We start from the raw sequence: 72,089 nt of genomic DNA on the forward strand, positions 1-72,089 counted from the left end.
GGGTTACCTATGTTCTTCGGGACATATCGACAATTACAAATTACCTATGTTCTTCGGGATATATGGACAGTTATAGATTACCTATGTTCTTCGGGACATATGAATTGATTACCTAGATTCTTCGGGATCTATAGACTCATCATATGGGACAAATTTCATATGCCCCTAGTGGGACCCCATACAAGCTGTGGTGACAGCATATGTGCACAACCTCTATGTACTCACATACCTTAAGTTCTCACAAGTGTACCATGGGCTAATAAAGAGACAATAACAAATACAATATATGTGATGTATATGCTTTTGATGATATGAAATGTGCTGCATGAATTATACGATGTTATGTGTGTTTCTTTGTGAAATGATATATTTGTTATATGTTATATAGAAATGATAAGTACAAGATCATATGATAAATAGAGATTATGATAATGATGTTGATAATGATGGAATATGTGCATGTATGCATTTTGATATATGAAACATTTTATGGTTTCTATTATATGTTTTTATATGCCTCACTAAGTCAACGACTTAGCGTGTGATTGTTTCACATGTAGGTTCTAAGAAGAGAAAGATTGATAAAAGTTATGCAAGACAGGTCAGTTTCACTTTTCCAAAGATCATATCAGAAAAGAATTGAATAGTATGTATTTTGTAATACTGATATTGGTTGGCATGTAAATAAATATTTGAATCTGATATTTTCTAATCAGTTTTTTTAATCATATGATGGAGTTTTGAAATGTTTTAAACGTAATTATGTAAATGGTAACTTATAGTGATGAAAGTTTAATTTTTATGAGTTTTATATAAGTGGACGAAATTACTGTAGCAAGGGTATCGGTACACTGTAGGAGGGTATTGATACCCCTATAGCATTCTGAAAAAATTTAGCATTCGATTATGTTCACGGTCTGTTCATTACTGTTCACAGTATTGTTTATTACCGTTCACGGTACTGTTCATACCGTATAGTACTATTCATAAAAACGTTTCTTTCCTTAAATTTTTTATAACTAATTTAATTCAACGGTATATTATCGTATTTTCTTAATATAAGTTCAAACGTTTTATTATTTTGTAAGAATATTGTTTCAAAAAGTCAATGTGACATCTCGAGCTCGAATCATGGTCAGGTACGGGTTGATGGTGTTACATTTAATGGTATCAGAGCTATGGTTTAGCTGATTCTAGGCTAAAAAGGAAGTCAAAAGTATTTTAAAAAGTATACATGCCAACACAAAGTGGAAAATTTTCTGAACTGATAGGATAAGAGTGTGTTGTCTTGTTAATAGAGTTAAATTGTTATGTTATATTAGATGTTTGATCATGAGAGCTTCCAAAGTGGAGTGGAAGGCGATAGACCTGAAGGTAATAGCAATTCACCTGCCCTGGCCAGGCAGGGAGAAGAGCGAACACCTCAGGGAGTGCCTGTATAAGATTAGAGAATGTTTTCATGACGTTGAATGATATTCTGATGTGTTTTCAATTTTATGTTTCTTTAATTCATAGAATAAATGTATCGAAATAGTTAAAAGAGTTAAGAGAACCCGAGTTCAAGGGTGAATTTGAGGAAGGTTCTGTTGTTACAGACCTTTGAATAAATGATATGAAGATAATGTTAGAAGGTTTTCATTTCTCCAAAGTGGAGAAGTTAAATTGAGTAGTTTCGTTACTACGTAGGCAAGCTAGAGTATGGTGGACAAGTGTCACCATAAGGATGTTAAAAATATCAAATGATGCAGTGAGAATTTGTAAGAGAGTTCAAGAATAAGTGCATCAGTGACAAGTTTATAAGATGAAGGAAACCAGAGTTATGAATTTGAAACAAAGGGATACTAATGTGTATAAGCAAGAGTGTGGATATGATAAGGGTTTCCTTTTAAATGGAAAGAGTTAGCATTGACTAACAAGAGTATGTAATGAAAATGTACTAGAATTATAAGATATTGTCAGGTTAAGATAACCAAATATGAAGAGGATCTGGATACAGTTGTATATTTTGATCATAGTAATGTGATATAGTGAAGGAAGTGAGGATTTGTATGTTGAGTAAAGCTAAGGATTGATGAGAAGAGTTTAAGAATGGATACATTAGTGATCCGTTTATAGGACAAAGAAAATTACAACGTTTGGTTTTGAAACACAGGAATAGTACTGTGTGTGAGTAAAAGTCTGAGTTTGAAAAGTTGAGTAAGATACCGTTGAGAAAAAATTTCGACGGAAAAGAAGGTATATGATCGGGTTGATAAGGGTTGTACCCTAGATTGAAAAGTTAAGGACTGTGTTCAGAAAATTGAATGTGCAACCGAATAATGTTAGAGGATCTCCACTATGCTAAAGTGGATAATTTAGATGAAGTAATTTAGTTGCTATGCGGTTGAGCTAAAGTATGGTAAACAAATGTTGTTATGGGAATAATGGAAGATTCATTGATGAGAATATTGTTTCGGAAGAGTTTAAGAAATAAGTACATCGGTGATTAATTTATAAGATAGAAGAAGTTAAAATGTTGAATGTGAACAAAGAAATTTCATGATATATGAGAAAGAATTGTGGATTTGATAAGTTAAGTTAATCAAGTATGATGTGAATCTAGATTTGGTTGTGTATTCTGATTATATAGATATGATGTAGACAAGGAAATAAGTATTTGTAAAAGATTAAGGAAGAAATTATCAGTACAAGAGAGGGTAAAGGAAGAGATTTTATATAAATAAAAGAGGATTATCAAAGTTATGAAGATACGATGAAAATCGGTAATCAGGGATAAGTATAAGTGATATGAAAATAGTACGAGAGTCTAAAGAAAATATAGGATCTATGCTACAAGGAGATTTTGATTTATGGCGGAGTAAAGGGATAAGGAAATTAAATGAAAAAGAAAATTAAAGGGTTAAGTATGATAAAGGTTATATGGAAGTGTAGATGATAAGTTCGATATATAAATATGAAAAGTGTGCAAGGTGATGTGAAAAGATTGTTTGATTCTATAAAGTATATGTTTAATCACATTTGTAGAAGATTTAAAGTTGTATTTTGGTCAAATGATGATGGAATAAAAGTTTGGTATTGTTATAAGGTAATTAGAGATTAATGAAGAAATAGATGGATTATTGATATGGAGTGATGAGAATAGAGGTTATTGTCTATATAATGAGTGACATTATATGGATTTTTAAAAAAACAAGGAAAATACAGAATAGAAGGAGACAATATAAGAACATTAGAAAATATGTTCTTATCAAAATATACAGTGAAAATTCGAGGACAAATTTTCTTAAAAGGAGGGGAGATTTGTAACATCCTCAATACCGGGTTAGTGACCAAATTGTAAAATTTCAAAATTTGGTGATAAAAGTAGAATAGTTCAATAGTTCAATGATTTATTTAGAAATAATTCCTGAAAGTTATTAGTAATTATCAAAGGAATTAAAGGGTAAAATGGTCATTTGACCAATAAATAAATTTAAAAATGATATGTTGGGGGATATATACGAGGGAAATGGATAAGAAGAATGAAGGAAATATCTAGAGAATTCTCTCTTCTTCTTCTTCTTCTCCTACGTGTGCCCAAGAGCAAATGTGAGTTTTCTATTTAGTTGATTATTTCTTGATTTTAAGGTTGGTTATGATCATTAGATGATAACTAAGCTTAAGGAAAGCTTAAGTTATTTTATAATCAAAAGATGAAGAAGTTATGAAAGATTAAAGTGAAGGAGTTTCTAAATGAATTCCTCGAAAAGAGTTGATAAGTTGAATTTGAAGTTAAATTTGACTTGTCATCGGCCTAAGTAAGAGATATAAAATGTTAGAATTGGATTTAAAACATGTTGAAAATTGGGTATGATTCTTGAAGTTCATAAAGAGGTGAAGATATTAAGGTTAAAGATGAGATAAATAGATATAAATGAGTTTAAATATGTGTACTTGAGTTAAGAATAGAAAAGAGAGGAAACATGAAGTGTTGAAACTGAAAAGAGTGAATTTTTGTGTTTAAAATGTGATTTATGGGCAAAGAGTATCGGTACTCATTCAATAGGTATCGATACCCTCTTGAACAAAAAATCACAAAATGCAATAAGGGTTTCGATACCTTAAAGAGGGTATCGATACCCCTTAAAGGAAAAATGGAATTTTGGTTCATTAAACTAGCTTAAGTTATTAACATCAAGTTATAATTTTGGAACAATCAAAGAATTAGGATTGAATCAAAGCAAGGCTAATGTGAGTGTAATATAATTTGTACTTATGTTATCGAATAAACATTGGCTTGCGATGAGCTAGTGATGGAGTTACTATGATAAGAAGTGACTTCTAAAATATTATTGTATACAACATGATTTACATGATTAAATGTACATGTGATATGTCTGACATGTTATTTTAGGTGTTGTGTGATGTATATATGATTATATGTAAACAAGACATGACATACGTGCTTACATGAAAATATGAGAAATGATCTAAGTTATATGATATGATCTATGTGATTACATGCAAAGTGATATGAACTATGTGCCATATGAATATAGAATAAGCTATGTGATAAGGACATAGAGAATAAAATGAATATATGGCAATGAGATATGAGAATATACAAGAAAATCATATGATATAAGATCAATGATTATATGTACATGTGGTACGTGACAGAAGATAAGAAATATGTGATCATATGAAATGTGATAAAGAGATATGTGAAAGAATGATGTGTGAATATATAAACTGATAAGTATAAAAATATTGCCCATGTTATGTGATATGAGAGCTAGGGGTATAGTTGGCATGCCAAGAGTCGAGGGTTACATATGTTCTTCGGGACATATGGACAATTACAGATTACCTATGTTCTTCAGGATATATGGACAGTTATAGATTACCTATGTTCTTCGGGACATATGGACTGATTACCTAGATTCTTCGGGATCTATAGACTGGTCATTCGAGACAAATTTCACATGCCCCTAGTGGGACCCCATACAAGCAGTGGTGACAGTATATGTGCACAACCTCTATGTACTCACATGCCTTAAGTTCTCACAAGTGTACTATGGGCTAATAAAGAGACAATAACAAATACAATATATATGATGTATATGCTTTTGATGATATGAAATGTGTTACATCAATTATACGATGTTATGTGTGTTTCTTTGTGAAATGATATATGTGTTATATGTTATACAGAAATGATAAGTAAAAGATCATATGATAAATAGAGATTATGATAATGACGTTGATAATGATGGAATATGTGCATGTATACATTTTGATATATGAAACGTTTTATGGTTTCTATTATATGTTTTTATATGCCTCACTAAGTCAACGACTTAGCGTGTGATTGTTTCACACGTAGGTTCTAAGAAGAGGAATATTGATAAAAGTTATGCAAGACAAAATAGTATGTATTTTGTAATACTGATATTGGTTGGCATGTAAATAAAGATTTGAATCTGATATGTTCTCATCAGTTTTTTTTAAATCATATGATGGAGTTTTGAAATGTTTTAAACGTAATTATGTAAATGGTAACTTATAGTGATGGAAGTTTAATTTTTATTAGTTTTATATAAGTGGACCGAAATTATTGTAGCAAGGGTATCGGTACACTGTAGTAGGGTATTGATACACTTGTAGCATTCTGGAAAAATTTAGCATTCGGTATTGTTCATGGTACTGTTCACAGTACTGTTTATTACCGTTCATGGTACTATTTATACCGTATAGTACTATTCATAAAAAGGTTTCTTTCCTTAAATTTGTTATAACTAACATAATTCAACAGTATATTATCATATTTTCTTAATATAAGTCCAAACGTTTTATTATTTTGTAAGAATATTGTTTCAAAAAGTCAGAGTGACATCTCGGACTCGTATCTGGGTCGGGTACGTGTTGAGGGTGTTACAGTCTGGTCTATAACAGACGTTAAATTCCACTGTTAAGTGACACTTATCGTATTCTGTAATTTTGAATTTGTTAAAAAATTCAAAATTGTATTTAAAAAATCTAAACTTTAAAAAACCCTAAATATAATCTCTATACCCACATCAGCCACCTCCCTTGCCACTGTTATCGTCAACCAAACTCTATCCAATACACCTCCACCCGATGATCGTTTTCCTGACGAAGAGCCACCACAATGTCGTTAACGTCATTTCATCGGTTAACATTGATTTCATCTTCGATGTGTATTTTTTCGAGTGGTTTTTCGGGGGTAAATGACCGTCAGGTGGAGGCACATTGGAGGTAGGCTCGGTCGACGGAAACGGTGGCCAAAGTGATGATCGACGTGGGTATATGACTGAAATTAGGGTTTTTAATGTTTTTGGGGATTTTTAATATTTTTAAAAATTTTGGGCTTTTTAATAAAAAAATATTTTTAATTTTTTTTTATTTTAAAAAAATTATAGAACGTGACACATGTCATTTAACAAACTTTTTTAACTTTGATTATGGCACGGGCACCTAAATAGTAACATTTGTAACGGTAGCCACCTGGATTAACTGAAAAAAGTTTGGACACCACTTTGAAAAAAAGATATAGTTTAAACACTTATTTTTATATTAAGACTAGATCTCAAGAGTATTGAACTCAGGTTGAGTGTTGGCGTCCAACCATTAAACTAAGTAACAAATTTGTAATGTTTTGATAAAATATAATATTTAAGCGGTAAACTACACTGTATACTATCAAACTTTAAGCGCTAACTCGTTTATACCATCAATTTTTTTTATTTTTTCAATTTTAATTTGAATATTTACTTTTAAATACAATTATATCATTTTGTTGTTAATGACTTAACCAGACGATGACATGTCACTACCCAACCTATTATCTAGAAGCAATTTATAGTCATTCTCTTTGATCAAGTGGTCCCTAATTACCAACACGATTTCCCTCCAGTCATAGTCGGTGTAGATAAGGTATAGCGGAGAACGACTGAGCGTTTATTCATAGTCGGCGTGTTTTCAAGACCCAGTATGGGTTGAGTCGGTAGCCATCCTCGGGAGGGCACTGAGGGTTTCTGAGATCACTTTCGTAGAAAGCTAAGATTAAACGACACGTCGACACCCATTTTAGTTCGAAGACCCGTTTTTATTTTATTGTTATTATTATCATCATTATTTATTATCATTATTTTGTTTGTAGGATACAAACCCAAAACTGGGCCCCAAATTACAAACAGGCCCGATCATGCCAAAAAAAAAAAACAAAGTCGGCCTAATTATAAGAAGCCTAATTTGGGGCCTAATTACAAAGCACAACAACCTCCACGCTGCACCATAAAATCCCCCAATATCTAGGGCATTTAATATCTTATTATTGAGGCCACCTCTGCCCTCGATCCGATTACCTATGGGAACCTGACACCGTACCATCAGTAGCACCAAATCCGTCCCAGTAGCAAAGATAAACAACATAAAAAGAAAAAGAACAGTTTGTTATTGTTTCCTCTAGCTGTAAATTGAAAAAATAAAATGGAGGGTTTTAAAAATGAGGGACTATTTGTAATGAGGGGTCTCGATTTACAAAAAAATGGAGAATTTTAAAAGAAAAATGAGAACTCATGTATTCTCTTCTTCCTCATTCGAAGCAATAAAAAACAATATTAGAGAATTTTTTTTTAAAAGTTTCTTTTATTTTATGTGCAACAACCATTTCTTTTCTATATTGATTTTGGAATAGAATACATGAGAATGAAGAGAGTATTTTGTTTACCTTGTTGGGTCGTCGGTGGTCGGCGTTTGGTTAGGCATCGGTGGTCATTGATTGTCAGCAGCGTTCGGTCTTGGACTTCAAGGGAGAACACCACTGGAGGAGGAGAAGAGTGGAAGAAAAGAAAGGAGTGAGTGAAATACAAACCGAACAAAAATAAAAAATAAATAAATATATAAATAAATAAGAAAATGGGCTTTTACCTTCACCCGGAAGCTTCGTCGGTGTTAGGGGAACATATTCGAAGATTTGAATGGTCAAAAGCAACACATTGACGAGATGAACAACATACACGTAGCTCACGACAATCCAATGGTCGATGGCGACAATCGAGCCGGAAAAGTTGAAAGGTATCGACCCTATTTCATGACATTCAAGGTTGTTTCATGAAAAATCGACCCCAGATCCAGACTACCCACATTGATACAAGTCGACCGGTGTAATTTGGTGGCCAAAGGCCACCGAAGACAATGGCGGCGCGATGGTCAGCGGCAGACGGGACGGCGGCGACGAAGGTAAACAGTTGGCGAACGACTGGAATTCTCAAAAACAAATTAAAAGAATGAAAAAAATAAAATGAAAAATATGATATTTATAGAAAACTTTAGGGGAAATTGCACTTAGGTCCCCCTATGTTAGGTGTCGACAATCATTTTCGTCCGAGTTACGTTTATTATATATGTTATTATATATATAATAATAATATTATAATATAAATATTATTATTTATAAAGCCCGAAGGCCAGTTACAAAGCAAGGCACACAGGCCCAAGATACAAGTTCAGTTGGCCCAGTTACAACCCAACACAGGCTAGGTCCAGATTTAGGATACAATTGATTCAGGCTTAGCAACCAAGCCAGGCCCAATTCTAGCAAGCCCATGAGCAAACCCATCAGCTGTTAGGGTTTCAAGCATGTCTCTTCACACCGCTGTTCTCCCAACCGTTCAATCTCCACGCAGATCCAAGGGTTCAGAAGCCATCCAGCAAAAACCCTAGGGTATCATTGTAACCCTAGGGTATATTCCGGCCACCGCCTCTATCGCTCCAACCAGGCACTGCCACACCGATTGTCGCCTCTCCAAAATCTAGTAGAGCTCTCCCGAAGGCTCTAGAAGAAGCATCTCGACCGCACAACGCAGCAAAGCTAGGGTGAGACACCACCGTAGGACCGATGACTCATCGAAAAAGCCATCATTACAGTCGGTTATCGAGGCCTATATAAGGCCAATCCTGCAAGAGAAATAACACACACAGTAATAGCAATAAGCATCCCCACAACGAGAGAGATACACAAACACAAAGAGACAGAGTACAAGAGGAACAAAGATACGAAGCAACAACAGAGCAAATAATGATCCACAACATCCATAACAAAGGAGAAAGAGTGAGAAGCTTACCCAATCGACGAAGAACCATCGTGAAATCGAAGGTAAAGCCTTCGAGTTTTTAGATCTTGGATGATTCGAGGGTTTTTAGTAGAAAAGAGGCTTGGATTCGAAAAGAGGGTGTTCAGATCTATGTTTTAGGGTAGGGTGGTGGTTAACGGCAGTACTCGACGGCCGATTGGTAATAGAAGGACCTCTGGTTAAGGTTTCTAGAGAGATGTCAGAGCATCTATCAGTTTAGAGAGAGAGGGAAAAGAGAAAATGAGAGAGTTTACTCTCTTTGGGCCGGTTGTAGGGCTTAAATACCCTCTCCCGAACGACGTCGTTTTGGGGAGGGTATGTTTGTAATTTTTGCATGGTTAAACTATACGCGCGAGCCCTCCGCCTTGTAAACATTTCATTTTGGTCCCGAAATCAGGTTTTGCGTATCTTTTAATTTTGTTTTTTATATTTTAATTATTTTTATTTTAGTCCTTATTATATTAATATGTATATTATAGTAATATTATGTATTTAGTCCCTTAATTATTAAAAACGTATATTTTAGTCTCGAATTAATTTAGGGTAAATTACATAATTAATATACAATTCTTATAGTATTTTGAATTAGGTAAATAAATTTTAAAATTTTTATTTTAATCATTATTTATTAATTATAGGATTAATTATTATAGTACTTTTGTAAATTATGTTAATTCTAAATTTGATCTATATAGTTGTAATATTAACTATTATAATGAGATTATTAATGTTCATATAGAGTATTTGTAAATTTAAATACAAATTTGTCATTTACTGCAAAGACATTTAATTAATAAATACCGGTCCAAGTTTTGGGCGTTGTGGGAATGCTAATTCTTTTACATACGTAACCGACCCTCGAACTCATTTTTCTGGTAAGTACACCCGAGTTGTATTATTTTAATATTATTCTTAGGAATTTTTATTAAAATAATATAACATTTTGGTGACCAATCTCATCGAATTAAAAGATTGGTGGCGACTCTAAATTTGGTGTTTAATCTGATTCATAGAGGATAAACATTTACTTTTTTGAGACTAGTTACACCGTTCGGGGTGTACTATTTGCACTCTCCATCACCAGGGGAGAGAAACGTCTCGATAGTTTGGCGACTCTGCTGGGGATTGTTTTTAAAAAAAGAGTCCAGCAACCAATTTATCAATTATTATCTTTGCAGTAAATAATAAATTTGTTTTAATTTTGTTTAATTATTTTTATTATTTTACTAACTTTTGTCTTTCTATATGTGCAAATTTAATTTTTGTTCATTAAATAATAGGTTGTATATTATTTTATTTTAGTTATGCTTTTCCTCACCCATTGTGCACTGCATTCATGACAAAAGCTAAAACCCCGCTCTGATCTTATTTAAGTGAATGAGAAACTACTCCCTCGTGTGGTTTTCACCTCCGTATGGGATAGGGGACCATTCTTTGAGCTCACACCTTATGTTCCTCGTGTGGTTTTCACCTCTGTATGAACTTAAGGAGGTGTGTTCTTTCGAATTGAACTTAATCCGAAAGTCTATAATGGACCAGGATTGAGGGCTTGGCAGTCCAAGAGGACACCAACAAAGGACAATTCGTTGACCATTCTTACTCTAGAGCCAAAACCCAGCATATAGTAAACCTAGAACAGAAGTCTAGGTGGAGCCTAACCTGATTGGGTCTTATTAAATGAATACACAGTTTATTATTCTTTTATTTGCATAATCATGACATACCCAAGGGTGTTGATTCAAGAGTGGTTATCAAAACTAAAGGCTTTCATTATGGACAAAGGGTTTCGTGATCAAGTAAATTGTAAAGCAGCCAAAGAAGGATATCTCGAGGAAGCTTTCAAAATAATGGAGGGCTATGCTACAAAAATCCTGTTAGACTGGTACCAAAAGCATTTTATGGTAAGAACATCAATAGAATAAGTCACAAGGGAGAGAATTTTTATGAAGGTCAAGCCCGTTTTTGAAAATACGAAAACAAGAAATTGAGCACAGAGGTTGAAGCCATGCTTAATGATTTTCGTAAAGTCAGTCAAACCTTCAAAGATATTGGACTAGGAAATACCCCTGAAAAAATGGATGAAAAAAATCATTAAACTAAAAAGTGATGTTGATTACTGGAAAAAGCAACATGAGAATCAAGCAAAAAAATTATCCTATGACTTTCAAATTGCTGAAGAAATATACAATGCATCCATCACCAATTTGGAAAAATGTCAAGCTGAAAACCAGATATTGAAGAAGGATGTAGCCAACATGGAAACTTCATATTTGATCCATCAATGTGAGATTAATGCTGAATTAAAATCCATTAGAGCTCAGAACTATACATTGTTGAAAATGGTGGATGACTATGGAAATCTGGTACAAGAACTTCTTAAACATAAAGGTTCTCTGATAAAGGAAAATGAACAATATTGTCTGCAACTTCAGGAATGATAGACAAGATTCAAGAAAAATATAATGACTTGAAGAAAGATGCTGCTCAAGCAAGCAAGGTAGCCCACAAACTGGTGGACTTAGTTGGTTTTATAAGGGAACTAAAGCATGATGGTGATCTACTTCTGGAACATAAATGTAAATTAACTCGGCTTTTTAAAGAAATTGAGAAATTAGGAGGGAAAGCTATCCCTTATATGTAATGATCCTTTTGATGTATTGAAAAGCCCTTTTTGTGTTCAATGGAAGTTGTTTTAAGATAATTACTCTTGAGTCAACCTTTTCATACATGCATTTACATATACATTTTACATTCACAATCATGTTCCACATAGAATGATAACATGTATCAATCATGAACACATGGAAATAATTAGTGAAAGATTTTGAAATTAGGAGTTCTGAAAATCAGGAGCAATTCTTAAAAAAGATTGAAAGCAATGAATGGAATATTAGCTCGAGTTGGAAGGATTGAGAGAATCCAAGAACAACTTGTGGAAGTCCAACAAGAAATGCTTGAAGAAACAAGAAGGTTCTAAGCTGATTCCAAAGAACAAATGTCCAAGATGATGGGTATGATGGTTTCTCTGTTAAATGGGGAAAAAATGTCAGAAGACCCTATTGAGCATGAAAAAAAGAAAGCCTTAGAAAAAAGTCTGGATTTCAATGTTATGATGATAAACAACAAGAACCTATTGAGAAATATAGAAATCCAACTCATTTTAATGAATTAGGAAATATGACAGATAGCATGGACATTAAAGTTGGTTCAAAAAAGAGAAACATGGAAGAAGTCCCATTGAAAATGGATAAAAAGAGCAAGAAAGAAAAAATGATGGCACATATTTTTCCAATTCCAGTTTTGTATTCAGAGTTATTACCCTTTCTCTTTGAAAGTGGTCTTGTGACACCCATTCCTCCTAGTACTTATTTGCATCCAAATTGGAAAAATATCAAGAATCCATGCAATTATCATTCTGGAGATTTTGGTCATTCTACTGAAAATTTCATAATGCTGAAATTAAAAGTCCAAGACCTTATGGCAGAAAGGTTATTATGTTTCGAAAATGGGAAACCTAAGCTCATTAGAAACTCGAAGATGATAGAGAAAGAGAAATTTTCAAGTCATCATGTCTCTCAAGATGATGTTCAAGACATTCAAAGCAAACATTTTCAGGAAAGCAATAGTAAAGAAACGATCATATCAAGGGAATCACTACCTTGTTTTCCTTCAATCTCATGTAGCACATTATAAGCCAAATTACACAAAGCCCAGCTTATTGCTACATGTCTGACTAAACCTTTAGTATCGCCTTACCCTAGATGGTATAATAAAAGGGTCTTTTGTGAGTATCATGTTGGAATCCGAGGACACTCCATTGAAAATTATGGAAACTTCAAACGACGAGTTCAAGATCTTCTGACTCATGGAATTATAGAAGTGGATGCCAACAGTCAATCTATTTTGATTAAACATTTGGAAGTCAACAACATGAATGAAGTTGATAGTGTCAAACCAAATGGAGGACAAGGCCAAGCCAAGAAAGATGAAGTATGTATGACAGATTTAATTCTCAATACTTCTCTCAAGCTGAAAGAATATGCAAAATGAGCAAAGCAAAAGGAAAGGTAATTATAGAAGTGGATGCCAACAGTCATCTATTTGATTAAACATTTGGAAGTCAACAACATGAATGAAGTTGATAGTGTCAAACCAAATGGAGGACAAGGCCAAGCCAAGAAAGATGAAGTATGTATGACAGATTTAATTCTCAATACTTCTCTCAAGCTGAAAGAATATGCAAAAATGAGCAAAGCAAAAGGAAAGGTAATTCGAGACTGGCCTACAGGATTAAAGAGAAGTAAGGTAGATACAAACTTGGAGACATCCATGTCAGATCTTCTAAAATCAAGAGAAGTATAGGTTAATTCAAAAAGAAAAGAGAATGCTACTCCAAGTATAGATGCAAGAAATATCCGGAACCATGATACAACTATTGTCGCTAAAGAGATTGGTTCTGAGATTCAAAATAAGCCCAATTGCCAATTAGAAAAAATGGTAGGATTTAACCAATAGATAACTTAGGGGAAAGTTGAGATTTGTGAACCTAAAAGCTCATCCAAAGAAGTTACCCAAGAAATGATCAAGAAATGGGGAGTAAATATAAACAAAGATCCTGGTCTGATTATACACCCAATATCCAAAGAATAATGGGGCAGTGGAAGTTGTTACCTACCACTATTGTACCTTTCATTTTGTAGCATCTTGTTTGAATATGTTTTTGCTCCTTTATTCGCCTCTTTTATAATAAAAATGTGTTGCTTTTAAGGTTATGAGCATTGAATCAATTTTGCAATCTTGAAGTTTTTTTAATATTAATTAGATTAAAAGCTCTTTACAATTAGAGTTATACATTTTTGGCAAAAGTATCAAGATTGAATACTAGAAAAAGGACCTTGACCTTACCTCAGAAGAAATGCATTTCAAGCATTATCCTTTCCATACAAATGAAAGATCATTCTCCAATGTAAGTAATTAGACAAAAGGCTTGGTATTGATATTTAGAAGCATACAACGTGGGGCATTTTGTAACCTTGCAAAGCTAACTATATTATTTTCTATTAATGAAATTTGACAATGAAAATTTGATAAATATAGTCTAAGTCAATTGCTGATAAATTAAAATTTAGTAATGATATTTTCTGAATTTCACCTAACACATAGACTATAACATATTCTTTTTTTAAAAAAAAGTAAGAGTCATAAGAAGAAAAAGATGTCCCTCTAAAGAAATTGGTTAATAGCCCTAGCTTTATGGATAAGTTTAAGCTATCCCAATGTAGGCTAATGTCAATAAAGCTGAATTCAGCAAGCCAAAATGGAAAAGAGGTTGTTATAAAAAAAGTGAAATAATACCTGTTATATTGTATTTCACACATGTGCACACAAAAATCTCATTGTTAGACCGATTTTTTCACATTGCTTTGAATAAAATCAAAGATTTCATAGATTTGAAATAAATGTATTTTAGAAGGTCTAGTAATTGTTATGCTAGATTGTGTCATTTTGTATGCATCCGATTAAAGATACCAAGTCAAAGAAAGTGAGTCATGTGACAATATTCACAAAAGAGCGAGAGAGGAGTGACATCTTCACTAAGATGCAACCATAGAAAATAGGAAAGCCAACCTGAAACTAACCTCTCAATCTTGATACTTGTCAAAGAACTATAACTCTGAAATAGTAAAAGTTATTGATTCTTTTGATGTTCTTTGAGCTCATGCTTATGATTTGATTCCATTGTAAACCTATAAGGTACAATATTTTACAAAATTCCTTCATTCTTTGATAAAAAAGGAAGAAGAATATTTTCAAACAGGATTGTCCCAAAAGAGGAAGGATTATGAGTCAAGTTAATGCCTATTCTACCTATTGAGAAAAAGAATGAGCAGGGCCAGAACAATGAAACAATTCATATTCTTGAAAGTAAGTGGCCTGAAAGATCAAAAAGTTGAAGAACCAAACTTGTAACATTTCCTTTGGGGCAAACAGTCAAAGAGAAAAATGATCACCTTTTCCGGAAGAGGCACTTATTTCAAACATTTCTGTCAAAAGAAATGGACATTTCTCAAAGTTTGTGACAACATGAAGATAATCCCTCAAGTTACTTAAACAACATTGTTGTTTAACACTGGAATGAAAGCATTCAAGATTACGAGATTTGGCACCAAGAAAGCCACATGTGTACCTACAAGGGAGTATTATCAAAATTAGACCTCATGAGAATCATAAATGGACATTAAGAGTGAACATTACAACTTGGAGTGTTGGGGCATGCTGAAGGCCTATTTCAGTCAGAAATAATCCATGTGGGGTATGCTGAAGGCCTATTTTAGACAAAAATGATCCAAGTAGGATATTTTGAACGATCACATCAATGTTGGAGCATTTCTGAAGGCTCGCATCAATAAGAAGCAAATGCTGGGGTATATTGGACCCTTATCATTCTAAAAAATCTTTTCCTTGAAACAAAAAAGGTATGAAGAATGAAAATGGTGAAATAATAAAAATTATGTTGGTCATACATCATTGCTCGATCCATTAGGTGATCATATCATCCCCACAGAATTCACAAGAAAGGATGAATGTGTTGTCAAATGCTCCCTGATGTTATCTTACTTGCATTTTTTATCATTGTGACATCCTACAAAAGCTTCAAACATCATGCAAAGAATTCCTTGGTTGAGAAATCTAGGCAGAAACCACAGGAAATGATGAATGTGTTGTCAAATGTTTTACGAATTTGTAATTATGGTGCTAAACCAATGTCACGATCATGGGGCATTCTATATGTTGATACAAGATGAAGTTTGTCTTCACATTTCAAAGGTAAGAAATGAGAAATTATAAAGATTTCTTTCCACCCAGATATGTTGGAACTTTAACAACAAGAAACTAGTGGAGCTAACTAAGATTGAACGATGGGTTATTGTTAAGCCTCTTGATATGACATGAGCTGAATAATCTTGTTCAGTATCTGATTAGATGTGGAGAAATGAAAGGAATTAGTATAATATCCTTCTTGTGAAGAGATATGATTAGATATGGAGACATGAAAGGAATTAGGATAAATCTTTCTTGTGATGTGTTTCAAAAGTCAAATCAGAACAAACATGACTGATATATTGATTAATCTCTATTGAGTTTAGCATATTCATATCTCTATTCTGCAAGGATGATAGATTCTCTTTTCAAATATGATAGATTCTCTTTTCAAAGACCAAAGTTTTACCAGATTTCTACTCAAGTTCAGATAGAGACAGCTGGTGTTATCAAGAAAAGTGGGGTAACAAAGCTATAATTCTTAGTATGGAAAGAGTCTCATAAATGAAACAAAATCTTCTGAATGTAAAAGAATATACAAAGATACAAGATGACCAGATGATTCAGAAAGGCAAGTTGGATAGCGTAAATTGCTATACTGTTTGATGATAGCCTTGAAAAAGAAGAAGATCAAGCTTTGTATTTAGATGAAGATTGGTGCATTCATACATTCATAGGAACATCATTTGCATAAAGATTATGCATTTCATTGCATTTGCATAAATATATTTCTCACATAAAGATGCAGGGACAAAATACCTTACGAGTATAAGGTAGAATCCAAAGCACATAAAACATGTTTGGAGAGGCAAACATCTGAAGAATAGATGAATGCAATCCATACAGTAGAAATATTGGGGCATGCCCAACCAACAAGTTATTCAAAGAATGAGAAAATGAATTTTAAAATCTCATTCAATGAAATTTTTGAAAATATCTCAAGTAAGATGATTCTTTCAAGTCAAATCAAACTTCACGGAAGAGTAGTGAAGCAAAGGAAAGAACAAGACCAAAATTCAATTTTCACGAAAGAGTAGTGGAATGAATTTTTCAGCAAAGTATCAAACTCCAGGGAAGAGAGTAATGGAAGCAAATTCAATCATAAATCTGAACTCCACAAAAGAGTAGAGGAATGAATTTTTCAGCAAAGTATCAAACTCCACAGAAGAGTAGTGAAAGCAGACCCGAGTTGTATTATTTTAATATTATTCTTAGGAATTTTTATTAAAATAATATAACATTTTGGTGACCAATCTCACTGAATTAAAAGATTGGTGGCGACTCTACAATTTGGTGTTTAATCTGATTCATGGAGGATAAATACTTACTTTTTTGAGACTAGTTACAGCGTTTGGGGTGTACTATTTGCACTCTCCGTCGCCAGGGCAGAGAAACGTCTCGACATTAGGCGTGTTTTTGCAAAATGGTCACCGGAAGGGACCATTTTTATAATTTACATGTTTCTTATGCATGTTATATATTTTTTGTTTAATTGTTTTTCGATCCCGATACTTTCATGCGTATTTTACATTTCGGTCACATGTAGTGACTGTTTAATTTTTTAAAAATATTTAGGATTGATTTATTGATTTTCCCTTTTTATTTCTCATGACTAACTTTTTGGTATATTTTTTCCAAGTCCCTCTACTTTATGTGCATTCTCCATTTAGACATTTTTAATTTTGTGCTATAATTTGTTATTGTTTTAATTTAGACATTTTTATTATTTTAGCTTATTCAAATTTATTCATTGGTTTTTATTTTTAATCATTTTAGCCACTGTTTGGGTTTTGTTTATTATTTTATTATAATTTGGATACGATAATTTCAATTTATGCATTTTAGTCACCTATTGATTATGATATGGCTATTGTTTTTATTCTTATTTCATTTTAGTCCCTTTATGCATATTATTTTATCTTTATGATTATTTTAATTTGAATGTCTTACTTTAATCATTTTATTTTGGTCCAGAATGATTGAAGTTGGTTTATTTACAATTACAGCGTCTAATTTGTAAAATATTTACAATGGTTGCCTTGATTTCTTGTTGGTTCTATAGTTTAATCCCTAAAATCTATCATTTACATATTTATTTCCTATTAGTTGTAATATTTTTCAAATATTATTTAACTCGAGGAATTTATATAAACGACCCTTAACTGACAAGGAATGTGTTTCCAAGAATTGTTCGCACAAAATAATATACTTTATATTCGAATAAATTTTTTTATATTTAATATATGTATTTTATCTAAAATTTTGGGAAATATTATTTTGTATGGGGAATCCATGGAAATGCCCCCTTAACTGACAAGGAATGTATTTCAAGAATTGTTCGTGCAAAATAACAACCTTTATATTTTTTTTCTAAAATGGATCATAATTTAAATGTATATTCCCCTTTTTCAAAACAAATTTCTGGTTAAACGCATATCATTTTTTATGTTTTAAAATTATTTTTCTTAAAATTATTTTAAAAGGTATTTTTAGGTATTCAACCAACCTAACCCAAAGGTCGATGGAGACTCCAATTCTATTTATTTGTTTTTTATTTTAAAACACATTCTTTTCCAAGATTAAGTTGGATCGATTATACTAGGTGACTCTATTAGGGATATTAGAGAGTCAGGCGGTAATCGATTATACATCATATTTTTAGTTGAAAATGGTAACTTTGAACGATATTTAAATTTTGATCCTCATGTTTTGTTTGCATCGCATCCTACATCTTTTATTTATTAAGTTGTACTAACGTGTGATTTACATGTTTCAGATTTATGACTTTTGTTTTAGTATGTTGGTTTTTTGGATCGAGACAAAGGTTTGTGAGTTCCCCCCACTCACATTATACCCGTTCAAGTATTTAGAGCCTTCTAACTTTGCTCTGTCCCGTTAGGTAGGGATGAACGTTACGCTTACGCGAGAAAAATTATTTTTCTCCGAATGGGCTTTAACAAGTAACCTCTGGGTACATATGCATCATGTTTACCAACGAAACATTGAGTTTCCTCGCATGGACATTGGGAAATGCATCATCTCGAATTGAACTTGACCCGTTTAAGCCTATAATGGGTAAGGATCGAGGGTCTGGCAGGCCCAAAGGGGCACCAACAAAGGACAATTTGATGACCCTTTTAGTAGTACCAAAACTCTACCCGTTTCATATTGAATTTCTGTTCACTTTTCTTCAAAAGTCACAAAGGGGAAACTCACTCTAACCTTTCCTCAGATTTATTTATTTATTTATTTTGCAAAAAGCATGAGAAATAGAAGAGTATGCGGTTAGGTTTTATATTTCCCTATGAAGCCTGTGAACTAGATGACATGAGGTTAGGACTTATATGTCGAACAAGGCATGGGGGTAGAAACATGTCTTGGTAGGACTGTTATGAACACATATCAGGGTAAATACCATGTTGGGTAGGATCTTTTCTTTTCGTAAATATTTTTTCTATTTTTGTTTGTTGAATGGTACTAAATTTTTTTATTGTTTTATCTTTTTTTCTCTATCTTTTGTTTGCATTTACATTTTCACATCATAACCAAACAAGATGTTAATTCACAAGTGACTGACCAAACTAGAAGGTTTTCATATCGACATAAAAGTTTCATAACTAGGTAGTCAAGTCCATAAGAAGAGCGACAACATACAAATAAATTTGATTGATGAAATAAGATCTCAAAGTCAATCGACAACTCCTATTAAATGAGCAAAGATTGAGATGATACCAAATAGTCATATCCTAGGCAAGTCAAGAATGAGAAAATCCTTCACGAGGTATCAAGATCGTCTTCCTTGCGGAGAATCCCACATAAATGGAGGTCTAGAGATCCAACAATCGCAGTAAATGAAGAAACTGAATCACGTCTATTTAGTGAAAGAAAATCTTATGGTCTGATGAAGAAATTTCTATAGTGGTCACTTTTGACATTAACACCTTGTGCATTTGCATTTGCATTTGCATTATCTCATTAACTTATTTATTTTTTTTATTATTGCTTTTAGAACATTTATTGTCACTTTGTTATCTTATTTGTACTAACTTGTTTCTATGTTGCTTTTATTTTTGCTCACATCGCATGATCATAACATTTTTCATAGGTGTTTATTTGTTAAAATGTTTTCATGATGGACAGAGGGTTTCATAATCAAGTAAACTATAAAATCTCTAGGGAATGACATCCTGAGGAAATTCTGAGAATAGTGGAAGAGTTGTTCCCAAGGATCATGTGTCTGATGAAGAACAAAAGGAGATAAGAGAAGAAATATCCAAGATGGTGAATAGAATAGTTGCTTTGGCCTAAGAAAAAAGACTTCTGCAAGAGAAAGGAAATAGCTCGATGAAAATTATCATGTGATGTCAAATACACAAGGGACTATGTTAGAAAAAGCTAATCCTAACCAATCTGAGAAATCACGCACAGTCACCATTCGTATCAACAAGTTGTCTGGAGACCCCAAGAAAATGATGACAATTATAGAAGTTCAAAAAAATGAAAAGAAGCCCTACAATCAGAACTCGTAGGCATTTGAGAGTATACTGACATCGTCGGGAGAAATAAATCTGAAGACCTCAGTTCAATCAAAGATGAAAGCTGGCTCTCATTTTAATCATATCATTTTATCATGATAAGCCATAAAAAATGATGATATAGGATATACCCCAGAAGAGTGGATAATAGGGGCCATTAAACTGAAAAACGGCGCTAAACACTATAGAAAGAATATGTGATACAACCAAGAATGATTTTAAAAGATACCAAGTCGAAAATCAGATATTGAATATGTACATAGCCAATATAGAAGCTTTATATCAGCGCCACAAGGAATGATGCTAAGCTAGAAGCCACTAGATCCAAGAACAAGACATTGATGAAGATTGTAGATGATTAGAGACATTTTGCACGAGAACTTTGTAACCAAATAGACTTTCTTGCAAGGAATAATGAACAACATGGTCTACAGCTCCAAGAATTGATAGAGAAGATGAAGGAAAAAGACGACATCATGCAAGAAGTTGTTGCCCAAACAAAAAATGTGGCTCACAAATTGGTTGATTTAGCAGGCTTTGCAAGAAAATTGGAGCAGATTGATAATTCAACGCCCGAACATGTGTGGGAGTGAACTCGGCTTTTGAGAGAGATTGAGAAGATAGGATTTAAAGTTATCCCTCATGTGTGAAGTTTGTTTGAGATACTGAAACCCTTATGTTCAATGAAAGTTTTTTTAAGATGGTCACTGTGGAATGACACTTTTTGCATACATGGATTTGCATCACACATTTTGCATTCCCATTTATATATTTTCTCATTCGTATGTGAATTTTGCATCTTTACATTCACATCTATACATCATACATTGCATAATATACATTGCATCTTAACATACATTAATCACGAATCCTAGTGATAACTTGCGGAGAATCTTGTGACAGAAATATTGAAGGTAAATTAAGGCCACCCCGTTCGTTCCTAGAGAATATTTGTGAGCTAGATATAAAGTTTGGGGCATGCCATTAAGAATTATAGGGTGGCGAAGAGCAAGTTACATAATCTGATCATTTAGGGGCATGGTTTTTAATGAGAAAGTGGGGTATTGGATTATAACAACCCTGAAGATCCATTCAAACACCCACATGTCAGATGAGTAATAAGCATCCTAATTAGGAAGAGATCATTTCATCCTTCATGAGGCTTTATTACATTTGTAGCATATTGTTTGAATTTTTTTATCATTTCTTAGTTTTTTTGTAAGGATATTTGAATGAACTTATGCTACTTTAAAGATGGTGAGCATTGGATCAAATTTGCAATCTTGCAATTCTTCAAATATCAACTAAATTAAAACTCTTTAAATGATTAGAGTTATGGATCTTTGATGAAGTGACAAGACTGAACTGGTATAAAACATAAACTCTTGGCCTTCCCCAAGAATAACACTCGAATACATACCTTCTCTTGTAGGACCAGACTAGCCTTCTCCTCGTATGAAGAGACAATTAAGGGCTTGAAATTCAGTATGTAAGGATGTAGACAAAATGGGGTATCTTGCACATGAGATTGCAAAGTTGATTGGTTTCTACTTTTGTTGATGACGTTTGATGATGATTCTAATCTATTCAGATGGAATAGTCGAGTAAATGAATTTAGTTTTGGTCATATGTTTGGGAATTGAACTCTAAAGATGAGATTTCTTGACTTTAACAACACCCAGACTATAATAGGTTTTCCTCGACAAGCTTAAGAAATCAAATTGACATGCCCACGAATGTAATTATAATATGTATACAATAAAGCTTGAGTTGTTCCTCTAAAGCCATTGGATAAATGGATTGGCTTTATGAATAGATTCAACTAGCCCAATAAAGGAAATTATAATATATATATACAATAAAGTTGAATTCAGCTAGCCAAACAATGGCAAATTAAATCAAATTTACTAAATAAGGGGTTTTAGTAAAATGGACTAAGGGATTCTATGAACGTTTATAGTCGACCTCACACAAGCACTAAGGAATTTTATAGTTAGATTGATATTTTTGACAGTGTCTCTGCTAAAGGAGTTTTCAAAACTTGAACAAAAGAGAGATTTCAGAGAACTGAAATGGAAGTGTTCCAAAAAGTCTAGCAATTAAGGGTACTAGTTGCTTTATTTTGTCTGATTCCACTTAATACTCCAAGACGAGAAATAGGGGCATGTCCCGCGGTTCACATGGGCATATAAATAAATAAGGATATCTCGATGGCCGAAACCTTAGAAAATAGGAAGCCAACCTGAAGGCAACCCATCAGTTTTGATACTTGTCAAGGAGTTATAATTTTGAAAATATTAAAAGAGTTGTTGATTTTTTTTAATATTTTGTGAACTCATGTTCATGATTTGCTTCAATTGTGAGCCTGAATTAAGGAGTAATACTTTATAAAATTATTTCGTTCTTTGATTTCTAAAACAAAAGAAAGGAGAAAAACATTTTCAAATAGGGCAATCTCAAATGCGAAAGGTCCTTGAAGCATGTAAGGCTCATTCTTCCTCTATTAGAGAAAAAGAATAAGTGATGTTCTAATAATGAAGCATTCCACAATCTTGAAAGCAAGTAGTCCAAGAAATCAGAAGGGATGGAGGATAAAACCTATAACACTTCCCTGGGACGTTGTTAGTAACCCTTTGAGAAACAGATGATCGCCTTATTTGAAAAAAAGGAACACATCCCAACACATAGCAAAAATGCAAGAATGAGACCATTCAAGGATGAATTTTTCCACCCAAGTAGGGATGAGCTTTGAGAATAACCAATTTGGGGTAGGACCAAAAACTCAGATCACGTTGAGATAACAAAACTCAGACCAAGAAGACATTGAGAATGAGTCTCACAACTTGGAGTGTCAAGGGGAAGACCATGAAATTTAGCAGAGCTTACCTTGTAGAGCAAACCAGTCGAGTATAAATTAACTGTAGAGTCCTGAAAAAAGAACATTGATAGTACATTTAATCCAAGGACAGAAAGGGGTATCAAGATCATATTACTGTTCGCAGCAAGAAATGAAGCATTTTTTCTGAGACTTTAATAATGATGAAAGGAAAAAAAAGACGCAATGGCATAATATGATCAAACGGCTCTTCAAATCTGCAAGCTTAAAATTATAAGTTGCTACACTAATATCTGAGTAAACCCTAGAGAAAAGTGATCAAGAGAAAGAAGACCTGGTTTACTACTTTGGAGTCAAAAGAAATTTGAATCAACATTTATGCATGTATGAGAACATCATTGGCATAAAAGAAAATGTATTACATTGCATTCTCATTTCACACATAAATGTATGATTTTTTTTACAGATCTTTCAATGAAAATAGAGGATTCATGATATCAAAATCTGAACAAGTGGAAGCTAGAATTCAAACCTCAAATATAGGGAGTCATGTTTAAAATGGTAGAACATGAAGAACAGGGTTGGCCCAATCCACAGAAGAAGTGTTACTTTGAAGTAAGGCATGTTACCCGACCATCAGGATGCTTTCATATGATGTTTGTGAAAAATGAGAAAAACAATCTTCAAAGTTTCTCAATAAATCTTTTCAGAAAATGAAATTTTTGAAAAGTAAAAATATGATTTCCAAAGTGTCTTACCCAGTAAACTATTTCAGAATTAGTAAGTCCTTCGGGTCATCAGTAAGTCTTTCGAGCATGATGATTAAATCCTTCGGGTCATCTGTCAGTCTTTCGAGCAAGATGATAAGTCCTTCAGGCCATCTATAAGACCTTTGGGCATGATGTTTTCATATGATTTTTGAAAAATGAGAAAGCGATTTCCAAAGTTTATTACCCAGTAAACTATTTCAAAAATTAGTAAGTCCTTCGGGCCATCAGTAAATCTTTCAAGCATAATGATTAAATCCTTTGGTTCATATGTCAGCCTTTCGAGCAAGATGATAAGTCTTTCAGGCCATCTATAAGACCTTCGGGTATGATGTTTTCACAAGATTTTTGAAAAATGAGAAAGCGATTTCCAAAGTTTCTCATTTAAATCTTTTTAGAAATGAAATTTTTTGAAAGTAAGAAAGGGATTTCCAAATTTTCTTACCCAGTAAACTATTTTCAAAATTAGTAAGTCCTTCGGGCCATCAGTAAGTCTTTCGAGCATGATGATTAAATCCTACGGGTCATCTGTCAGTAATTGAGCAAGATGATAAGTCATTCGGGCCATCTATAAGACCTTCGGACATGATGTTTCCACATGATTTTCGAAAAATAAGAAAGTGATTTCCAAAGTTTCTCATTTAAATCTTTTCAGAAAATGAAATTTTTGAAAAGTAAGAAAGTGGTTTCCAAAGTTTCTTACCCAGTAAACTATTTCCAAAATTGGTAAGTCCTTCGAGCCATCATTAAGTCTTTCGAGCATGATGATTAAATCCTTCAGGTCATCTGGCAATCTTTCGAGCAAAATGATAAGTCCTTCGGGCCATCTATAAGACATTCGGCAGGATGTTTTCACATGACTTTTGAAAAATGAGAAAGTGATTTCCAAAGTTTCTCGTTTAAATATTTTCAAAAAATGAAATTTTTGAAAAGTAAGAAAGCTATTTCCAAAGTTTCTTACCAAGTAAACTACTTCCAAAATTGGGTAGTCCTTCGGGCCATCAATAAGTCTTTCGAGCATGATGATTAAATCCTTCGGGTCATCTGTCAGTCTTTCGAGCAACATGATAAGTCCTTTGGGGTCATCTATAAGACCTTTGGACAGGATGTTTCCACATGATTTTTGAAAAACGAGAAAACGATTTCCAAAGTTTTTCATTTAAATCTTTTCAGAAAATGAAATTTTGGAAAAGTAAGAAAGTGATTTCCAAAGTTTCTTACCCAGTAAACTATATCCAAAATTAGTAAGTCTTTCGGGCCATCAGTAAGTCTTTTGAGCATGATGATTAAATCCTTCGGGTCATCTATCAGTCGGGCCATCTATAAGACCTTCGTGCAGGATGATTCCACATGATTTTCGAAAAATAAGAAAACGGTTTCCAAAGTTTCTCATTTAAATCTTTTCAAAAAATAAAATTTTTGAAAAGTAATAAAGCAATTTCCAAAGTTTCTTACCCAGTAAACTATTTCCAAAATTGGTAAGTCCTTCGGGCCATCAGTAAGTCTTTCGAGCATGATGATTAAATCCTTCGAGTCATCTGTCAGTCTTTTGAGTGAGATGATAAGTCCTTCGGGCCATCTATAAGACCTTTGGGCAGGATCTTTTCACATGATTTTCAAAAAAAATAAGAAAGCGATTTTCAAAGTTTCTCATTTAGTATTTTTAAAAAATGAAAACTTTGAAGAATAAGAAAGCGATTTCCAAAGTTTTTTACCTAGTAAACTATTTCCAAAATTGGGAAGTCATTCGGTCTATCAGTAAGTCTTTTGAGCATGATGATTAAATCCTTCGGGTCATCTATCATTCTTTCGAGCAAGATGATAAGTCCTTCGCGTCATCTATAAGACCTTTGGGCATGATGTTTTCACATGATTTTCAAAAAAAATGAGAAAGCGATTTTCAAAGTTTCTCATTTAATGTTTTCAGAAAATGAAAGTTTTGAAAAGTAAGAAAGCGATTTCCAAATTTTCTTACCTAGTAAACTATTTCCAAAATCGGACCATCAGATGTAGGAAGAAAACAAAGATTCTCGGGTACAGAGAAGCGGATTAATCGATTAAAAGGATCTGCACGCATGAGATTGGGGCAAATCAAACAATTAAAGTTTCAGATTCTTAAAGCAAACCATTCCATTGAAAAATGATAGAATAGATTGAAAGATGAGTCAACTTTAGTGTTGTCATTCTTGACTTTTTTCGTGAAGATGAGTCAATCTTTAATGTTATTATTCTTGACTTTCTCGAGAAGGGGAGTCAATCTTTAGTGTTTTTATTCTTGACTTTTTCTTGAAGATGAGTCCATCTTTAATGTTATTATTCTTGACTTTCTCATGAAGAGGGGTCAATATATAGTGTTTTTATTCTTGACTTTCTCGTGAAGAGGAGTCAACCTTTAGTGGTGTTGTTCTTGACTTTCTCGTGGAGAGAAGTCAACCTTTTAGTGATGTCATTCTTGACTTTCTCGTGAAGAGACTCAATCTTTCAATGTATTCTTGACTTTTTCGTAAAGAGGAGTCAATCTTTCAGTATTGTCATTCTTGACTTTCTCGTGATGAGAAATTGATCTTTTGGTGTTGTCCTTTTTAACTTTCTAACGAAGAATAGTCAACCTTTCAATAGTATCTTTCCTCAATTTGGCTTTCTCGTATAGAGGAGTCAGTCTTTCTGTAATGTTGTCTTCAATCTTGACTCTCTTAGGATTTGTGTCCTAGAAAGTTCACTTTAGTATTTCTTGAGATTTTCTCTAGAAACCTCAACCTTATCTTCCATAAGACTCCAGAAATTAACTTTGTCTGTTTTGGGTCGCTTCAGTGAAAATTTTTAATTTAGTCTTTCTTAAAGACCTTTTTACTTTCTCAAAAGATTAATGATAAACGAATTGCATCATTGCATTCATTATTTAGATATGTTTCACTTTAAGATGAATATTTTATAGGTTTTTCAAGAAAACTACAGATTTATGACAAGTAGAAGTCATCAACCAATTCAGAGTCCCAAGAAGGAAGAGTTTCAAATGGCATTCGACTCAAGCTAGATTCTATACATGGTGGCTACGAGATAAATTTCCAACGGATAAGTTTATTTTCAAAGATTCTCCCAGATTCTAAACCTTTGGGTGTGATGGTTTCAAATTCTCAAACAATACGTTAATGATTAGCAATGTTTGATTTTTAGATTTGGTCTTCCTGAAGAGCAGCGAAGAAAACCACGTTCGATTAAATATTTCTTGAAGAGCATTGAAGTAGATCAAAAATTTCTCGATTCTGATCTCCCCTAAAGAGTAGTGGAGCAGATTCTTCTTCTTTCAGATTTGGTCTTCCTGAAGAGCAGTGAAGTAAATCGATTATGATTCAATCTTCTCTGAAGAGTAGTGAAGTGGATCAAAATTTTCTCGAGTCTGATCTCCTCTAAAAAGTAGTGGAGCGTATGTTTTATCTTTCAGATTTGGTCTTCTTGAAGAGCAATGAATCAAATTGATTCTAACTCAATCTTCCCTGAATAATAGTGAAGTGGATCAAAGTTTTCTCGAGTCTGATCTCCCCTAAAGAATAGTATAGCATATGCCTCTTCTTTCAGATCTAGTCTTCCTAAAGAGGAGTGAAGCAAATCAATTATGATTCAATCTTCCCTGAAATATAGTGAAGTGGATCAAAGTTTTCTCGAGTCTGATCTCCCCTAAAGAGTAGTGGAGCATACGCTTCTTCTTTCAGATTTGGTCTTCCTAAAGAGCAGTGAAGCAAATCGATTCCGATTCAATCTTCCCTAAAGAACGATGGAATGAATCAACGTTTGTTGATCTGATCTACCTTGCAGAAAAAAGAATGGGCAAAGAGGGGCAGGTGTCGACACCTGTTTTAGTCCAGAGACATGTTTTTATTTTATTATTATTATCATTATTATTTATTATTATTATTTTGTTTGCAGGATACAAACCCGAAACTGGTCCCCAAATTACAAACAGGCTCGATCATGTCAAACAAAAACAAAGTTGGCCCAATTACAACAAGCCCAATTTGGGGGCCCAATTATAAAGCACAACATCCTCCACGTTGCACCAGCAAATCCCCAATATCAGGTTCATTTAATACCCGATTATTGTGGCCACCTCTGCCCTCAGACCGGTTCCCTATGGCAACCTGACATCATACCATCAGCAGTACCAAATCCTCCTCAGAGCAACACCAACCGCCCCCAGCAGCAAAGCTAAACAACACACAAAAAAGATCAGTATGTTATTGTTTCCTCTGGCTGTAAATTGAAAAAGGAAAGGGGAGGGTTTTAAAAAATATTGGACTATTTATAATGATGGGGCTCGATTTTTCTGGAAAAAAAAGAGGGGGTCTCGGTTTATAAAAAAAATTGAGTTTGTAAAAAAAATAGAACTCATATATTCTCTTCTTCCTCGATCGAAGCAATAAAAAAGCAATATTAGATAACTTTTTAAAAAAAATTCTTTTATTTTATATGCAACAACCATTTCTTTACCATTTTGTTTTCGGAATAAAATACAGGAAAATGAATATAGTATTTTGTTTACCTTGTTGGGTCGTCGGTGTTCGGTGTTTGGTTAGGCACCGGTGATAATCGATTGTCGTCAGTATTCAGTCTTGGACTTCAAGGGAGAGCACCACTGGAGGAGAAGAGCATAAGGAAAGAAATGAGTGAGTGAAATACAAACAAATTAAAATAAATAAATAAATAAATAAGAGAAAAAGGGTTCTTACCTTCGGTCAGAAGCATTGTCAGCATTAGGGGACCCCATTTAAAGATCCAAATGGTGAAAAACAACACATTGAAGAGGCGAAAAACATACTCGGAGCTCATGACGATCCAATGGCAGACGGCAACGATCAGAGCCTAGGAAAGCCTAAGGGTCTCGACCCTATTTCACGGCGTTAAAGGCGTTACATGCGAAAATGACCCCATATCCAAACTACCCACATCGAGACGAGTCGACCGGTGTAATTTAGTGGCCAACGGCCACTAGAGACGGTGGTATTGAGGCGGACATGTCGTTGGCGGTGAAGGTAAACGGCTGGTGAACGACCGGAATTCTAAAGAAAAGCAAGAGCTTCTCTCTCAAAAAAATTTAAAAGAAGGAAAATGAAAAAAAATATATGATATTTATAGAAAACTTTAGGGAAAATTATACTTAGGTCCCCTTATATTAGGCATTTTTTACAAAATGATCACCTAAAGGGACCATTTTTTTAATTTACCCTTTCTTATACATGTTATATATTTTTGGTTTAATTGTTGTTTTATCCCTGTACTTTCATACTTGTTTTACATTTTGGTCACGTGTAGTGACTGTTTAATTTTTTTTAAATGCTTTGAGACTGATTTAGTGATTTTTCCTTTTAAATTCTCAGCACTAACTTTTTGGTTTATTTTCTTCCAGTTCCCTTTACTTTATGCTCATTTTCCATTTTAGTCATTGGCCCTCTATTTATTTTATTTCTTTAATTTTATGCTATAATTTGTGATTGTTTTAATTTAATCATTTTTATTATTTTAGCTTATTCGAATTTATTCACTGGTTTTTATTTTTATTCATTTTATCCATTGTTTGGGTTTTGTTTATTATTTTATTATAATTTGGATATGATATCTTCAATTTATGCATTTTACTCACATATTAATTATGATTTGGCTATTGTTTTTATTCTTATTTCATTTTATTCCCTTTATGCTTATTATTTTATCTTTATAATTATTTTAATTTGAGTGTCTTACTTTAATAATTTCATTTTGGTCCTGAATGATTGAAGTTGGTTTATTTACAATTGTAGCGCCTAGTTTGTAAAATATTTGCAATGGGTGCCTTGATTTCTTGTTGGTTATATAGTTTAATCCCCAAAATCACTATCTTTATTATTTTGATCCATCATTTACATATTTTTTAATTTCCTATTAGAGTTAATATTTTTTTCAAATATTATTTCACTCGAGGAATTTATAGAAACACGCCTTAACTGGCAAGGAATGTATTTCGAAGAATTTTCTGAACAAAATAATATATTTTATATTCAAATGATTTTTTATATTTAATATATGTATTTTATCTAAAAATTTGGGCAATATTATTTTGTATGGGGAATCCATGGAAATGCCACTTAACTGACAATGAAGGTATTCCGAGAATTGTTCATGCAAAATAACAACCTTTATATTTTTTTCTAAAATGGATCATAATTTAAATGTGTATTGAATTTGCCAATTTAAAAGTTTAGATGACGTATAATCGCTTAGGTGCCGATTTCAGGCGTTGTGGGGGAACTAATCCTTTCCCACACGTAATCGACTCCCGAACCCTTTTTCAAAACGAATTTCTGGCTAAACGCAGATCATTTTTTTTATATTTTAAAATTATTTTAAAATTTATTTTTAGGCATTCAACCTACCTAACCTAAAGGTCGATGGTGACTCCAAATCTATTTATTTGTTCTTTATTTTAAAACTCAATCTTTTCTAAGATTAAGTTGGATCAATCCTTACCAAAGCCCCAAAAAACTTAAGGATTGTTCTGACATGACATGAGAGACTCTTGGGACGGATTGTAACTCGTCGGGAGTAGTTAATAGCCAGATTTCACTGTCGTCTGAGTCGACATAGGTGCAGCATTTTTATGCCCAACGCGAACAGCCAAACACGAATGCACTCGACACTGCAAGAGATATAAATTTATGGTGGGAAGAAAGAATCGGGTAATATATTTTAATTGATGTTTGTAATGAAAAAAGAGGGATAATTGATGGAAACCGAGAGAGAGAGAGAAAAGAAAGTACATAGAAACAAGGAAGAAACGTTTAACTTTGATGACGGTGGTGTTGGTTATATTCTTTCTATATAACTTAATCGGTGATATTTAACATACATATTAATTTTGTTAAAAATATTATAATTTATTAAGTTAGCTTGGTGGTTGGGTATTTAATATTAATGTAACATTATAAATTTTAAAATCTGATTAATTAATTGTGGTTTTTCTCAATTAATTATTATTATAATCAATATTAAATTATTTTTGAAGTTTAAAAGTGACGAGTTTGATCAGTCCCCCATAAACATACTTGCAACCAAACAACAAATAGCAAAACAACGACAACCAACAAACGAAATGAAAGAAAGGAAAGAGAAAAAAGGTGAAGATGTTGCCCATGACAGTGAGAGCATCATACTATGAAGGTGGCTTCATCCAACGACGGACGACAGAGATTAGGAGGTCAAAGCTTACGGCCACCGAAAAGTTCCTCTTTAAATTTATGGCGAACGGTGTCATATCTAAGGAATTGGACCTTAAATTCAGACTCAATCGACCGAAATGTGTGATCTTAATGTTTGGATTATGATGACAGTCACCGACGATCAATGACCAATCGACGAGATGAGCTTGATGATGTCAAGGATTCTAACAAGCATCCAGCTGAGAAGAATAGAGAATGGGTGAAACGAATTAAAAGCTTTGGAAATTTTGGGTTATATACCAAGTGAAACGACAACGTTTAGGGGAAAGGAACCCGTATGTTTTAAACTTATGGGGTACTTATGCCTTTGGTCCTTTAACCTTTTATTATGCATTTCAATTCAGCCCTTTAATATGCATTAGGCTTTTAATTGTGAATTTGTAGTCTCTAATAGTTCAATTCAGTACCTAAAGTCAGTAGTGGAATTATTAAATTAGCCTCGTAAGTCTCTAATACAATTAGGCCCCTCAATTATTCAATAAATATTAATAGGATATTTTTGTGTTGATGTGAATTATTCTGGAGCCATATTTGTGTTGTGAATTGTTCTTGTCCGTGAGAAAAAGTTAGAAGTTTAGATTTATTATCAGTAAGCCAGATTTAGGAAATTAAGGTGATTACCCTCAAACTCTACAGATTTTAATGATTTTCATAAATGTGATGCATGTTATGTTCGACATGTATGCATGATGTGTGTTATTCAAGTAGGGAGTGAGTAAAATTACCAAATTGTCCCTAGTTATGAATAGTGCCTTATAATGATATGAAAATACCACTGAAAGCATAAGACTTTAAGAAATGACATAAAAAGTTAGTGGTTATCGATTAATATTTATTGAAAGCCCGAGATACCCTTGAATGGTTAAAATGACCAAAAATACCCTTGATCATAGTAAATGATACGAAAAGCCTAAGAGCACACGAAAAAATATGTTAAGACTTTGATAATTAATTAAGTACCATTTCCATAAGTCTTAAATATCTGATACACTTGTGAGTGGGGTGAATTACTAGAGTAACCTTAAGAAGAGAAGGACATGACTAAATCACCTTGATGGGCCAAAATGACCAAAATACCCTTATGGGTTAAATGTTTAGTAATTTTTCGAATAATGATATATTTAAATTATCTTGAATTGAAAAGTGTGTAAAATACTCATAAGAGTAAAAATGACTAAAACCCCCTTTAGGGAAGAAAGTTAATAGAATACCTTTAAGACATCTGATAAAAGTTTAAGGATACTAAGATTGAGTTTAGTATTGATATTCGAGGAGAGTATCAACACTAAAGGTTTCATTTTCATACTCAGGTGGGAGTATCACTACCTGTGAGATACCTTAATAGTATTAAAGTTAAATTAATATCGATATTGATACTCGGAAAGAGTATCAATAATCCTATATGCAGTATCATTACTTGGGTAAAAGTATAGATGCTAGCTACGAGAACCAATTATTAAACTTCGAAATGAGCAATGCTCGAGTGAGGAGATTAATGATGATTGAGAATGATTACTAAGTTTTATTGATAACATGAACTTGATGTAATGTATGTGATTAAACACAAGAATATTATGATGCAAGATTCCATAAGGCTTACCTTTGTTTGACACTCGGGAAACGATGCAGACACTTGAGTTACTTGTGTGTACACGAAGATCATCTTTCTTGTTAGAAAAATATCCGAATATATTCAAGTTAATGTTAAGACACTTAAATTGCTAGTCGAGCGTAGGCTTTGATTCTATGTGATCCCGGAGGCATCCTAAGTACTATCGAGGAGTAGACTAGTTGAGTGCACGTTTCTAATGTTGTGTGACACAAGATCTCACCTTAGGTACTTGAAAAACGGTCTGTCTAGAGGAAATTTGTATGATATGTGACCTAGGCCTTATCTAGAGTACCTTGGGTAGGTTAAAGAGGTGTGAGTCTTGGATGCTATGTGACCCCACACTACACCATGATGCATACCTATGATTGTATGTCGATAAGAGTCATGGATGTTGTGTGACCCCAAATTACATCATGATGCTTACGCATATGTTGATTATAGTACTAAGCTATATGAGATCTTGTACTATATATAATTATTAACTGACGCTAGGTGACATCATATAGCTAATTATTAGAAAAATGATTATGAATATAAGACATAGAGCTATTGAATCAGTAGATGACTGATGACACTCTTAACTAGAGCATAAATGACTGTTAATAACCACGCAACTCATAATGAGAATGATATGACTTATGATACTCCCTAGGCTAGATGAAATACCTTAGTTTTGACGACTAACTAGGTAATACTTATTTTATTCTCGATGTCTTTATGCTTATATTTGATATGAATGCTTATTCTTATGAACTTAAAGAGATATAGTGCAGTAGATATGTACTCACTAAGCTTGTTAGCTCAACCTTTCAAATGTTTACATCTACAGGTTACATGATTCGTCGATTGCGATGGGACCACAATGTTGTTGGAGGAGTATTAGTGGGAGTACAGTGGCGGAACTTGGTGATAGAGATTGGGGCACCAACTTAAAATATAAAAATAGAGGTTTAAATTAAAATTTTCAAAAATTTTGAAGAGTTTATTTTACATTTTTTTAAAATGAGGTCTAACTAACATTTTTGAAGATTTGAAAAGCTTAATGAGAATTTCTAAAAATGTTTTGGGGGATAAATTAATCTTTTTGAAAATTTTAAATGTCTAAAATAGAATTTTTCAAATTTTTTTGGGGGTCAAGGCCCCTATATGTCCCTACAGTAATACCCCAAATATTAGGTCGGAGACTAAATTAAAAAGAATTAAAATTTGATGATTTAATTGAATAATTGGTAAAAGATAAGAAAAAGATTTGAAATAATATCTTGAACTAAATTGTAGCAATAAAGGAGTTAAAAGGGCATTTTGGTCTTTTAAGAGGAAAATGAAATTTAAAAATAGTTAGGGATTTTAAATAGGAAAGAAAGAGGAAAGTAAAGTGTATTTTCTACACTTCTTCTTCTTTTTCTTCTTCACGTGGGTGCCTTCTTCTCCATAACATAAGGTAAATTCTTCTTAGCTAATGTTTTCTTTAAATTATGGGTTGTTTTGGTTATGTTAAGTGATATATGTGCATAATAAAGGATTAATGGAGATTAAAGTCATGAAATGGAAAAATATTGGTGATTTTAGAAAATTGATTTTGAAATGAAATGTTAGTATATTGGTGTTTATTGCGGTTTATTGGTAGATTTGACTTACCAAAGAGATAAATGAGAGATTAGAAGTATTATATTGGTTAAAGAACATATTAGAAAAAGTGGTTTGATTATTAAAAATTGAATGTTCTTGAATGATTTTAGATGTTCTAAGACGCTAAATGAGGGAATGTTAGTATGGATAGTTAAGGAGGAGTTTAATAGTATTTTTAGGGGTAAATAAAAGGAAAATTGGCTAAAGTTGGGTAAATTTTGGGTTGAAAACTGAAAATCTGGGTAGGGGTATCGGTACCTAATTAAGTGGTGTCGATACCATAAGAAAAAAATTAGACTAAATAATCTCAGAAGTATCGATATTGATTCAATCAGTATCGGTACCTAATGAAGTGGTATTGATACCATGGTGAGGGTATTGATACCGGGTAACATCGAACCTAATTTTGGTATCGATACCATATAGGGGTATCAGTACCATAGTATAGTGGTATTGATACCTATGGTAAAGGTATCAATACGGGGCCACATTGAATCTAATTTTTGGTATTGATACTGGTAGGGTATCAATACCATAGTAGAGAAGTATCGATACCATAGTAGGGGTATCGATACTGAAGGGCCATAAATTGTAATTTGTGTTGATATTGTTGTAGAAAAGTTAATAATCAGTATTTTGATTAATGTTTAAGATATAATTTTAAGAAATACACTAACAATTAATATTACTCATGTATTTATTGAATGTGGGATAGATCGAAATTAAGCTCTTGAGTCGAGTAAGACGAAAGGCAAGGGCCAAGTTCCACAGTAATCATCTTTACTTTTGGACTGTGATCAAGGAAAGCCAGGTGAGTACAATTATTGTATGTAATTTAGATGAATATGATTAGAAATTATTCATAATGTAATAATATATGTTAATGTATATTTTACCGAAATTATTATGTTTTATAGAATATATGGAATTGATGTTGTGAATGAGGTTTTAGAGTATGAACTGCTCTAAAATGAACATAAAAGAATAATGCATATGGGTGCATTATTGGCATGAAAGGATGTCATAGCTGAAATGTATGTGGGTACATTGTCAGCATAAAAGAATAATGCATATGGGTGCATTATTGGCATGAAAGGATGCCAGAGTTGAAATGCATATGGGTGCATTATCAACAGAAAAGTATAGGATAGTTGAAATGTATATAGGTACATTATCAACATAAAAGTATGCAATAGTTGAAATGCATATGGGTGCATTGTCAACAGAAAAGTATGCTAGAGTTGAAATGTATATGGGTACATTATCAACTGAAAATTATACTATAGTTGAAATGTATATGGGTATATTATCAATAGAAAAGTATACTATAGTTGAAATGCATATGGGTGCATTATCAACAGAAAAGTATACTATAATTGAAATGCATATGGGTGCATTATCAACAGAAAAATATGTTATAGTTTAAAGTACATAACGGTGTATTATAAACATGAATGGAGGTTACAAATAAAAAGAAAAAAATCATACTAAGTGTATGAATTTCCATATGGGAAATATATGGGTATAAACATAAGAACTACATAATAAGGAAATGGAATTTTTTTAGTAATGGGTATGTAAACCACACAGATTTTAGAAATGGTTGATAAATGATGATATTAGCATTAGGGATGTAAATTATGGACTATTTATTGAATTGAGAAATCCCGTGAAAGATGAAATTGTCAGAAGTTCATAATAAAAGGGTGAATTGTTGTAATTATATTGGATGAGTAATTCATGAAAAATATAGAAAAATTTAGGTATTATTGCACTGACAGTATGAGAATAAAACATAGAATGCACTACTAGAAAAAACCCATTTAATGATGCGTATTGCGCATCATCTATGGGTGTGGATGACACACATTTGCTTGTCATTGAAGCCGCCGACATGAATCTCAGATGACACGCAATTGTGTGTCATAAATCTATGACGCGTATTTATGACACACATTTATGATGCGCATTTATGACGTTCATTGAGCGTCATTGAAGCCCCCATCATAAATTAAGATGACACACATTTGTGTGTCATAAATTTATGACACGCATGTATGACTTACATTGCATGTCATTGAAGCACACGTCACTAAAAAATATGACACACATTCGTGTGTCGTAATTGTATTTCGTTAATTATTGTTATATATATATATATATTGTAGATTGACAAATGATCAAACTAAATCACATTTAATGCCTCATAATACTAAATATATATATCATATTATATATAAACAATCCATTTGCATACAATATATTCACATTAAGTTACAAACATAATATCCATCACCTATGGCTATTCGAAAGCAAAAAACCAAGAATGTTCTCAGATTATCACAAGAAAATACTAACAAATTATAAGATCTTAGCACATTAATTTTACTAAAATGGTGCTAAACGACATGTGCATAGATCAACCTGAGCAAGGTCACCAACAATATAGTCTTGGAACAGCATAGATCAACCTCTGGGTATGTAGCAATTACAGGGAATACAACATTTCCAGCACCACAGCCAACCTGATTACCAAGGTCACATTAGTTCTATAATATATAGAAACTTACATGAGAATTTAAGAACCTTAGACAAGAAGAGGAACTACTTAACACACACTATAAGGAACAATAAAGTCAAGTCCTACCATATATAGTGACCAACATTCAACAAGGTTTGCCACACCATTCACTTCAACAATAAGGGCATCTCGTATAAGATTACCAGACCATTTAGAGGAATAAAATAAGAATTCATAGGCAGTCTATTTATTTACCATAAAATAGATATTGAACGGATAATATATAAGTGAAAATGTTAAGTGATTTACCTCCAAAATAACTTTTCTTTCGCTTCTCTGATTTAATAAAAAAAATTAGTTAAAAAAGGAAACAAATAACCTTGAAGAATTAAAAAATCAAAAACAAAGAGAAGAAAATAGTTAGCTTCGACTCACATAGAAGTATTGATCCCATTAACAGATCTGGAACTACCCACTCCTCCATTTCCTAGGCTTGCAGATGCCATAATTCAGCCAGGTAAACTTTATAGAAACTAGTATTGGCTATCCACTAAATACTACGTAGTGCAACTGCCCATCCCATCCAAGCATCTATCTTCCTAATGGATTCCCAAAGTTAAGAAGGAAGAAACCATTAAAGAAGAGAATGTAGAATGTTTATTATCATAGGTTTCGACAAAAAATAACATATATGACTTACATTCAAGGTGAAGGATCATAACAAAGAAAAAAAGTGCATTAAGAATATAGTTTCTTACATAACACCATAAACAAATAAATTCCTCAAATAAAAATAACTACAAGCTTCTAGGAGACATAAATTTAAGTTTCTAAGCATTCAAGTAAACTATGATACTAAAAACATATGGGAATCAAATGTTAACAATTACTTCTTCATATAGCATACAGAATATATATATTTTTGCAGAATACGAGCTTCAGAAAAAAGCAATGTAACAAGGAAACAATAGATTTTCAGTTAAGAAACAACCTGTCAAAAAGTCCACAGCTTAACTTCAAGTTCAAACTAGTGAGATCAGCTACATAAAATTTGCTCCCCGAACAGTTAAAATCCAATGTCAGATTCTCTAAAACATACCCAAATTCGTTGTTTTTTTAAATCTTATGCCAATTACCATACCTTTATAAATGAACTTTCTTTCTATTAAATCAAGGTTATCAGTGTGATCTATCAATAAAATAAATAAAGAGGAACAAGTGATATCAAAATTATTTCATAAACTTCGAAGCTGGGCCAGACTGAATGATGGTAATAAATAGTTCAGAAGGGGAAGAGGAAATAGGAAAGAAATGCAAAGCTTAACGAAGTCTTTTTCTAAATTTGAATACTCAATAGAGAAACATCAACTAAACAGTAAGCACTCCGATCAAGCTTCAATAACATAACAACATTCCAACAAAACTAAGAGTGAAGACATTCACTTGAGTGGAATAAACCTGGATGAATGGGTGGCACCAATACCAGGCCTTCCGTGCTTTACTGGCTTGTATGAGATTGAGAATTCAGTCAAATAGTGGCTAATCATTTCTGGCTTGATTTCCACTTGATTGAAGGTCTTTCTATTCTAAACAACAATGATACTACCAATCATTTCAGGAACTATAATCATGTTGCGGAGGTGCGTCCTAACCGGCTGGGGTTTCTCACCAGATGGAGCCTCCCGTTTCTGTTTCAAGACAGCAAAATAGAATTCTCGATATAAGTTACTACCAAAAATTACTTGGATCATCATAAATAAAAATAGTTCAAGGGAAACTTTTATTACAAACAAGAAATCAGTTAAATATCCCAATGAATCATCAAAGCTACCTACTTCACTGGCAAAATTTGTAACAGAGATATGCTAAAATGACACTACACTAGCTAAAATAAGGGCAAAGGAGAAAGAAAGAAAATCATTTCATGATAGTTTTATGTATCGTGATATCACAAAAAATGATAGCTAGCTATTATAGACATGAGCCCCTGGCATGATAAGCTTCCCAACAAGGTTGCTAGTGAAACAGGGAAATACATTATGTACACAGATCAAGCGAACCAAGCAATAGGGAACAACAACTGAACTGTAGAACTATATGGTTATCCGTTACCAAAGGGAGTCACAGAAAATCAGATCACCGGATGTGCAATATAAACAAAGTGGATATCAAAAACTACTACGAATAATAGACTACTAGGTATTGAATCTAGAAAGCATTTTGAAACTGTAGATGTTCATCAATACAATTTATCTATGTCTAGTCTAACATATGAAAGCAAATACACAACCAACAACAACACTATGAAGAACATTAGGAAAGACTACTCCAAAATCTTAGGCATTTTGCGTTTTCAATCTCAACACTAGAACATATGCAGATCCACACATTAAGAACACACACACAAACTCTAAAGTATCAGTTAATTCCTCATAGTTAAAAAAGAAGGAAAATAGAAGAATACTCATAGCCTTGCGTAATTTCTTGATCAGAGCCATTGGCTTCCTCTTCAAACCCCTCTGAAACCTAAACTAGCATAAATGAAATATCTAAATCTCAAAATCAACAGCCATTGAAGAAGAAAAAAATCAAATAGAGAAAATAACGAGTGGTAACCTTCGACGAGCACGAGCAGAAAAGAGCTTGACGAGTTCATCAGGGGACATATCCAAGAGAGCATCGAGATCGACACCTCTGAAACTGAACTTCTTGAACGTTCTCTTCTTCGGTACCCCTGGTGCAGCAACATCAGCATCCACGTCCGCCTAAACAAGATTGAGAACAAAACATGGAAAAAAATACCATTGTTATGACAATGTTTAGATCCCGAGAAACTTGAAAAATAGGGAAGCAAGCGGCGTGAACTTTGTTATCGAGGGGTAAGAAGCGGGAAAGGGTGAAAACAATGGGGGGAAATTAAAATATGACTTTTACAGATGACACACAATTAAAAGTGTACTCCGTGTTTTTGTAAATTTTTTGGATTATGACTATTAAATATGACACACATTATTGTAAGTCATAAATCGTCCAGATTTTAAAAAAATATGACATTTTTTTATGACACACCTATTTTGCAAGTCATAAATTAGCGTGTGTCATTAAAGGTATATTTTCTTGTAGTGATGTATAATGATGGAAATGGTTAATTGATATGATGAATGATTAATATAGTAGAGACTGCTCAAAAATAAAAGAATAATGGTCTAGTTGTGTATTTGGTAAACAATTGTCAATTATGCTAGTTAGACGAACGTTAAACACTGTTGAGTAAAAGAATAAAGGAATTTTAATGTATTGTGATATGAAGGGGGGATATATATATATTGTACAACAAGGCATAATTGTATGAATGGGTGTTATAAATAAAAAGTATACTAGTGTATAAAAGACATGTAAAGATGGCATAATTGAAATGAATATAAGTGCATTAGAATCATGAATGGATACTATCAGTGAAAACCAAGAATAATGACTAAAGAGATAAATGGAAAAGAAAATATAAAGGAAGATAGGTATGCTAGGCATACGAAAAAGAATTAAGAAAATTGTGAACGAAATATGGTTTAAATAAGGAGGAGTATGGGATACTTAAAGAATATATGATTTAATACGAAATAAATAAATGTGACATATTTATGTATAATCAAAGGTTACGTTATATTATTATGTCTCTATGTAATTACTTAACGTGTGTTTATTTTACGCGTAGGTAAAGGCAGGGATTAATGTGTAAGGAGTGTAGTAGTGGTTGCAGCTTTCATCAATTAAAGGTTGACTCATCAGTAATATTTTGACAATCTTATTCAATTTAAGAACTTATTTGGCATGTAATTAAATTATGGTAAACATTTTTAATGTAATTAAATGATAATTTATGTATGTTGCTTTTAAAAATATTCTATTTTGTGGTTAATCGAATTGAAACAAATTTTTACGAGTTGTCAAATGACAAACATTATTATTAAAGTGATGTGACATCCATATCTCTTGTACGGAAGGATATGCGATAGATGGGTGTTACAACTACTAGGTTTCGCCACTGTGGGAGTACCAGAGTACATTGATGTTGACTCGACGGGCATATAGAGGTTGTGGTTGGTATTTGGGTCAAGTTGTGATATTTTAATTATATAATTATGTATTAAGTTTTTAAATAAGGAGCTCCACTTTTCTAAAATGCATGTTTTTCATATTTGATTTATTATCTTAAAATATTTGAGTAAATGGTTTAAAAAATTGTTAGTCACTCCGGTGATTCCGTGTGACACTTGAATCTTCGGGATTTGGGTGTTACAATTGGTTCCTAAAGGTCTTTGGTTCAAATCCCATAGAAAGAATTTCTTTTCCATAAACAAAACGGCGTCGTTTTGGTAAGGCAACCACGTAACAACATCATGGCGCGCAGCTGCCATGTCATCGTCCCGTTAAGTCATTAACGAGGAGTGACATAATTGCAGTTAAAAGTAAATGTTAGTGCTAAAATTGAAAAAATTAAAAGTTTGGTATAAATAAGTTAGTGCTTAAAGTTTCATAGTATCTAGTGTAGTTTACCCTATTTAAGTTTAAAAAAACTTAAAATTATATCTTTAAAAAAAGGCCCAAAATTCTTTAATTTTGAAAACCTCCTTCAAACGTTTATTGGCGCTCTTGCCGACGTTACCATTGATTGAACCTCTAATCGATCGCACTTCCATTGGGGACTAGTTACCCGACGAACAACGACCATAACAGTAGTCGATGAACCCTAAATCACGATGAATAAAGCCCATGACGAACCGACGAACCATTGACAGCGACCCACGCCACCTTGGCGACCATCTCAACAGCAAGGATGATGTCATTCGATTAGGGTTTTTATATAAATATAATAAAAATTTTAAGTTTTTTAAATAAATATTTTAAAATTACCACAATGTGACATGTGTCACTTAATGGAATTTTTTAACGGGGTTACGGTCTGAGCGCCTAAAGTGATAACGTTTGTAACGTTAGGCACCTGGATTGACCCAAAAAAAGTGTAGGCACCACTTTAAAAAAATGTATAGTTTGAACATTTATTTTTATATTAAGTCTAATTTCTATTGAAAATCTATTTCCGTCACTTTAGAATTTTGCAAGTATATCCCTCCTAAAGTTGGCAACCCTAACATAGAATTGTGTCCTCTTTGAAGATAATTGAATAAAAAATTGTATAATTTACATATATGTATATATTTGTCTAGTTTTAAAACAAAATAGAGAGATGGAGAGAATGGAGCATTGATGGTTGCTAGTTGATATTGTTGATTCAGATGCAGGTACTTTCTGCAGTCTTGTCCAGTGTCATGGAGGCAAAGCTTTTATAAGATATATTTATAGAGATGAACCGATGAATATACTTGTGTATCTATACATAAAAGTAGACACTGATGATTTGATGTGAGAGACGTACAAGTGCAGCTTCATGCTGTGCCTGTGTGGGTGGACTCACACTCACAAAATACCCCCATCCCACATACTATGTTGCGTTTACACTGTAAATTGCACAACTCGGAATTTCAAATGCCTTAAAAGAACCGGATCAGTTAGCGAACCAGTCATGTTAACGATTTACTGGTTTAATCGGTTGAATTGGTCTGGTCAGTCGGAAGAACCAGACGACATCATAATTATTTAAAAAATTAAATAAAAATACCAAAAATATTTAATAAAAATTAATTTTTTATATCACAAGTCATATTCAAAGCAAGTCATAACATATATAGGTTAAAAACCATAAAATCAAGTGAAACAAAATGATTCAAATTAACTACAACATAATATTTAAGGTAAAACATATTAAATAATAAATATAATTATATAACTATAATTAAAAAAAAATTTGAGGTTAAAAAAATCATAACAAAATGATATTGTTTGGTTTAATTTTTTTTAAAAACAATCTCACATGGCTAAGAAACATAGAAGAGAATCCCAAAAGTCTAAAGAGTAAAAATATGAGAACAAAACAATCACACATTGCTAAGAAACATAGAAGCGCATCACAACTAACTTTTATAAATAATAGAAGTAATTTGGCATTCAAAATCATGGAGCCTTTTGGTGAGCATTGAGTGAACTATTCTTTCACTTCAATCAAGCTCGAATTTTAGGCTTCAATCGAGCTTCTAATTTTTTTTTGAGTTCAAGCATTTATTAGTTCAAGTTTCAATATTATATTTCGAGTTTGAGTTGAACTTGATAATTTTTAGCTTGTGAGTTTGAGTTGAGTTGAGCTTACTTTTAAAGTTTTCAAGTTCGAGTCGAGCTCAGTAATACTCGAGTTCGACTTGACTCGTTTAACAAACGACGTTGTTTGGTTTAATTTTAAAAAAAAAAATCCTGGTTCTTTCCGGTTTTCAGCCGGTCCGGTTCGAACGGTTCAACAGTTTTGGCCGGTTCACTAATAACGGTTCAACCGATTTAGATTAAATCGGATTAAGCAACGGTTCCTAATTAAACCGGTCGATCCGATTCGGTTTTCAAAACGGAGCTCTTCAAAACCCACCCCCCAATTGATGCTAAAAGCAGCTTTTCAATTTTTATATGCATAATCATGCCATTTTAATATCACCATATTTGCAATTTTAGTGAGAGTTGAGATGAGGCGATTGACGGATACTTTAGAGATACATGCATGTTGTACTATATAATCCTTTGGGTTAATGACATGGGAATAAATACTTTCTTTAATAAAGGTGTAGAATGTAGATAGTAATAATAAGGATTAATATAAAAATAATTGTTTAAATTATATTATTTTTCTTAGTGTGTTTAAATTATAGTGGTGTTTAAATTTTTTTGGGTTAATTTAAGTGCCTAACAAACGTTGTCATTTTAGGTGTCCAGACCGTAACGGCCATTAAAATCTACTGTTAAAGGACAAAAAAACTGAAATTTTAAAAATATATATATATTAATTAAAAAAAAACTAAATTATAATTTTAAAAGAAAAACCTGAAATTTTATAAAACTACAAAAAAAACCAAAAAACTTTTAAAACCCTAATTTCATTTTTTTTTCACTATGGTTGGCCGCCGCCACTGTCGTCAATCGGGCAACCATCTAACGATGTGTGATCGGCCAACCACCTACGACCAAAACTCCCTTGTTTTTGCAATCGACTGAGCATCCAACTGGTTCCGATTTAGATTCGTCGTGGTACTATTGTTCGATTTGGGTTCGTCAGTTGTGTTTATGGTGATTGTTCATAGGGATACTGGTCGACGGTGGAGGCGCGATCGGTTGGAGGTTCGACTGAAAAAACCTATTGGTAGCGGGAGGCGGCAAACGTGACTATAATGATTAGATTTAGGTGGCGTTTGGTTCGCTGGAATGTTTCTGAGGGAATTGGAATCTGTGAAGGAATTGGAATCTGTCAGGAATTGGAATCTAATTCCATATTCTGTTTGGTTGGCAGGAAATTGAATCGGAATCCAATTCCATATTTTGTTTGGTTCGCAGACATGTCAGATGAATTTGATTTCAGTAATGTAAAATGACAAGATTGCCCTTCTTGTTTTTTTGCTTAATTTTAGTTTTTTTATAAATTACATGTAGCAATATAATATAAAAATTTTAAAAACATTAAATTTTAATTTTATTGATTGATTATTCATTTTAATAAATTATAAAAAAATCATGCTAATAAACATCATAAGTTAAAATCATCCCAATTAGGGATGGCCATGGGTCGGGTTAGGTCGGGTTTTTGGTCCACCCGACCCAACCCGAGAACAAGGGAACCTCCATCCAAGACCCGACCCGACCAAAATAAAGTTTCACCCGACCCGAATATATGAATTAGAAACCCGACCCGAAATAATAAAAAAATTATTTTTATTCAATAAAAACAGTGACTTAATTGAAAATATATATATATAGAGGGAGGGGTATTATTGTAATTATTTCTAAATATATAAGGTAAAATTATATATTTTTTGGTTCGGGTCGGGTCGGGTATTGTTCACCCTAAACCCGTACCTGACCCGAATATCACACTTAAAAAGAACCGACCCGACCCGACCAAAATAAAGTTTCACCCGACCCGACCCGAATATATGAATTAGAAATCCGACCCAACCTGAAATAATAAAAAAAATATTTTTATTCAATAAAAACAGTGACTTAATTGAAAAAAATTATATATAGAGGGGTATTATTGTAATTATTCCTAAATATATAAGGTAAAATTATATATATATTCGGGTCGGGTATTTTTCACCCTAAACCCGAACTCGACCCGACCCGAATATCACACTTAAAAAGACCTACCCGACCCGACCAAAATAAAGTTTCACCCGACCCGAATATATGAATTAGAAACCCGACCCGAAATAATAAAAAAATATTTTTATTCAATATATGAATAAGTTACCAAAAGATTGATGAGGGTAGCATGGTCAAATTTCAATTCCCTCCAACAAGGGAATTAAATTCTATCATAGAATGGATGGAATTCACTTTCCCTCATTTGATGGAAAGTTGAAGCCATGAGGGATTCCAATTCCCTTGGAAAACTTGAACCAAACATGGGAAAGTGGTGGAATTGGATTTCAATTCCCCTAATTCCAAGGGATTCATGTCAACCAAACGTCACCTTAGAGTTTTCAACGTTTGGGGAGATTTTTAAGATTTTTGAAAATTTTGGACTTTTTAAATTATAATTTTAAGTTTTTTATTTTAAATAAATTTTTTAAAATTATTAGAACATGACATGTGTCACTTAATGGGAGTTTTTGAAAATGTTTGTCACATTAGGCATTTAGATTGACCTAAAAAAAGTTTGGACACTGCTTTTAAAAAAATGATATAGTTTGGTCACTTATTTTGGGTTTTTGATGGTTTGTTAAGCCTAATAACAATTGTTAAGTTGAGAAATATATTTTAATGGGTCAAAAGAGATGATGAACAATAGAGATGTTGAGCCAGGGAGAGAATCATTTGTCCAATTTTGCATTGTGATTTATATGCATACACTTAGTGTATAGTGATGATGTTTATTTGTAAATTGGAAGGTTAAATAGATATATGTTAGATAGTAAATTTAGATGATAAATCATATGAGCATGTCAATAATTATGTTAATCGAAGGGTATAAAATTCTAAACATCTCGAGAAATTCTAAAACCATTGATAGACGAAGAAATTACAACGGAGATGTAACTTGTGGAGAAGATACAACAATAATGAATGCAAGACGTGAAAAGCTTGTTAGGAGTGTGGTGCTTAAGCCTGAGTTGAGGGTATTAATATGTCCCCTGGAGTACAGGCATTTAGGGCATACACTTTCAAGAATATTATCTTTCATACTTCAAGTGAATGAAATATTATGACCAGTTGTACAAAATTGATTTATGACAACAACTGGCACCACCACCACTAGGGGGAACACTTGGAATTTTTTTGGGACCACCACAAAAATCAGTGGTGAAAACACTGTTATTCAGACCCATCTCAATAGATTTGGAAATGTTGTAATACATTTTAAGAATGAAATTTTTAAAATATTTTACAGTAAGATGAAATTGTAAAATATACAAATTTATCGTATTATGATTGTTTCTTATAAAATAAAAATTTAAACATATGAAATTAATAAAATGTCACAAAATTACTTTATAATAGTGACATTTTATTTAAAAAAGTGTCATTATTCGAATGTTCTTAGAAGCAAAATCAAGATATTTTTAAAGTATGGAGGCTCCAAATTTTGATCCCTACGATATATCACACGTTACACTTGCTGATGGATAGGCCTGGATCCTATCTGAAAACCTCATACTAATGTATTTCTTTTCCTCTTTCACCCTATTAAGCATTTCTATACATAAACGTACATATATGCTAAGTTGCAGATGCATGTATACTCTAGGATGAGCATGTGTCTATCCTAAATTCTGAATATTTTTTTATTATTTTCATTTTACTGATTGTGTCTATCCTAAAATTTTATTGGTACCTATCCCATACAAAAATTCAATTAACAATACATATATGTCCACCCTGAAAAATATTTCTAGATCTGTCACTAGCCAACCCACAACAAAGCAGAATATAACTGCACCGCATTAAGTGGCTGATGTTATTGGGCATGCAACTCAAATCTAACTATATAAAGAAGAATCAAAAGAAATGTGTGTTTTTACCACTGTACACTAAGAAGTAATTTCAATAATTGAGGCTGTGGCAATGGTACTAAAGAAACAAACCTTGCAGGACCATCCCCAAAGGATTGCAGCTCTGCAGCTTTAGTTTAACCTGACTCTGCACGGACTTGAATCACAAATTATAACAAACCGACCAACAATGGTCAAGGGGGATGATAAGGCAATGTGATATGCGCACCGTTTTTGGTCGACGTTAATGATGCTGGCGACGGGGGGTTCGTCGTAAAAGCGAAGGCTTCCGGTGAATGAGTAACAGTTGATAGACATCCCGGACTGTGATCCCGATCTTCACGAGTGTATTCCTGCCGGTACATGGATGTGATACAGGATTTCGGGGTCCTGTACATGTCGTATACTCATATTTATCCATAATCTAATTGCATGTCTTATATTGAGTCAATGTTTTTATTAATTACTGGTTTTTGGTTTATTGATCGACTAATCCAGATCGGATTTTACAAAGATTCATTATGAAGGCAACCATTTCAACCCAATTTAATCTATTTACAAACGTCAGAATTCGAACACTGATAAACTGTTATAGAATTAATATAAATATACCGTAACTGAAACACTTATAAACATCAAAAAGCCACCAAAGAGATTTACATACAATATTTCCATCATATGAGAAGTCATTTCACTAAACCCGTTTAACGTCTTACTACTTAAAAATCTTAGTCTTGAACCCGTCAAGTGACCTAGCGGTCAAGAAAAGTGTTGTTCTCTCTAGAGGTTTTAAGTTCTAATAGTTGTGTCTGTAAAGTATATATACGTTATAATAATTAAGAAAAAATTCTGAACATATACTACCTAAAAATTTAATACTTATAATTCCATCTAGTCAAGGATGCCATTTTCCATATGATCATAGACCAAAAGAAGCTCTTTCTTACGCCTGCAATCCCCAAGATTGAATTTCAAATTTTTCCTAATTAGTCCTTCCATTGTAAAAAAAAGGGTCAGATTGAAAAAATAATAATAAAATATTGAATACTATTTTTCTATTATACTTAAGAATATAAAGAATAAAAATGTCTTATTTTTTATACTGCTTGTAATCATTAAAGATGAGTCGTGATTGAATTGTGATAATATCAATTTATAACCAACTAGCATTATTATATGCATTTTTTGGTATTATTGATATTGTTTATTTTTCATCAGCGACAATGATGTTTATTTGCGTCTATCATATGTTCGAATTACTTATTGAGATTTTAATTTTTTAATGATCATTTTTATTTTTAAATGGTTAATTTGTATACTTTAATTTTTTAGAAGAAATATCCTTCTAATGTGATTAATTTATTATTGTTTTTATATATTCTTACGATAATTTAGAGTATTTACTTTTTATTTAATAAAGCTGGCAGTTATTAATAATTAAAAAATGATAATATTAATAATAAACGGGGATGGGGACGGGTTTGGTAATCCCCGCCCCGATTACCCGGCCCGATAAATATTAAAAATAATTATTTTATATATATATAATATTAATAAATTTAAATTAAATTAAAAATATATATTTAATATTTATATATTTAATTTAAATATATATACCCGGCCCGATACCCTGCCCGATACCCGTTTAAATAACCGTTTATGCTAAACGGAAATACCCGTTTCCCCGCGGGTTTTCCCGATTATCCGATGGGGATTCCCGTTTAAATCCCCGTGATTTTTTAAGCGGAGAAGGGTACAGATTTTTTAAAATGGGACGAAGACGGGGGACCAATACCCGGCCCGAACTCGGCCCGTTGCCATCCCTATATGTATGAATGTACGTATGTTGTTTGAGTTAAAGAATAGTGATCCACCCTACAGGAAATGGGCAAAGACTGGCGCTGTATGAGCCCAACTGATAAATATTTCAATCATATATTTACGCAATAAAATGAAAAGGGCGAAGCTAGGGTTTTGCTACTCCGAAGTTTCAAAGCTCATCTGGACCAGCCGTCGACATGGGGAGGAGTGAGTTCCTTACCTTCCTCTTTTGCTTGCTATTGCATTTTTTTTTCTTTCAAATCTTTGCTGCTGCTGCTGCAATTGCTCTTATTTTTTTTACTCCAATATCGTTGTATGCTGTTTTGCTTTCAATTTCCGTCATTTGATTCTTTGCTTTCTTTCATTAATGGAAATTCTTTTTTGTTTCTCATGGGTGTGTTGAAGCCATTTGTTACGCACGAATACTAGCTTCTTGAGAAGCATAAATTTATCATCAATCTTTGAGGTCTAGCGGCTGAGATCCAGCTGACCTTATGATTCTCAATTGTTTGAGTTTTTTCTTACCATGCTAGAAACTTATACAACGACGCCCTTTGAATCCTCTGCCGATCATATCATGTAATTTCATGCAAATTCTACTTAAAAATCATTTGAAACAAGCTCTAGGATCTCTTTGAAACAATCATATTAAGCCTAAGGTTTCTGAAACTTGTCTTCGAGAAAGGATTTGTGTTATTTCACGGGTTCTGTCATGCTTTCCCTTGGAATCTGTTGTTGTATTGTGTTCACTTTTGAGTGTCATTCTGGTCATGGTTTTCTAAAGTTTTCTTTATATAGGACCTGCAAGGTGTTATCGACAAATCAAGAACAAGCCATACCCCAAATCTCGATATTGCCGTGGTGTCCCGGATCCTAAGATCAGAATTTATGATGTTGGGATGAAGAAAAAGGGTGTTGACGAGTTTCCTTTCTGTGTCCATCTTGTCAGTTGGGAGAAGGAGAATGTCTCTAGTGAGGCATTGGAGGCTGCCCGAATTGCCTGCAACAAATACATGGCTAAGTTTTCTGGGAAGGATGCTTTCCATTTGAGAGTAAGGGTTCATCCCTTCCACGTTCTGAGGATCAACAAGATGCTTTCATGTGCCGGTGCTGATAGGCTTCAGACTGGTATGAGGGGTGCTTTTTGGGAAACCTCAAGGAACATGTGCAAGAGTCGACATTGGTCAGGTTTTGCTTTCTGTTCGTTGCAAGGACAGCAACAGCCAGCATGCTCAAGAGGCCCTCCGTCGTGCAAAGTTCAAGTTTCCTGGTCGTCAAAAGATTATTGTTAGCAGTAAGTGGTATGCTTTCTTGTTTCTTAGACATTGGATGCTTAAACACCTTATCTTTGCTCTTTGTTTTACTGTAATTTAAATATATATTTATGATGCTATTATATTCGTCATCGCCAGGGGATTTACCAAGTACAACCGTGCAGACTATCTGAAATGGAAGTCTGAGAACAGGATTATGCCAGATGGTGTCAGTGCAAAGGTAGTGGGAAAAACAACAGCTCTTTCAAACAGTTTTTTTCTAAACTCTCTTTGCTTACTGTTATTTGCACTAAAACATTAATAAAGTTGTAAATACTACAATGTGAAAGGATGCTGAATGATGTTTTATGGTGTAGTGGGCTCGTAAGCGATATATCATCACCATAGAAAAAAAATCGGTTTATAAAATAATCGGTTCAGTTTTTAACCGATTTGGAGGGCCGGATATCTTAACCGGTGTAACCAGTTTCGGTTTTAAAAAAACCAGTTTTTTTAAAAAACCGGTTATAAAAAAACCGATTTTAATATTATTAAAATTACATCGTCATCAATTGCAACAAAGTTTATGATAATTGAAATACTTAAATACAAGTTTGATAAATTCAAATACTTAAAAACTTTCAAGTTTGATAAATTCAAATACTTAAAAACTTTCAAGTTCGATAAATTCAAATACTTAAAAACTTCAAGTTCGATAATTGAAACAAAGTTTACGATAATTGAAATAAAATTTAAAAATAAACTACATTGCCATCTCTTCTTCATCATCTTCGCCTTCTTCGTTTGGAGGGGATATTCCAAGTTCGACTTCTTCAATGTGTAAGTTTGCTTCCAAATCGGCATCAATTGCATCTTCTAGGGTGGTGATATGTTGCTTACGAGCCGCTCCATCCAAATAATCCTTTAAACAAATGCATACTTCCACCGACTCGGGACTTAGGTCTTATTTCCGTTGCAATATAACCTGCCACTAACAGAAAAAGCGGATTCCGAAGCTACCGTAGAAGCTTGGACGGTTAGTAAATCACGGGCCATGGCGGCTAGAATCAGAAATTGTGCTTCCTTTTCTTTCCACCAAGCCAAAATATCCAAACTTTCAAACTCTTCAAATGTCATTTTTGATAGAAAATCGCATGACATGTAATTTTCCAACTCGCTACTTGGGTGGTAGTACGTGATCGTTTGGATTGGAAATTTACAAGTGTTAAAAAGATTCAAATTTATGTTACTTGGGCGTCTACTAGATGATTCTGCATTCATTCTCATTTGATCGTGTATTACACTACTTGATCCGTATTTAGTTAAATAAATTGCAAACATGTCTCGAAAAATTTTGTTAAAATAATTTATTTGGTTTTGGACAAAGTTGGGTTCATCATCGGTTAGATTAAAAGCAAACGCAATTTGTTCAATTAGTGTTTCAACCCCGCCAACATTTAACGTTGGGTTTAAAGCAGCGGCATAAGTAAAAATGGGGGGAATCTCCTTAAAATATTTTAAAAGTTTTTCCTTCATTGCAAAGCCAATTTTTTGAAAAACTTCGGTTTCAAATTCAAAGTCATTTAGTCGGGTAGCCAACAAAAATATTTAATTAAGAACCAACGGGCTAGTAGGGTAATAAACACCGGATAAAAAAGTTGTTGCATTTTTAAAAACCCCAAGCAAATCGGTTATTTTGGCTATAGTTTCCCAACTCGAATCCGGATAAATGTTTGGGACATGACCCATCTCGAAAAGACGATCGTGAAATGTTTGCAATGTTTCCCTTTGCCTTAAGGCAGTATGCATCATCATCCAAGTTGAGTTCCAACGAGTTGGACAATCCAAATTAGGACCCAAAGTTTTTTTATTAACGGGCTTACAAAATCGTTTATAATCATTTAGTATTTTGTTGTTGTTACAAAGAACCGATTTTTATCATTGTTTTAAATTCTAATCTAATATAATCGGCTCAATAACCTCCAAACCGGCTTGCACGGATAAATTAATTATGTGTGCAACGCAACAGGTATGAAAAAACGCACCGTCTAAAATCGGTGAAAGTAATATTTTCAATCTTGGAACCGCGTTTGTATTATTCGATGCATTATCAAAATATATAGAAAAAACTTTATTTTCTAATTTATAAAGACAAATTATCCTTTTTAAAAGTGTAAATAAATTAGCACCGGTATGCGGCTCACCGAATAATTCAAACGCGATTGTTCTTTTCATCATTTGCCAATTATCATGATCTAACCAATGTGACGTAACGGCTAAAAAAGAATTTTCGGTATTATGAGGGGAACTCCAAATGTCACATGTAAGCGACACACTATAACGATGTTCTTGGAATCCTAAAATCATTTTTCCCTCATCGTACGCCACATTTTTATAGCATCTCTTCTAAGAGTAGTACGACTTACTTGAGTATAACGTGGTTGCATTAGTTGTTGAATTGTTGTTGTGAAATCTTCATCATCAAAGTGGTCGAACGATAATGCTTTTGTAATCACGAATTTTGTAAACGCTTCTCGTAATTTTTCGTTGTCGTAAACAAAAACACCACCTTGTGGTGTAAGATTCGATTGATTAGGATCCGATTTTGAGCGAAGTGCCTTGCATGATTTTGTCAAATGGTTCTTCAACGTTGTGTTTCCTTCCGATGCAATCAACTTTAGACAAAGTTTACAACGCGCCCTCCTCGAGCCATTTGACATCTCACATAAATCGTAGTGATCCCAAATATCTTTGTTTCGAGTGTGTTCGATCACTCACGACTTCAAGGTTTCCCCCGACGGAAGATTCAGCCTTGTTACTCATGATGAACAAAAAATTACAAAAATAAGATTTGAGAGATGTTTAGGTATTGTGTAATAAGATTTGATAAAGTTGTAATCAACCAAATACATCCCAACCTATTTATACATGTTTAGGGTGGTAAAATGATAATTTTTTAAAGAAAAAAACGGTCACAAACCCCCCCAACGGCTATATTAACGGCTAGTTTTTTAAACCCATACCGTTTTTTTTTTCCAGATAAAAACCGGTTTTTTTCAAACCGGTTTTTTATCCGGTAAAAAAACGGTAGGTTTTTTTTTCAAACCGGTTAAAATAACCGGTTTAAAAAAATCCGATCCGGTTAAAAAAAACGGTTTTCCCCAAATCCGGTTTCGGATTTTTTTTCGCAAAATCGGATATTCGGATTTTTTGTGCACCCCTAAAATTTGGTTTAAACAACACAAAACATAAAGAACTCGAAACAGGAAGAAAACACAAACTACTATGTAGTTCATTTATATAGTTCATGAACGTATAAATAACATATTCACGAATATGTTTGCGAACAATAAATAAACACATTTGTGAATATTAAACAAATATATTTGTGAATAATAAATAAGCAAACACGACATTAAAAAATTAAACAAGCACAAATATATTAAAAAATAAACAAACGACTGTGAGCATAACCTTGTTCGTCAAGCTCGGTTCATTTACGCCCCTATTAATATATATCAAGCATTTCTCTGAAGAAATGAGGCGGCGGTCCTAACATATGTATACCCCTTGAGGGGATTCTCACCGAATGTAGGACTAGCAACAGGAGAATCAATAACTGCCATTTTAGTCCAGCACTCTTCAAAATTAGCTACACAGTGATTCCCTGCAATTGGCCTTATCTCCCGAGCCTCTAATTTCCTCCAGTTAATGGACTTGAACCACTTGTGGCGTTTGATCTCCTCGGTACCTTCTTGTCCGCTACCGAGACGCTTACTTGCTTCTTTCTGCAGAAGCTGAAGATAGAACAAACAATCAATACACCATCATGATTAGGGGCGTAAACGAGCCGACTCGACTCGAATCGAAAAATGTAAAATTGAGCTCGACTCTATTTGAAAACTAATGAGCTTAAAATTTTCAAGCTGGAGTCTAACTCGAAATAAAAGAATTGAAATTAGACTCAGCTCAAAAGCTCGCAAATTTTAAATTTTCAAGTTTTACTCAAAATAAAAAATTGAAGCTCGACTCAAATTTAAATACATGAAAGTCTTATATACTATTTTTTTTAAATAACATACAAATGGTAATATTATTATTAATTTAATTTCAAAAATCTAAAATTTTTATATATTATTTTTTTCTAGTAGCTCACGAGTTTTTCGAGTCGAGTTCGAGCTCGAGTCGAGTCCATTCGATTCAAATATTGACCAAGTTTTGACTAAGTCGATCTCAAGTAGCTCACGATCTGTCTTATCTTATTTACAGTCCTAATCATGATGCCCTGGACAATAAAAATTACATAACCTAAATAAACCACAATTTAATTTCATTGCTCCAAAGTCTATACTTATTGATTTTGCATTCAACGAAGCAGATCATTTAAGTTCACAGCCACGCAAGTCTTGGACATTTTCAGAGCATCAAATCATTATGGAAAAAGCATAAATAGATGAAAATGCGGATTTTACCCCCTTGAGGATCGAATGTGCTTCACTTGACAAAAAGGCTGGCAGCTTTATCCTTTCCTTTATTATTTTCTCCTGGACCTTCTTTCTGTTTCCGCCAATAAAGGGTGGCTGCAAAAACAGTTTGCTATAAACAAAAACGAGGCATGGCATGAATAACAAAGAATTGAGTGGGAAGCATGAGATATTATAGACATGCACTTTCCCAAACATAACAAAGGTCAAGATCTGAAGATCATAAAACAAACCTTCCCAGTAAGCATTTCATACAGCAGAATTCCAACACTCAACCAATCAGCAGCCTTGTCATGGCCTTTGCCAAGAACAATTTCTGGTGACATATATTCTAAAGTTCCACACATGGAATTGGATCTTGTAGTTTCGTCAAATTCCTTTGCTAAGCCAAAATCAGTCAGCATTACCTGGTAACATAAGTGTAGCAACCACCACCATGATGGTAGTTTAGAGATCAGTTGGTGAAGTGCAATCAATGCTAAACGTAGCACACAACTTCCCACACATGCAATCACATAAATTGTGACCAGCACAAAAACCAACAACCAGGTCACACATAACGACAATATTTCAGGTTTGAAAACCTTGAATTTTGCTATGAACTTGGACATACAAAGAGTAAATACAATCTCTAGTAGATGAAAAACAGCATTTGCATTCAAATATTCACAGTATTTTGCACTCTTACATGTCCATCAGCATCTAGAAGAATATTTTCAGGTTTGAGATCCCTGTGCATTATGCCGTTTGCATGGAGATGAGAAACAGCTGATACTATCTCTGCAGTATAGATGCGAGCCAAATCTTCCCTGAAGAAGGAAATGCAAAATGTTGGATAGTTCTCCATAAAATTTACACCATGTCACCACCACCATTTTCATCATCATAATAATAAAAAGCATATACGGCTTACATTAAAATGCCATACCTGAACAAGCCTTGGCGATAAAGTTGAAAGAAAAGATGCCCCCCATTAACAAAGTCAAGCACAAGATACAGCCTATATTTGGTCTGCATGAATTGATAAATGGATAAATATACACCTATGCCACATATGACAGCAAAATTACAAAATTACGACTGTCATAATATTCATCATCATTACACTATAATATTTCTACTAGCATGGCTTCATTGAAACATGTGAATACCACAAGAGAAGAAAGCAAAGCAACCAGAAATATAAAACATTACTAGTACATCATTACTTGGAATGAGTATCTGAGCGGCACAATGAAGGGGTGGTCCACTTTTCCTATTATATCCCTCTCCGATATCATGTATTCAGCATGATTTTTTTCCATAATCTTATCCTTGCGCATGACCTTCATTGCATATATGTCTGAGGTACCATTCCTCCTTACTTGATAAACCTTTCCAAAAGCACCTTGGCCAACAACCTTTAAAATTTCAAAAGCTTCAAGTCCCACAGGTTGTTGTTCCAAAGGACGACTCTCTATAAGAAAATCAGGGTTCTCCAGAATGTCATCATCAATTGAAGGTTTCTTCCTTCTACAAGTTCTAGGGAATCCCCTGTTTCACGTAATGTAAGCTTGCTAAGCCACAATGACTGGCTAACATATGTTGAGGGGCCAACCAAAGAGTGTGAGTGGCTACAGATGACAGCTGGATCATCATAAAGCATTTCATTTGAATCAATTACAACAACCAGATTTTTAGGATTCTGGATGTTGATTTCCACTGAGGGTTGGAATGAAGCAGCGCCAAACACACATCAGAGAAATCAAACTCAAGATTATCAGAGGTCAGAGTATCAGGTTGCCCCATGGGGGAAAATAACTTTGGAAGGATTTGAGGCTTATGGATGGAAACCTCAAAATGATTCCAACACGCAATTAGACAGAGAAGGGCAACGTATAATGGCCTTAAATAGGTGGAAGTTAACGTATGCAACTGGGGTTCCAAGAAAACTTCGAAGCAAAAAAGCCAAAATCCAGACAAGAAAATCGTTCTTGTTTCCCGATTTGCAGGAAACTGTAGATGCAACAGTGCTGCTTGAATTCATGAAGATCAGGTACGCAAAGCTGTAGAGTGTAGACCAAGGGAAGAAAAAGTCAGTTCCAGCTGTAAATGAAAGTCCATCATATAACCTTGACATATTATTAACAGAAATATTTTTTAATAAAAGATTGCTTAATTGTATATCTTATAACAACTTAAACTTAGGAAGAAGAGTGAATAGTCGACCTGAAGCAGCTAAAATATCTACAATGTTGCAACATTCAAGTGTTTTAATAACCCAAGTCAGCATATAACTAATACATTACTGATCTTTATTCCACATACATGACTGTCTTGTTTTCTCGCATTTTAGGTTTCAAAATTGATTAAAAACCTGAATAGCTGAAACAATTGAAATTCTACATTAAATTGCCATCCTTCCACCTCATATTAGCTTTTTTTTCCTTTTTAGGGGAGGCTGACTTCATGTTAGACTAAGACGTGCACAGTTCTACAAATCGCATGACAAAATTCCCTTGGATAATTGAGAATTTATTGAAATAATCTTCACACGTAGATTCATTTCCTTGATTTATAATACTAATTTGTGCCTGATTCATACGATACTCCTCTTATCTAACAATAAGCGTTCAAATTAAGGCACATTTTTCCTAATTGATTTATAGCTCAAAAATTCAATTCAACACAGCTCTAACTCATACCACACTCATGCAGAAGAAAACTCTGCCTGACCTAGATTACGTAATTCAGTAACATTTTGACGAAAATCAAACGAAGTCGCATGTAATTCAGCATGAAAAATCAAAAGCCAGAAAAAACACAACGAAATCACAATTATGTCTGTAAAATTAAGTCTCAACCTTCGTTTAGAGAAAAAAAATTTAATAAAAAAAAAGAAGAATATAAAGATGCACTATTCTAGAGGCAAACAGAAAAGCAATTCAAATCTCAAAATTTGATTCTCCAACCATTAAAAAATTACAATTCATCCTGAAAACAACAACAGCAAGAAGAAGAGGAATCTATAGATCAGAAAAAAAGGAGAAGGGAGAGAGACCTTTGGAGGATTGCAGGAGCAATTCGGAGAGGAAGGCTTTCGTGAAAGAAATAAAAGCTTTGTAGAAATTCAGGGGCACGTTTATGGTTTTAAAAAAATAATGTAAATCCGATTGAAGGATTCATGCAACCGTTTTTGATTGGTAGGTCTAGCAAAAAGCAAGATCGGTTTAGAGCTTATTCAATACGTCTATTATATTTTGCATATATATTTAATTTTATATTTTGTGATTTAATATAACTTATTTGATGTTTTTATTATATTTTATATACATATTTAATTATTCACACAATAAATAATTAAATATTTTAATTTTTATTAATTCTTTAATTCTTTAATGGATTATTCATTTATTGGGTTAAAGGGTAGGTATTTAAAATCTAAAAGTTTGATTTTTTTTCGAATTTTCGGATAATCAAAATTAAAATTTATCCTATATATATTTGATCTGATTATCCAAAAAAATTCTGATATCCGATAAAAATTATTCAAAAATTAAAAAATTATCAAATATCTAATTTTTTAATTGGATCGAGTCGATCGAATAGAATCTTTTTGCATACTCCTAATTTAGGGTTAATCATCTCTGAATCTAGGTCATACCACATGGTATCAAATATTTCCTCTATCCCATAATGTGTCCTATATTGATTATACATATAGTTTTATGAGATATATTTGACAAAGAGAAATGATAAAATTATCCTTAAAAATGATTGATAGATTTATTTTGATAAGTGTAAAAGAGTAAGACATTTAAGAGTAAAAAAGTAAATATAAGTATTCTTGTTTGTTGACTTTTTAATATAAAATTTTGAATGAAATAATCTTAAAAATTAAAAGAGATACTTGTAGGGAGACGGATGACAGTAATAATTATTAATAGGTAAATTTATTTTAATAATTACTGAGTTTTGATTGGCATGAAAACATGATATATGGATGATGCTTCATCACTAACCATATGATTAGCACAATTGGAGGATGTCATAATACAAGTATGTGTTGGAAGATATTTTTGAAGAAAAATATTAATCATTTTTAATATTCTAAATTTTAAATATTTTTTTAATATTTACTTATTTTAATAAATAAATATTTAAAACAAAAATACCATTTAAGTTCATTCGTCTCCAGGGGTGCGTCTAGGACTAGGCCTACTTGAGCCATGGCCCACCCCATGACCAAAAAGGAGTAAATTACTTATTTATTCATTATATTATTATTTAGTGCTGTTTTAGTCACTTAACTATTATTTATTTTAAAATTATACATAATGTTACTTTTTAGTTATGTTTTAGTCACTCTTTTAAAAAAAATTAAAGGTGATATTGACATGTCATTATAATATAATGCCACGTTATGATTAAAAAATAATTAAGAAATGCCACGTTAGCATCAATATTAATTTTCTAACTGCATGTGACTAAAAACAGAACAAAAATGTAATGTTTCTTTATTACTTTTATAAAAATATTATCAATACTTTTTCTATTTTAATTTTATTATTTTCTCGTATTGACATGATTTATTGAAGTATTTTTTTTATTTTCATTTTTAATATTTTAGGTGCTTGATATTATTGTAGATTTTAATAATTAATTGTCTTTAGGTCTCTTCGGAAGAATTTACCTCTTCTATATAACCATCTTAATTATTTTATTAATTTCTTTGTACAAGATTTTTTTATATTTAGAACCAATTTAAGCATACTTTAAACGTATCGTACTTTTCAATTCCTCCAACAAAACTTGAATTCTTTCACTGCATATGAAAATTGTTGATAATAAATTTAATTTTCATTGCAAATAAACTATTACTCTTAATTAGGTTGTACTCAGGGCAGGTGGGGCGGTTACCCCTTTATAGGTGTTTTAAATATTTTTTATATTTTCTATTGAAAATATATTTTCGTCTACTAAAATTTTATAAATTATTTCTTACTTAAAATTTTATAACTAAAATCATGTTTTTATCTCTGTCTGTATCAATAACGTGTTGCAAAACAAAATAAAATAACAAAAAAGACCAGATATCTACAAATATTTAAATCCACCGTAAAAATTATCATTCTTGTGCATCGGTTGAACCAACTAATGTACTTATCATTTTCTAAGCAAATTATTGGATTATTAGATTTGTTTTTTACAAAATGTTTGGAGGGCCAAGTCCTTGTTATAAGCATGACTTGATGCACTTTTGTTTTTGGATTAATATAAAAATAAATATCCAAACTATATCACTTTTTTTCAAAGTGGTTATTAAATTTTTTCGGTCAATCCAGGTGTTTAACGTTACAAAAATTATCATTTTAGGTATTCTGACCATAATGGTCGTTAAAAAACCTCGTTAAGTAACACGTATCATATTTTGATAAATTTTTAAAAAATATTTTTAAAAAAACTTAAAAATATTTTTTTTATTAAAAAAACTCAAAAATTTCAAAAATTCTATAAAAAAAAAACCCCAAAAACTTTGAGAACCCTTATTTCAATTCTATACTAAAGTTGGTCGCCGTCGTTACCGTTGGACACCCACCCGATCAAACCTCCAACCGACAACAAGATGATTCTGACCACCTAGATCCGACGAATCTTGACACCTACCCAATTTAAACGTCGGGTTTTTCAAACCATACAACCCACACGATTCGCGACACAAGACGAACTCCAACGATCATATCGATGGTGATGCTAACGACGACAGACAAGGGAGATGGCAAGGACGGCATAGACGGTCGTGGTCGGTAAGAGAGGTAAGTTGGGGTTAGGGTTAGAGATTTGATATTTTTAGGGATTTGAAGTTTTTTTTGTAATTTTAGAAAAAAATAAGGTTTTTTAAAAATATAATAATATTTTTTGAAATAAAATTTTTAAAATTATCATAACGTGAGACGTGTCACTTAACAGGCATTTTTAACAGTTGTTATGAATGATGCATCTAAAGTGATAACGTTTATAATGTTAGACATCTAGATTGACCGAAAAAAATTTAAACATCACTTCGAGAAAAAGGTATAGTTTAGGCAATTTTTTATATTAAAAAGTGAACAAGTGTAGACTCTCGTTTTTCTCCCTTTTTTAATATATTATTAAATTATTATTATTATTATTTAAGTATTATTTTATTTTCTTGCAGGCTTTACAACTCCAGGCCCAACCGATACAGTTACATCCAGAGCCCAATAGCAACACCAATCCCGAAGCCCATTACAAGTGATCCAACCCATATTACATCAACACCAACCCGATCCGATTGGAGCCCAGATCTGACACGACAACTTGACCCAACCCGGTTCAAGTCATCACCATGCCCTATCATCTCCAGTACCCCACGTGAAGCACCACCAACTGAGCAGACCCATGCCATGCTCCACAGAACCCGTTCCCATACCTCTAGTCACCCATGCCCTGTCAACATATCATCAAACATCACTCCATCACCAACCACACAAAAGATGAACAAGAGAGCAATGAGATTTAAGGAATGAGGGTCTCGATTTTTAAGGGGGAGCAGAGGGAGAGAGGGGACTTTTAGTTTTACTGTAAAAAAATAATGTAAAGGAAAGGTGGCATTCGGTTCCACCAAGCAATGTAAAATTCCCTTTTGTGGTAAAAAGAAATTAATACAAAAGAATTCAAGATACATTTTATAAATTCTTTGTTTTTCTTCTATTTCAATTTTGGCAGATTTTTATTACTAGTATTATTTATTTTTTTCTATCCTACAAAACTAAATATAGCAGAGCAAAACTAAAAAACAAAATAAATACAAGAAAGAATGGTTCTCACTCATTCAGCCGGCGACATCCACGGCGTTGGACGCTTCCGTCCATGAATCTGACCATTGAAAAGAAGGAGAAGTTGATGTAGAACAACATAATCATATTTGGGGTCGATCAGACGACGGAGATCGGAGCTTGGGAAGACCGAGCGGTTTTTGACCTTTTTACGACAAACGGTGTCGAGTCTTGCGAAATGGAGGTCAGATCAGTGACAAGGAGGCCAAGACGGATCTCCTGGTGAAATTTGGTGGCCATCGGGAACCGACGACAGCGGCAGCGTAGCGGACAGCGGTAGATATGTGGTAAGTTACCGACGATCACTGGTTTTCTAGAGAGGGGAAACCCTCTCTCTAAAAATATTTAAAAATGAAATGAAATAAAAAAAAGAAAAAAGATTATATTTATAGAAAATGAAAGGGGAAATTACACCTTAAGTCCCCTAATGTTTGGCGTGTTTTGCAAAGTGATCACATGTAGGGATTGATTTTGTGATTTTCCCATTTTTATGCATATTATGTATTTTTAGGGTTATTTTTTGAAAGGTCCTTTAATGTTTGGGGTGTTTTACAGTTTGGTTATGAGCAGTGGCTGTTTAATTTTTTAGGGATTAATTTTGTAGTTTTCCTTTTTTATTTCAAATATGCTATTTTAGGTTAGAAAATTTGGAATATTTATGAAATAGCCCATTTATTTTTGCATTTCAAACTCGAATATGTTTTTTTTTATTTTAATTCAGCTATGTAGTTTTCATTTATTTTAATTTAGCCCCATGTTCTCGAATATGTTTTTTTTTATTTTAATTCAGCTATGTAGTTTTCATTTATTTTAATTTAGCCCCATGTTTTATTTATTTTTCATTTCTTGTAATTTTAGTATAGTATATTGAAAATGTTTATTTTAGTCACTTGTACATTTTATTTTTGTTTCAATTTTGGCATGATGGTTTGATTGATTGTGCTTTAGTCCAATTTTTATTTTATTTTAATTTTTGCATGCTATTTGCATATTAGTTCATTTTAGTCCTAATTAATTTCGCCTGAAAGCCTCATAAGCATAACTCGCTAATTTCATAACCGAATTAAAGGTAATATTTATTTATTTTAAAATATTAAGAAAGGGTTGTCTTAAAGTAACTATATGTTCTATTTTGATATTTTAAAATAAATAAATACCCTACTAGAAGAACCTAAAAAATCAAGTATGCTTAAAATTAATCAGGTTTGAAGGGAAAATTAAATATTCGCTTATTTAAACTTATCGAGACAATTCGTCTAATTTTATTAGGGATTAAGTCTCGATATTTTTAAATAATTGAACATCCCTTATATTTTCTAATTAAATATATAATTCAGATAAATTGGATTAATTTCTTGCTTTGGTCGAATAAAATTATTTTAACCTTGAATTCTTAGGAAAAATTATTATATTCCTTTTATTTCAGTTGGAAAGAGAAATATTTGTCCTAAAGTATTTTAGGGATTATTTTCTCTTCGATTGGAATTATTGGAATATTTTCTATTTCTCCTTAGAATTTTTCGTTCAATAAAAATTGTATGGTTGAATTTGGTATAATAGGATCATAATTTAAATTTATATTTGAATTCTTAGATTTCTACTATTAGAGACAATTTATAATCGATGGGGTACCAATTTTGAGCGTTGTGGGGGTGTTTATCCTTCCCCACACGTAATCGATCCCCGAACCTTTTTTTATTACAAAAAATGAATCTTTGGTTACACGTAGATTGATAAATCTTTTAAAATGATATTTTCTTAAAAACTCTTTTAAAATGTGGTTTATAGGTATTCGATCTACCTAACCCAAAAGGTCGATGGTGACTCTAAAACATTTCAAAACCTTTTCAAAGAAAACCCCCCAAGTCGTACTAAGTTTTTCCCCGTCCGAGCGAAAAATGGTGTCGACAGCTTGGCGACTCTACTGGAGACATAATGGATCAAGCCCTAAATCAATTATATATTGTCTCTATAGTTGGAAATTGAGAATTCAATTTTATTTAATTTACAATTCTTTTGATTTCTTTCAATTCTTTATTATTTTTATCATTGTATATTAATGTTTGTATTTGATTGATTTCAGATATTGTGTTGAAAACATTTTGATGTTTCGATATAACAAATTAAATTAAAAGAATTTTAATTTTGAAAATGATTTTTCTAAGCATATTCGATATATTAAATCGAATATCAAAATATTACTCAAAGTATTTCAAAGTTCATTTTAAATCCTTACTATAGTGTAAAATTAAGTTTTAATCTTAAAATAATTTCAAAACAATTTTACAAAGTATTTCGAACCGTTTCAAAGCCAAAAATTATAGTTCGTCCAGAGGGAATTAATTCCCCCCCAAGGGGGTACCGATTCCCCCTGAATGGTTTTGCTACGATAAATAATAGTGTGCTTAGAGGGAACCGATTCCCCCCAGGGGGTATCGATTCCCCCCACTATTCAACGGTCGAATATTTGAATTTTACACTTAGGGAACCGATTCCCCATGAGGGGGTACCGATTCCCCCCACGCTCCAAGCAGAAATATTAATTGTTTTCACACTTAAACGGCTCCAATAACTTCATTAATGATTCTCAACGTTCAGAAATGATTCAAGGTGTATTTAAACAAGCTTAGAAGTCATTGATCAACAACAAGAAACTAGAATCGAGAGAGAATCAAAGAGAAAGCATCAAACCTCAAGTTTGAGCATTTCAAGCCTATTTTTCATTCAATATTCATTTTGCTTTCAAGAACACTACTTGTACTCAATTGTATTCATTCTTGAGTGTTCTTTTCTTTGTTCTAGAATTGTGCAAACAATCTACCTTGTGATGTTTTCCTTGTAAGTTTGTAAATTTGTATTGTTCACTTTGGGAGAGAGTGTTCTCAAGAATTTGGGGTATAATTCTTGAGGATTTGTAAGGTTACTCTTTGTCCTCAAAAGAAAGACAAATTAGTGAATTTGTGGAAAATCCTTAGTGTAGATAGCTAATGTAGTGGACGTAGACTTTGGTTGAGAAAGTCGAACCACTCTAAATCGCTGTGCAATTACTTTCAATTTTCTGCAAAAGCTTCCACCAAATTTTTAATTGCCAATTCACCCCCTCTTGGCCGATTTCGTCAATCGATTAACTCAACATATTGAAATTTTAGATTCATTTTAGCTCTATTTTAGTGTGGTTGTTTGTCAAAGGTTTGAGAATTTCTCCTCACACACAACACATACATTACATAACATAAGCTCTATACCCGAGCTCTTTCTTTTTAAGTATGAGTGAAAGCGACGTCTTCGTGAGAATTTATTCTCCGTGTCAGACCTAGCAAGTAGCTTCCAGGTCCAAATGCCCTATGTCTTCGTGAGAATTTATCCTCCATGTCAGGCATAGGGAAATGTACCCTTTAGAATTGAACTCAGTCCGCTTGAGCCTATAATGGGTGAGGATTGAGGGTCTGTCTCACCCAAGGGGGTACCGACAAGGACAATACAAGTACCTTTACACCTAGAACCAAAACTCTGCATATAGTAAACTGTAGAAACCAACCCAATCTAAGACCATGCTGAAACTCTGTCCATAGGTACCCCAAATAAGTGTACACAAAGGAGAAATAAACTCTAACCTCTGTCTTTTTATTTAGAGAAAATAACATCAGTGACCGAAAATGCCTTATAATATACGATTTTAACCAACTTTTTTTGGATTTACAAAAATAACCAACAAATTCGCAACGCGAACTCCAGTTTCACAACACAGTTTTCAAATTCGCAACGTGATTATCCAAAATCGCAACGCGAATTTCATTTTCGCAACTCAAATTTCGCAACGCTAATTACCTATATAGGTAAACACAACTATTTGCAACTCAGTTTTCAAATTTGTAACACGATTCTTCAAATTCGCAACGCGAATTTCATTTTCGCAACTCGAATTTCTCAACGCTAATTACCGATATATGTAAACACAATTCAGTTTTTAAATTGTCGAATTCAGATTTTTACCAGATTTTTACTATTGAGTTTACCTATATCGGTAATGTATAGATGCGAAATTGGCGAATTCGAGTTGTGAAATTCACGTTGTGAAAATGAAATTCGCGTTGCGAATTTGAAAACTGAGTTACGAATAGTTGTGTTTACCTATATCGGTAATTAGCGTTGTGAAAACGAAATTTGCGTTGCGATTTTGGAGAATCGCGTTGCGAATTTGAAAACTGAGTTGCGTGTATCGGTAATTATTGTTGCGAATTTGAAAACCGCATTGCGATTTTGCAGAATCGGGTTGCGAATTTGAAAACTGGTGTTCGCCTTGCGAATTTGTTGGTTATTTTCGTAAATCCAAAAAAAGGTTAGTTAAAATCGTATATTATAAGGCATTTTCGGTCACTGAAGTTATTTTCTCTTTAATTTATTTCGAGATTTTTTTTAAATAATTGCACGTGAAGTAGAAATTATGCGGTTAGGGTTTTAATTTCCTCTGTGTGTTTTATTCATTGTATTTTATGGTTCATTTACCAGTTGAATTTAATCTTTTCATATTTCACTAACATATATTTCATCTCTTTGATTATTAGTTTTGCTAACATATTTTCTTTTTCATGTTGCTTTATTTATGCATAAACATGTTGTTAATACCCGAGGTATTTATCAAAATTAGAAGGCTTTTAAAACGACAATGCCACATGAATGGGTAGATATTTTTTATCCGCTTTGACATGTGACGTTGTGAGTTTTTTGAAAGTTGTTCTAGGATAATTACCTTAAATTTAACACATGTTTCATATATGTCATGTATTGAAAACATTTTGATGTTTCGATATAACAAATTAAGTTAAATGAATTTTAAGATTTTACAAAAGATTTTCTAAGTATATTCGATGTAATTATTCGAATATCAAAATATTACTCCAAGTATTTCAAAGTTCATTTAATTTACAAAAGATTTTCTAAGTATATTCGATGTAATTATTCGAATATCAAAATATTACTCCAAGTATTTCAAAGTTCATTTTAATCCTTACTAAAGTGTAAAATTGTGTTTTATACTTAAACTATTTTAAAACAATTTTACAAAGTATTTCGAGCCTTTAATCGAGCCAAAAATATTTTCTTTTTAAAGGGTTTCAAGAAAAATCAGATTGTCCAGGGGGTACAGATTCCCCCCACAGGGGGTACAGATTCCCCCCCCAGGGGGGTACCGATTCCCCCCCAAGGGGGAACAGATTCCCCTCAGGGGTACCGATTCCCCCCTGTCTAACGGTCAAAAATAGATTGCACTTAGGGAACTGATTCCCCATGAGGGGGTACCAATTCCCCCCACGCTCCAAGCTATTTTATTAATTGTTTCTCATCCCCAAACGGCTCTAAAATATCCCCAACGACTATATACGACTTCAAACACATTCCAAGCTATAAATACAAGCTAAGGACACTTGAAGAAGTAAGAGAACAACAATCCAAGCAATCAAACACAAGAGAAGAGTTTTTCATTCTTATTTCATCTTTCTCTTGTAAATATTTTGTTCTTGTGAGCTTAATTCTTGTAAACACCTACCTTAGAAAGGTTTTATTGTTTACATCTTTTATCCTTTTGTAAAGAGGAAAGGCTCTAGCTTAGCCCGTGTAAAAGCTAGGGAAAAGTTCTAGTTTAGCCGGAAAAACTAGGGAGTTTGTAAGGTTACTCTTTATCCTCAAAAGATAGAACAAATTAGTGAAATTGTTGGAAAATCCTTGGTGAGGACCTAAGGTAGTGGACGTAGACTTTGGTTGAGAAAGTCGAACCACTATAAATCGTTGTGCAATTCTCTATCTTTCAATCTCCTTACTCCCTAAACACAAAACCGTTCCGACCCCCTCTTTGCAAATCGTTCTGGTTATCGATTCGAGCTTCCAAAAATCCTAACAATTGGCATCAGAGCCTAACTCGTTAAGAAGGTTTAACCACCTTGAGACGATCCTAGAAGAAGCTCTACCAATTCCCGACGCAACTGAAAAAGAAATTACTTTTTCCTCCGGTGCTTATTATCTTGAAGAATATTCTATTATGGATTCACAACCGGTCAACAAGCCACCCTTCTTCAATGGAGCAAATTATGCACATTGGAAGAATAAGATGATGTACTTCATTCAATCAAACAATCTAGGAGCTCGGTACTCAATCATGGACGGTTACTCCTCTCCACCTGGCAAGTACAACGATTGGAGTATAGAAGAGCAGAAAAATTTCAGCTTAATTCTAAGGCTATACATATTCTATTTTGTGCTTTAGGCCCAAATGAATATGGAAGAGTCTCATCTTGTTCCAGTGCCAAAGAGATTTGGGATAAGCTCCAAGTCACTCATGAATGAACTGATGAAGTGAGGGAATCAAAGAAAAGTCTTCTCAACCATAGCTACGAGAACTTCAAGATGAATTTCGATGAAGACATCAAAGCTATGACGGATAGATTTTCTGTGATTGTCAACGGTCTTAAGGGATATGGAGAAGTAATCCCAAATGAGAAGATTGTGATGAAGATGATTTACTCTCTTCCAAAGGAGTGGCAATCAAAGAATACGGCCATTATCGAAGCAAGAAACCTAAAGTCTCTCACTCTCGATGAGCTAATTAGTTCCCTTCTCACTCATGAGATGATGGTGAAGGAAGATGAAGAAAGGGAAGAAAAGAAAAACAAGAAGAAAAAGAATAATGAGGACGTAGGCATCAATGAAAGCTATCAATATACAAGTGATGAGGTTGATGAAGACGATGATGAACAAAAAGAAGAGATGGTCAAGCTCTTGAAGGAACTCAAGAGATTCATGATTTCCAAGGAAGTGAAACATGAATCAACCAAGAAGAAGAGTCCCCCGGTATGTTTTGATTGTCAAAGAAAGGGGCATCATGTATGAATGTCCTCTTCTAAAGAAAAAGGGGAAGAAGGCATTTGTTTCATCTTGGAGTGATGAAGATGATTCCAATGATGAAGATGAAGTAGTCAACCTATGTCTCATGACCACTCAAGAAGAATTCGAGGTATCTTCTAACTCAAATGAATTTAATTCATTTACTTTTGATGAGTTACAAGATGCTTATAATAGGTTGTATTTGAGATTTGAGACCATGAATTCTAAATATATGAAATTAATTTCAAAACTCAAAAATAAAGATAATTTGATTTTGAAAGCAAAAGTTGATTTTGAAAATCAAAATGAAATTTTGAAAAATAATTTAGTGCTTTCAAAAATCAAAATAAATGATTTAGAAAAAGAAAATTTTGAGTTAGGTGTTAAGTTTGAAAGCTTAATAAAACAAAAAGAATTAATTTCTAAAAACAACCTATTATGTTTAAATATGGCAAAATGCTCACATTGCCATTATCATGGTCATATGGAACATACTTGTCCTTTGAAGAAAGGAAAACATTTTAAAATTAGGCAAGTATGGGTTCCAAAAGGAACAAGGGGCATTTTAACTAACGTTCAAGGATCCAAAGCAATTTGGATACCAAAATCTACTTAAATGTCTCTTGTAGGTGTGTGGAAGCAATTATGATGAAAATGATGATATTCAAGATGCTCTAGCCACACATGAAAAAGGAATGGGTAACCTCTAAGCTTAATACTTTTAATTTTGGATTATTTGGTTGCTCATTTGATTTTAAACATGCATGAGTTTTTGTTTTAAATGATTATGCATCATTGTTTTAATCTCATGTACGTTGAAAAGATGATTATGATGAACATTTTAAAATTGTAATGATTTTTCAGAATTTTTAGTTCATCATAATAAAATTTTGGTCAAAATTTGTTTTAATGCAAATGATATCTCTCTAACAATTGATATCAACTTTTCAAATACTTTGATTTTATAAATCTTTAAAAAAAATTGACCTAAATTTGAATGTTTATGCATGTGGTTTAAATAAAAATGACATCTCTCTAATAATTGATATCAAAAATTTTCAAATGCATAACATTTTTAGAAAACTTTATGCATATGATCTTAAATTCAACAATTGGTATTGCATAAAGTATTTTAGTCTTGGATATATTGAATTTCATATGCTACTAACATGTTTGTTATTCTTTGTTGAAATTCAATTTTGTTTAAGCGTCAAGATCCTAAAAGCAAAATTTTATTTGGAATGCATTTATTGAGGGGGAGCTTTGACTTTTTCAAATGATTTTTAAAATGTCAAATTTACTACTTACTCTCCAAAGTTATTTTTAACTTCAAAGATTAGAGTCTTTTTGATTTAACAAAAAGGGGGAGAAGTGTTAAGGTGTTAAAGGGGAGAAGTGTTAAAGTAAGGGGGAGTAATTTCAAACTTTATTTCAAAATCTTAAAATTACTCAAATGTTTTGTTATATCAAAAAGGGGGAGATTGTTGAAAACATTTTGATGTTTCGATATAACAAATTAAGTTAAATGAATTTTAAGATTTTACAAAAGATTTTCTAAGTATATTCGATGTAATTATTCGAATATCAAAATATTAATCCAAGTATTTCAAAGTTCATTTTAATCCTTACTAAAGTGTAAAATTGTGTTTTATACTTAAACTATTTTAAAACAATTTTACAAAGTATTTCGAGCCTTAATCGAGCCAAAAATATTTTCTTTTTAAAGGGTTTCAAAAAAAAATCAGATTGTCCAGGGGGTACAGTCTCCCCCCCAGGGGGTACCTATTCCCCCTCAGGGGGAACAGATTCCCCCCTGTCTAACGATCAAAAACAGATTACACTTAGGGAACCGATTCTCCATGAGGGGGTACCGATTCCCCCCACACTCCAAGCTATTTTATTAATTGTTTCTCATCCCCAAACGGCTCCAAAACATCCCCAACGACTATATACGACTTCAAAAACATTCCAAGCTATAAATACAAGCTAAGGACACTTGAAGAAGTAAGAGAACAACTATCCAAGCAATCAAACACAAGAGAAGAGTTTTTCATTCTTATTTCATCTTTCTCTTGTAAATATTTTGTTCTTGTGATCTTAATTCTTGTAAACACCTACCTTAGAGAGGTTTTATTGTTTACATCTTTTATCCTTTTGTAAAAGGGAAAGGCTCTAGCTTAGCCTGTGTAAAAGCTAGGGAAAGGTTCTAGTTTAGCCCAGAAAAACTAGGGAGTTTGTAAGGTTACTCTTTATCCTCAAAAGAAATAACAAATTAGTGAATTTATTGGAAAATCCTTGGTGAGGAGCTAAAGTAGTGGACGTAGACTTTGGTTGAGAAAGTCGAACCACTATAAATCGTTGTGCAATTCTCTATCTTTCAATCTCCTTACTCCCTAAACATAAAACCGTTCCGACCCCTCTTTGCAAACCGTTCCGGTTGTCGATTTGAGCTTCCGAAAATCATAACATCATGTTATAGAAGGTATTGATTCTCGAATTAATAGTTACATTATAAGGCTTTCAATACAACAATGTCACTCAAAAAGGTAGAATAGAAATGCAAAAATGCATCAACGGTCCAGAAGGGTGCTCCAGGAAACAACTGAAGAGCTACATCAAGCTGGAATATATGAAGCTCAAATGATGTAATAAGACAAGCTTTTCAAGGGTAATACAACGATGTTGATACAATTAGCCGAAAGAAATAATATGTTTGAAGTCATCAAGCAACAACGATAACCAACACGAGACAGTGGATGATGTCAGTAGCATATGGTCACTCAACAAATGCATTTCTGGAAAAGAAGTTGAAGCATTGGAATTTTCCATCTGACCAAGGATAAAAGAAGATTGCTTCCTTGCATGTTCGATCAAAATTGAAGAAATCGAGTAGTATGATGTGATTTGTAGTTTTCATGTGCCTCGATGTATTATGTTCTTTGGAATTTGTTTTATGATAATTACTTTGGGGGTCAATTCCTTTGTTGCATTTACATTTCACATTTTGCATTCCCATTTTTGCATCTTTGCATTTGCATGAGCATCTTTGTACCTTTGCATTAGCATCTATACATCGTACATTGCATGATATACATTTCATCTTAACGTGCTTTAATCACGGATCATGGGAGTAACGCGTGGAATGTTTTGAGGTAAATTGAAGACACATTTCGTACTTAGAAAAGAATTGAGAGCTAAAGATGTGATGTTAGCGCCGTCTGAAGTTCGAGACATCATCGATTTTCGTGGGGCATGGAGAAGCAATGCCCATATTTTGTTTGACCAAGGGGTGTTGACATTTAACTCATAATGAGACATTTTGGGGCCAGTTACCAAGAAATTCTTCCACCCACCGTGAAACCTTGTTGCACTGGCCTTGTCCTATTTGAACGTGTTTTTGTTCTTTCCTTAATATATATTTTGTTAATTGAACTTATGTCATTTTCTAAGGTTATGAGCAATAAATCAAGTTTTAATCTTATAATTCTTTGAATATTGAATGGATTAAAGTTTTTTTTACTACTTCATTAATTATGGATTTTTGACAAGGGGCAAGATTAAACCTTCCATA

The 72,089-nt window shown here is 33.0% G+C and overlaps 1 protein-coding gene and 2 pseudogenes across 1 annotated transcript; 1 reads left to right on the forward strand and 2 right to left on the reverse strand.

The window, feature by feature from the left end:
- Positions 1–26,871: 26,871 nt before the first annotated feature.
- LOC120177720 (40S ribosomal protein S15-4-like) lies at positions 26,872–41,803 on the reverse strand. The gene is made up of 4 exons (XM_039183763.1): positions 41,732–41,803; positions 39,723–39,871; positions 39,510–39,632; positions 26,872–26,883 (listed from the first exon to the last, which is right to left on the reverse strand). The coding sequence occupies exons 1-4, from the start codon at positions 41,801–41,803 to the stop codon at positions 26,880–26,882; spliced, it is 348 nt and encodes a 115-aa protein (XP_039039694.1). The 3' UTR covers positions 26,872–26,879.
- Positions 41,804–49,201: 7,398 nt separating this feature from the next.
- LOC120177748 lies at positions 49,202–50,668 on the forward strand (annotated as a pseudogene).
- Positions 50,669–53,804: 3,136 nt separating this feature from the next.
- On the reverse strand, positions 53,805–56,606 carry LOC120177747 (annotated as a pseudogene).
- Between the last annotated feature and the right edge of the window lie 15,483 nt (positions 56,607–72,089).

This window comes from Hibiscus syriacus, unplaced genomic scaffold (genome assembly GCF_006381635.1).
Source record: "Hibiscus syriacus cultivar Baekdansim isolate YM2019G1 unplaced genomic scaffold, ASM638163v2 tig00112305_pilon, whole genome shotgun sequence".
Classification (NCBI taxonomy): domain Eukaryota; kingdom Viridiplantae; phylum Streptophyta; class Magnoliopsida; order Malvales; family Malvaceae; genus Hibiscus; species Hibiscus syriacus.

Coding starts and splice junctions, on each gene's coding strand:
- LOC120177720 (XM_039183763.1), bottom strand. CDS start 41,803: ATGGAAGTGCGATCGATTAGAGGTTCAATCAATGGTAACGTCGGCAAG. Junction 39,872..41,731: donor CCAATAAACGTTTGAAGGAG/GTTTTCAAAATT, acceptor AATCTTGTTTAG/GCGGACGTGGATGCTGATGT. Junction 39,633..39,722: donor TCTGCTCGTGCTCGTCGAAG/GTTACCACTCGT, acceptor ATGCTAGTTTAG/GTTTCAGAGGGGTTTGAAGA.